Source organism: Malaclemys terrapin, chromosome 8 (genome assembly GCF_027887155.1).
Source record: "Malaclemys terrapin pileata isolate rMalTer1 chromosome 8, rMalTer1.hap1, whole genome shotgun sequence".
Taxonomy (NCBI): domain Eukaryota; kingdom Metazoa; phylum Chordata; order Testudines; family Emydidae; genus Malaclemys; species Malaclemys terrapin.
This window is the reverse complement of record NC_071512.1, coordinates 19,020,206-19,092,294: the sequence shown is the minus strand read 5'-3', so window position 1 is coordinate 19,092,294 and position 72,089 is coordinate 19,020,206.

The following is a 72,089-nucleotide window of genomic DNA, read 5'->3' as shown; positions in this document are numbered from 1 at the left end:
AAGCCGGTATGCCAGGCTTCCCCTGGCAGCAATTTAAAGAGCCTGGGGCTCCCAGCAGCGGCTCCCAGCAGCTCCCAGCAGCGGCTGGAGCCCCAGGCCCTTTAAATTGCCACCAGAGCCCTGCTGCTGGAGCCCTGGGGAAGTGGCGGCGGGGCTCAGGCGGGGATTTAAAGGGCCCAGGGTTCTTGCCGCAGCTACTGCCCCGGGCACTTTAAATCATCCCCGAAGCCCTTAGGTAGCGGTGGAGGGGCTCCAGCAACTATTTAAAGGGCCCGTTGCTGCGGCAGCCGCTACTGCCCCAGCCCTTAAAATAGCTGCCAGAGCCCCACCGCTGCCTCCCCAGGGCTCTGGCAGCAGAGCTCCGGGGACGATTTAAAGGATCTGGGGCTCCAGTAGCCGCTACCCTCTGGGCCCTTTAACTTGCTGCCAGATCCCCGCCACCACTACCCCAGAGCTTTGGTGGCAGGGCTCCGGTGGCGATTTAAAGCGCCCGGGGCTCCCACTGCCATTACCCTCCGGGGCCCTTTAAATCACCACCCGAGCCCTACTGCTGGAGCCCTGGGGTAGCAGCGGCGGGGCTCTGGTTGTGATTTAAAGGGCCAGGGGCTCCCAGCTGCCGCTACTGCAGCGGAGCCCCGGGCCCTTTAAAGCTCTGCCAGAGGCTGGGGCCCTGGAGTAGCGGCGGTAGCTGGAAGCCCCCTCCAATGGTGATTTAAAGTGCCCGGGGCTCCGCTGCAGTAGTGGCATTCACTGTTGGAAAAAGGAATACAACGTTATGCAATGAGGTATTTCAAAAGCATATTGCATTCACACAGACAGTAGCTCACAGAGTAACTAGAGGGGCGTCAAAGCAGTCCAGGATGGCATTCTGGGCCTTTCCCCCCCCCCCCCCCCCCAGAATGAAGCATGGTTTTAGTTCAAACCTCCTTCGGCTTATCTGCTATTACCCCACCTGCAGTGCAAATCAAGTGTTTCAGTCCCTTGTGTTGTAGTTCTGCTTTCAGCTTTGTGTGTGTGTGTAAGAGAGAAATTGGCTAGGGTACAGAACTAGGAGCCAGGGAGTATGGGTTCTGGTCCCAGTGCTGCTCTTTTCCTGGTGTGTGACCTTGGACAAGTCAGTTAACCTTTCCATGCCTCATTTTCCTCATCTATAATATGACAATATTGATACCGACCTACCTTTGTAAAGTGCTTTAAAGCTGAAGGCTGGAAAAGCAATACATAAGGACAAAGATGTATAGATACTAGTATGAGGCAGATATTCAAAATGTTGTAACCAGTGTAAAGTCCCATATACTATTCCTGATACTTGTTAAAGGAGAATACTACTTCCTACCTAGGATGGAGAATGGGAGATTCCCCTGTTCCCCGCACAGAGCATAGAGCACACAGTTTAGCTTCAGTAACATGAAAATCCCTTCTCCACATTCTTATATCCATCATGACCTAGGTTTAATTTGACTAATGCTCACATAAACATTGCTTCATCATTTTGGCTCATCTGTTAGCTTTCCTTTTAATGTTTATGGGAAAATAAGGTCAACAATATTTCCCCAGTAACCAAAACAAAGATTAAACAGGCAAACATTTATTTCACAATCCCCAAAAGAAAACTTCTGTTCCACAAGGAATTTTTGTTGTTTCCTTGAAAAAAACAAAAACGCACCAACTCCAAACCCCACAAGACAGTGTTCATAGTTGTACTTCAAGTCTTGTTGAAAATGGCAAATTTTGGGACTAGACTGAGTAACGAGATGTAAAACCCCTTAATTCCCTGCACTACTCAGAGCAGTGTGAAGGGGAAAGCAACCTCTCCAAGGTCACTATGTACCTTCTTTCCTGAGTGGGTGGGTAGGGGTGGGGAAGGCTCCAACCCTTCTGAGTCACAGTCTGGTTCCAGACCTGCTCCTGGAGCAATGCAGCTTCATGCTGCTCCAAACATGAGGCTTGTGGTAAAGCCACAATTGATCCTTCAATGATTTGTTCCAGAGTGACTGAGAAAGGCAGCAGCAGAGAAAGGATTAACATGTCTGTGATTTGGGTTTGTTTTGTGCCTTCATACACTATAAAAAATGTCCTCATCTTAAAGAATCTTGATCTATTTAGCTTTTCCAAGAGATAGTTAAGCGGTGACTTGATCACAGTCTATAACAGGGGTCGGCAACCTCTGGCACGCGGCTCACCAGGGTAAGCACCCTGGCGGGCCGGGCCAGTTTGTTTACCTGCCGCATCGGCAGATTTGGCCGATCACGGCTCCCACTGGCCGCGGTTCACTGTCCCAGGCCAATGGGGGCTGCGGGAAACGGCGCGGGCGAGGGATGTGCTGGCCACGGCTCTCTGCTGCCCCCATTGGCCTGGGACGGCGAACTGCGGCCAGTGGGAGCCACGATTGGCCAAACCTGCCGACGCAGCAGGTAAAGAAACTGTCCTGGCCCGCCAGGGTGCGTACCCTGGCGAGCCGCGTGCCAGAGGTTGCTGACACCTGGTCTAGAATTACCTACACGGAGAGAACATTTCTGATTTTAGAGGACTCTTTAATCTAGCACACAAAGGCCAGAGGCGAAAGTAAGCTGGTACGGTCCGGTTTCACCAGACTGGCAATTTAAAGGCGGCCACTGCTGGGAGCCCTGGGCCCTTTAAATCGCCGCCCAAGCCGGAGCAGGGCTCTGACAGCAATTTAAAGGGCCCAGGACTCCGCTGCAGTAGCGGGCGGCTGGGATCCCCGGGCCCTTTAAATCACCGTTGGAGTCCTGGGGCTCCCGGCCACTGCCACTACCCCAGGGCTCCGGCAGTGGGGCTCGGGCGGCGATTTAATGGGCCCGGAGCTCCGGCTGCCACTACCGCAGTGGAGCCCCAGGCCCTTTAAATCTCAATTTAAAGGGCCCGGGGATTTAATGGCCCCGCCTCTTCCGGTTGAGCACCCGCTGGCAGCCACCCTATCAGCGCTCCCCTCCCCTCCAGCACCTCCCGCCCACTGGTGTACGCTGCCGATCAGTGACTCCACCTCCCCCTCCCTCCCTGCACCTGCAGCAATCAGCTCTTTTGCAGTATGCAGGAGGCTGTGGGGGGGCGGGGGAGGAGCGGGGATGGGGCTCGCTCGAGGAAGGGGTAAAACTGAGCGGGGCAGGGGTAGAGTGGGGTGGGGGTGAGGTCTTGGGGGAAGGGTTGGAATGGGGGCAGGGCCTGGGGCAGAGCCAGGGTTCGAGCACCCCCCCAGCACATTGGAAAGTCAGCGCCTGTGTCTAGCTTCTAGACTTGAGATCCTTTAGCACTACCTGCCATGGTTCCACTCATGCGATTGGGGTCTTTATTTGTAAATCCTCTTTGTGGTCACACCCCTTGTGTGTTCAATTCCCCACAAATATTTTAATGGAGGAATTTACTGGTAACAATATTCTTGAATTAAAACCTGATTGCAAGAGCAACGCTTACCTAATCATGGAACAGAAGCATATTATGGCGCATACCTGTCCAATAAAACAAAGTATCATAGCTCAAATTTCCAATATTCACAGTACACTATATGCAAACCAGCTAGACAGCCAGAATTAGCCCTCAGTATTGGATAGCCCCAAATGATTTAAAATGAAATAAAATTGTGGAAATCAAAAGCTATTCAAGAAAAGAGGGAACAGTAATTAAATTATTCACACAGCTCTATTTATCATCATGTGTCCAGGGACTATTCTTTGTTTTGTTTTAATAGTTTTATCCCTTATTTGCATGCAGTAAAACTCAGAAGCTTGCAGGAAAAAATATCTGATTCAATAGGTGTCTGGCTTGACAGATTTGATTAATGATTCGGTATAGCTTATGCAATGAATATGTATTTTAGTGAAAGATGAATCTACTTTTACATGCTGCACCTACTTCGCCTTGTGCTGTTGAACATCAGCAGACAGACCATCTATTTATTTCACTTTGTGATGCAGGACTTTCTCCAGTAATGCATGTTTCAATAGTTAATATGGTCATTACAGCTCCATCTGCATTGCAATGCAATGTGGAATATGCAATGTGCTTTAAACATACTCATAGGAAATATGAAACCCACATCTATCCAAGAGCAGTGCTGGATATGCCTTAGAGGTGTGATTTGCCTGTGACGTGACAATTTAGATGGGTGACAATGTTTAGAATGTAATGCACTGTAACTACACCATTGATTAGAAAGCACTCTGATTGTTTTACTGTGTGATATTCAGTCTGGCCACTTAGTGTCTGTATACAGGCTTAATATTGCTAGATATTTAGCATTTTCAGTAGGTGCTGAGTGTTGTTGGCTTTCACTGGCTTAAACAGGAGTTGAGGGCTCAACATATTTCAGGATCAGACCCTGTGTTTGAATTCCAAAAGGAATTCAAAAGGGGAGCATGTGTATTGCGGTAATCAGCCACAGGCAGTTGTTGTATCTTGGCCATTTCAGAACACCTACTGTGTTTTTCAAATCATGATCAATTGACTTTTAAAGGTTTCAGAGTACCAGCCGTGTTAGTCTGTATCTGCAAAAAGAACAGGAGTACTTGTGGCACCTTAGAGACTAACAAATGTATTAGAGCATAAGCTTTCGTGGGCTACTGCCCACTTCTTCGGATGACTTTTAAAGGGATGCTTTTCTGGCACTTAACTGTGGACAAAAACTATCCTGTGAGGAGGATTATAGCATTATGTAAAAAAGACAAAGAGGTCTTTTAAAAGACCTGATAGTGCTCTGAAAATGTATTTACAATAAATAACCTCACTGAGTTCCATATTTATTCTCTTTCAATGGCTTCCAAGCAGTAGTTGCTCAGTTTACCATTTAAAAGATGGTCTTTGTAACTGGTTATGGCTATGCAAACTCATCTTCGGATGTGAAAAACAAGCTGTGTTCTTCAGCATTTAGCATCAGCACCAGGAATATTCAGTAATCAGAGCTTTAACTGACAATTTGACTGATGAGATAAAGCCTGTTGCTGAACTGCCGCTGTAAGTGAAGTAGAAGGCTCACAGGGAGCAGAGAGATTGAACAGGTTCGGAGGTTTCATTTTACATAGCCACTTTGCTGAGCTAATCAGCCGCTCTTCCCCATATAAAAATAGTGAACCAAATCTTCATCAGGTGTAATTTCTGTAGATCCATTGTATCAGGGGGTAGCCGTGTTCAGGGCCGGTTCCAGGCACCAGCAAAACAAGCAGGTGCTTGGGGCAGCACATTTCTAGGGGCGGCATTCTGGCGCCGGCCATCATAGGCACCGACTCCGGGGCATGGGGAAAAAGTGCCCCCACTGCCCCAGCTTGCCACCCCAGCTCACCTCCACTCTGCCTCCGCCTGCTCCCCTGATCATGCCGCCGCCGCTCCGCTTCTCCCCCTCTCTCCCAGGCTTGCCGCGTGCGAAACAGCTGTTTCGCGCAGCAAGGCAGGGAGGGAGGAGAAGCCGAGTGGCGAGAGCTTGGGGGAGGCAGCAGTGGTGGAGCGGAGGTGAGCTGGAGTGGGGAGCGGTTCCTCTACCCCCCCGTTACTTCCTGCGCCCCCCCCACCATAGCTCACCTCCGCTCCACCTGCTCCCCTGAACGCACTGCTGCTCCGCTTCTCCACCCTCCCTCGCCTGAGAAGAAGGGGGAGAAGCGGAGTGGCGGCGCGCCCGGGGGAGCAGGTGGAGCAGAGGTGAGCTAGGGCGGGAGGTCGCGGGGGGCCCGCAGGAAGCAATGGGGGTGGGGGAATGCGGCACACCCGGGGGAGGAGGCAGGGCTGGTGATTTGGGGAAGGGGTTCGGAAGGGGTGGAGTTGGGGCGGGGCCGGGAGCAAGGGGGCACAAAAAAGGGGGGGGGGGGCGGCCAACATTTTTTTTTGGTTGGGGCAGCAAAAATCCTAGAGCCGGCCTTGGCCGTGTTAATCTGTATCCACAAAAACAACCTGGAGCCAGTGGCACCTTAAAGAATGCAGCATCTGAAGAAGTGAGGTTTTTTACCTATGAAAGCTTATGCCCAAATAAATCTGTTAGTCTTTAAGGTGCCACCAGACTCCTTGTTGTTTTTGTAGGTCCATTGACTTCAATGGACTTGCACCAATTGACACAAAGCTTTTATTTTCTTAGACTCAGCACAGCACACTCACAATGATAAAATGAACCCTCTTTTCTGACAGAAGAGTCAGGCTGATACAGTTAGACTGCTAGAGAGTCAGACTGTGGGGAAATTCGACTGGCCTCTAGCCACAAGGTTGCTGGCTCCTGTATTTAATTTTCTGGCATGTCATAAAAAAATGTGTGGTTCAAAATCCATCCTCATCTTTGTACGGCACTTTGAGAGCTAAGGATGAATTTTGCTGCATAGATGCCAAGCATGATTATGTATCTGAGTTTCTTATTCTCAGCATACCTTTTAGCATCTTGTGGCTTATGAAAATAAAATATTAAAGGCCTCCCTAACTCATAGCTTCCTCTTCCAGCCCAATGGCACGACAGTTTTGGTGATGTGGTGAGTCCCTTGGATTTATTTCGACTGGCAGAAGAGCAATTATCTTCTTCTGAAATGATGCCATTTTGCAATTCTTTATTTCAGATGCAAGGTCTACGGTATTCTGTGTGTGTGTGTGTGTGTGTGTGTGTGTGTGTGTTTCCCTCCCTTCACCTGCCTCGCCCTCGTGTCTGCTTCAAGGCCTCCTACTACCCCCTCTTCATTGTACATGTCGATGGTTTTGATTACAGCCCACAGCTTATTCCTGCTCTCTCCCCTGTGTGTTCCACGTATATTCAGCCATTTATTCTGCACCTCCTGCACATGAGCAACTTCCAGTGGCTTCAATGGCAGTTGTTTATGGCGCTGATTCAGAAAGTTACTAAGGCATGTGCACAACAGTAGGACTACTCGCAGGGTTAAGTACCTTGTTGAATCAGGGCCTTTATCCAGCAGTGGCCATAGACTCTAGCACAGGGGTCGGCAACATTCGGCACGTAGTTCGCCAGGGTAAGCACCCTAGCAACCCGGGCCAGTTTATTTACCTGCTGACGCGGCAGGTTCGGCCGATCGCGGCCCCCACTGGCCGCAGTTTGCCGTCCCGGGCCAATGGGGGCGGCAGGAAGCCGCGGCCAGCACATCCCTAAGCCCATGCCGCTTCCCGCTGCCCCCATTGGCCCGGGACGGGGAACCATGGCCAGTGGGGGCCGCGATTGGCCGAACCTGCCGCGTCAGCAGGTAAATAAACTGGCCTGGCCCGCTAGGGTGCTTACCCTGGTGAGCCGCGTGCCGAACATTGCCGACCCGTGCTCTAGCACTCATGTATTGTCTGTGGTTGGTTGCTGCTGCTCTTCAGTTGTAAAGAATCACAATATGCCATGTTGTTTCAACATGTGTCTGTAGAAACTTCTCTAATCTTCAGAGTGAGGGTCAAATTCTTTGTTGGAGTACATTTACACCATTTAGTCTTAAATATCCACCTGTAGTCTCTGTTCCACTTTTCTGTCTTTCTCAGGATAGATAAGTACAAAATGCTTTGGAGTTGTTTTGAATGTTTTAGAAATAGATCCAAACTTTTGGGTCTGAATTTTGCAGTTCTGTTCTCTCTCTAGAATGTTTAATCTGCCAGGATTGTCTGTATTCCAGATTAAGAGCATTGTCCTCCTACAAAACCCAGGAAATATCCTACCCTAGTAAACTCCACTTTTAGCTTTAATTTTATGGCCAGAGGACAAAACATACAGTTGTTTTTTTACAGAGTTAATGCCCCTTTGCATCTGAAGAGTTTACAATGGCGGAGTGTCAAAGGGCCGATTTATAAATCATCACTCATTAATTCTATTTTAACAGCAAAGTCAGGACATGCAAATCAAAGCTATTTATTAAGTATCTACAGGCAGGATTTTAAAATATATTTGTACAATTTATAAATTCATTTGAGGATATGTTAATTTCTTATTAGGATATGCAAATTTGCATTTAGGTTATACAAATCTATTTCTGGATATGCAAATTACTTTTGGATATGTAAATTCAGTTCTTGACATAAATCATTTGAATCTCTTAACTAAATCCAGTATTTAAAAAAATAATTTCAAAACTGTGTGGTTAAAGGTAATGACAATTTTCACAAATCAAAGATGAGATTTATGTAATTCAAACTCCAATCTAGATTTAGATTTATAAAATAGACATAGAAATGAGAGGACATACATGATATTATATTTACAGAAGTCAGTCATGAAAGTGTCTATTCTGAATATTTTATCCATTCTGTATTATTTATTCTTTAATGGTTTTAAAAATGTGACTTCAATCTATTGAATTACGTTTATATAGAAATTAAAGAAAACCCTGGATTCAACCCCTCCCATCCCCTGTTGTACTTTGAATCCAGGTTCCTACTTTACAGCTAGACCTTAAATTAGCTACATAGGAACCCCAAATAAAAACAACTCAGAACTTTGGAAAAGGTCAGACCTGGATCTAAACTCCTGAGATGGCTCTAGTTTTGATAATGAACTGCTTTTCTAATGAACTGAGGTGGCATGCATATAGTTATAAAACTGTAATACTTTCGTTTTCTGTGTATTGCACCTTTATATTTCTAATCAGTCTTCCTGCTTGCAAAGACAGCAGTTTTTGGGGGGGGGCTTCTTGGAGTTGCTGCTGCCTGTTACAGAGGAGACATACATACTGTGCTCTCCCATGGAAATCTTACTTTTGTTCTTTCTTCAGTATTAACACCCCTATGCATTAAAAATCATGAATTGGGTCCTCCACACTTATAAGACTGTCTTAAAAATCATGAGATTTAAAAAAATACATTTTGGATTCTGGTACTTTTCTTGTTTCTGAACCTTTCGGGTACAGAAAGGTTACATTTTCAAGCTTTTCTCTGCAACCATAAGGGCGAGAAACTTACTTTAAAAACAATGCAACCTGAGAGTCTCAAGTATTCACATGACTCCAAGAGTGGCCTTTAAAAAAAAATTAAATATTGCAAATCTCTCAATAAAATCTCTAGAGTTGACAATAGTTGACCTATCAGATCATTTTAGGAAGAAAATATATGGTTGCTTTCTGTGTATGGAAATACCGTTCACAAAACCTTGGATCCAAACACTCTGAAATTTTGGGAAAGTTAAGATCTGGATCCTCTACTTTTCTGTTATGTCATCTTATGAGAGACATAAGCAAAAATGCTGACCAATACAATTCAGTATTTATACTACAAATCAGATTCCACCAGTGGTAAGTGAAACTCTAAATTTGCGAGATTATGTTCATTTGGGATTCTAACCACCAAGGTATTTAAACAACACTTTCCAAAGCCTTCACGCCTCTTGAGCCTGCAAAATTGTATCAGAAAATTCACAGGAGATTTCCAGTGCTCTCTTGGTTCCAATCCAGGTGGAAATGTCTCAATAATCGCTTTACTCACACTGTTCCAGCACTTCCACTCCCAGTTAGAAGCAGGAATTGCAGAGGACCACCAACATGGACAAATAATGTAATCAAACTTTTCTGAATCTCCAGAAAGTCTTAACTAGTGTTGATTGGAGATTTTGGTAAAACATGATTGCTTTCTCTTTTATCAGAACTGGTTCACCTAGCACTAGCTTGTGCCTTTATTCTGCAAGAAGTACCCCCGATGACATAAACTTATAGTAAATATTTTCTTCCCCAGGGTAGAATTCTATGCAGTTTTCCACTGCTATAGTATTCCATAAGGAGCAAAGCAAACCTACTCTAGAGCCAAACAAGTGCTATCCACTTCCCAAGAGCTGCAAGTTACAACATTTAGCAAAATAAAGTCCTCTGTATAGACGAGGGATCATTAATTTTGAGATATTAGTGAGGAAGTAATGCTTTATTCATGATCAAGAAATAGGGTGGAGCTCCCCTGAGAAATCATCAGGCACAAATGGCAAAGGATATTTGCAAGTGGCTGATGTTGCACTCATCAAGCCTGCTAACTACAGACTAAAAATTAAGATCCTCTCTCTGAGCTAGAATCTCAACTGGCATACATCAGCATAACTCAGACCTGGATGCATTTATGTGATTTACACCAACTAAGAGTCTGGACCTCTAATTTTTAGTTTGGGGCTTTAGTCCTTACTCAGAAAAACTCCCATAGCTTTCAGATATGCCTAATTCTTTCTATTTAGGAGGTTGCCATTAAAATGCCAATATTTTATATCTGTTACTGTATAGAGCTATTTGACATATCTCTTTTCCTCTGTACTTAGGCTACGAAACAGCTGTGATATCTCGGATATCACTCGCATGTCAGGTACCTCAGACTCCTGCTGGCCAACTGCAGAAACATAGAGTTAGAACTCAGGAAAAGGAATGGCTCTGAAGATGAGGCCAAAGTAAAAGGACCACCATTCAGATTATCCGTTTGCTGTCACTCTTCCTTCTAATGCAACACAGCATCACAATCGCCTCACATTAGCCACTTTCACATCAAATTAGCCACCCTCTGTCTGCATAAGTTACTTTAGTTTGTTGCCAAAGACACGGAACGAGAGACAGCATCCTAATACAATAAAGCACAGCTTCGCTCTGGCAGAAAAATTGGATTCCTCACTTGTGACTTTCCCATCTTATTAGCCTCCCTCCAAAGGGCTGAGCTAAAATGAATCCCGCAACTATGATCAAAACTGAATATCGATTTTGTGTCTGGTAGAAAACAAGCTTGTTTGACAGTCACTTCACTGGTGGGAATAGAGACTCTGAAGCTTATAGTGCCTTTCAGAGCAATTGCATATAACTTTGGTGACACTACTTGTGAAAGGAAACACTGCCTGATCGTGCAGGGTTTGCCCTAGGATTAGGCTGTTGGGCTGCTTTGTTCTGGAAGTCATTTTGTTCTCATATGAATTATGGTTGTTTGAAGATAAAGACCAGCATTGATCTCGCATGTTCAAGGCTCTTTTAGAGAAGCTGGGCATTGTTTCAAATAGTAAAAGTGCACAGTTTGATGAAATAGGAATCTACTAACTGATTTGAAGAGCTATCAACACTCAACAAGCACTCAACAAGAGGGGTCAATATTTATTTGTGCTCAAATTGATTCAACATTATTAAAAGTTTGCTAATTTGACTTTCTGAGCAAAACCTTTGATAGACACCTAGCGAATATTTGACCTTGAAGCGCAGAATGTGTTGACTTGAGGCAGGAGTTTCGAATCAATAGCAATGGCTTTTTAAAAGCAGTAAATTGGTGTTAGCTTTTCTGGCCAACAGGGAGAAGAATATAATAAAGCAACTGCAACTCAGCAGCTAGCCATAGAGAATGGGTACAGTGATGTAGCCATCTCTGGAGATGCAGGGACAAAGTGATCATGCGCGTAGCACATGCCACTCCATGGGTCTGAACAATTTGCGCCAGTGGTGGACTGGGCCCTAGGATTCAACATTGACTTGGGCCATATGTACATGAGAAAGTTGCACCAGTTTGATTTAAATACGTTTTTAATTCAATTTAGTGACCAGTGGAAATGCCTGTGTGGACACTCTTATTGAAGTTTAATAGTGGCTTATTTCTTATTTCAATTGAGCTTAAACCAGTTTCTAATCAATTTGCACTAAGCCGAAATAGGCCTGGTTTAAACTGACATAAATGTGTCCACATGGGGCTTACACCAGTTAAACAAAATACTTTTAGAGGAACAAAAGTTTCTGAAGACTAAAAAGCTGTGTTTTAACTTGGTTTAAAATACAGGTGCTGTAGGCTGCTTCTGCCCTAGAAGAAAATATCTGTCATGACTTAGATTTAAACAAAGTTTCTTGAACTCTAAATTTGAAACAGCACATTTAAAGGAAGGTGGGTGGATGGGTGTGGAGGTGGGAAAGCGAAAAGACAAAGGGAAGAGAGCAGGGGAGAGCTCTTGGGAATCTGTGCACGGAAAGCTCTCAAAGATTTTTGAAGTTGAGGAGTTATATTATGTTAATATAAGTTCTAATTGCTAGGCAATAAACAACACCCACATGCTGAATAAATGTCAGGACCAAATTTATTTCTAAATCTGCTTTGAAACAATGTCAGTCATTGCTATTATCACAAACAGATGGAACCTTTTTTGCTAACATTAAAATAAAATAATAATAAAAAATAACCTCGGGTTATTAGTTACCTGAGGTAATAGACCTGGGAGTGGGAGGACAAAGATGTAGTTAGTTGTTACTGTTTGTGAGTCAACTATTAATAAAAAGCTAGCATTGCATTGTTGAAACAGATATACCTGTTGTATATTAATGCTGATTATGGGTGAGGTCAGGAAAATGTTGAATGGCTGGCAATAAGATGGCAAAGTAAACCTATTCAAAACACCATGCAAGGAGTTTTTCATGCAAAGTGCCCTTGCACCCGTTATGTGGGCAATACCCTGCATTTCTGCATGCAGGCAAAGTGGACATTTACAAATGCCTGCTTGTATGGAGAAATGGGGGGTTATGACCCTGCACTGGGTGTGGGAATATTTTGTGTAACTCACTCATTGTGAAAAACTTTGAAAATTTTGGTCCTTGAAATATATATTGCTATTTAAGCTATCAGACAGTGTTGGCACCCGAACAAATGGGCATAAACTAGCCATGAACAAATTCAGGTTGGAAATTAGAAGGTGTCTAATCATTTGGGGGGTGAGGTTCTGGAACAGCCTCCCAATAGGAGTTGTGGGGGCAAACAGCCGAACTACTTTTTAAGGGAGAGCTGCACAAATGTATGAGTGGGATTATATGATAAGGTTGCTTGTGATGGTGGGGGCAGGGATCAGTCAGATGTTGCTATAATCTCATCATTCAGGGCTTCAGCTAGTCACCAGCAGGAGTCAGGAAGGATTTTTTCTCCAATGTATTCTGGGTATTTTTTTTTTGTCTCCTTCCTTCAAAACATCACAGGAGAGCCAGGGCTCTGAGCTATCACCATGCATTCTCTCTCACACCTGCTTGACTGGCTGGTTCTTGCTCACATGCTCAGGGTCCAACTGATCATCAAATGTGGGGTGGGGAAGGAATTTTCCCCCAGGTCACATTGGCAGTGATGACCTTGGGGTGGTTTTCGCCTTCCTTTGCAGCATGGGGTGCAAGTCATTTGCCAGGATCATCTGGGTATATCTCACTTAAACTTTCTCTGCCATTGCAGGGACCCAAGGCATTGGTTCACCTTCTAGTCTCTGCCTGTGGCACAGAATAGTCTAGTCTCCTCTGGGCTGTAACACTCTGATCTCATTCTGATTGTTGGGTTTAGTGTGCAGGTACTGGATGGTGTTGGTGGCCTCTGATCTACAGGAAGTCAGCCTGGATGCCCTGGTGGTCCCTTCTGCCTTAAACTCTATGACATATATGTCAAGGAAAAGCAAGTGTCATTGTTAACATTGGAAATAAGTAGCTATTCCAGTTTAGTTTTTTATATGAGGCTGAAAAAATTTTAAGCGGTTAAAACAGACCTGACTTGCAACAAGTTCCCCCAAACCATCACGCTAGACAGAACAGCTGTTGAGAGCACATGGATTAGGACATACTTGGCTTACCTGATATCACACTCTTTGTTTTACAGACTTCTGCTCTGCAATTAAATAACAAACACTGTGTTAGAAGATGACAAATGCTGCCTTAGAGATTACAATTTGGTCATTAATGAGCCACTGACACCTTATGGAAAACTTTGGAAACTGGAAAAAGCTTTGGAAATAATGTTGCTTGTGTTTAACTTCTTTTCTGTATTTTTATTTCACTCGCTCTTCGTTTCTAGAGTCCCGATGAAAACATGATCTTTGCTTCTTTAAGGTTAGATTTTACTGTTAGACAGCCCTGAGCAAGGGGCACTTCAGAAACTGCACTGTCCCAGAAGTAGTCCCAAAAGGCATTATACATCAGGGACACCTCTCTGACACGTCTCCTCCTGCGTTCCCTAACATGGTTCAGGGCAACTGCACCTGTATTCCCCCTCTCAGGTCCAGGAATGACACCCAGTCCAGGCTTCTAGATCCTTAGCCATCACCTCTCTTGAGTGAAGCCCCACGTCACTCTCCCGCCTGAATGGGGTTTTCCCAGGCTACAAAGTTCCCACCTACACTGTCATTTCCCTAGCATGCCAGACTGCCTGAACAGGCCTGGGTCTGTGCTTTGTTTTCTCCTCAGAGGCTATGCAAAGTTGTAATTGCCCACAGTTATAAGTTACCACACAGCTCTTTATAATCAAGCACATTTATTCTTAAGGTGAAAGCATTACAGAGAAAACATATAAAATCAATAGAAGTTCCAACACACATGCTAAAACCTTACTAGAGGTTACCCATCAGTCTGATGGGGCCTCGGAAGGCCAAAGTCTGTCCAACTCTTCCCAGGAAGGATTTGGACCGCATCCCCCATCCCCAGGAGAGCAGGTCCTATCCATTTGCTGAATCAGAAAGAAGGCCCTAAGTCACTTTAACCTTAGGCTATTTAACCAAAAGTCCTTTCTTTGGCTGTTGGTGTCTTGAGAATCCAGTTTGAACCAATATAGGGGAGCCACCCCAGGTCGGGATACTTCTCTGGAGGTGTTACAACCTGAGTGAATTTTCCTAATCACTCCCCACTGTTCTTAATTCCTGGAGGAGCTGTGGTCACTCTCCCCCTTGGAACTACATACAGTCCCTGGCCCACAATGATAAATAAACTTAATATCTTTGGGAGGTCTTACTGTATTACAAGAAATTGCCATAACCCCTCTGAGGCACATTTCCTCCTGTGTGTCCTTTGTGTGTGGTGGATAGGGAGAATATTCTGTTACAGCCCTTTACTGAGCACAACATGTGCCTCGCCTTGCTCCCAATCAGTTTTGCGTGCAGCTCCCTGTCTGCTGCATCCCTGTAGAGGGTAATGGGTTAGGTTCAGTCAGTGCAGCTGAGTCATATCTGTCCATTGAACAAATGTATTTATAAAATATGATATAACAGATAAAGTTAGGGGCTAAGAAATGTTCAGGAAAAAGAAGGGTGGCCCAGTGGTTTGGGTATTACTCTGGGACTGGGGGACTCTGCGTTTGATTCCCTGCTCTGCTACAGCCTTCCTGTGTGACCTTGGACAAGTCTCTTAAGGTGGGATCCAGGAAGGGATGTAGGTGTTGCAACACAGTGTGCCACAGAACTTAGAAAAGCACAGGAAGAACGTTCTGATCCGCAAAGCTGAGTTAGGTGCCTGGGCTCCCTCTTCAGTGAGATGGGCACCACAAAAGACAACATGCGAGGTGGGGAGATTGCAATGAGAGGGGTGAGTGCTAAGCTCTGTCCCTCTCTGAGATAGGAACCTAAATCTGGGTTGCAGGGAGGCATTTAGCTCTGCTTAGCAATCCTCAAACAGTAACCAGCCACCTGGAGTTAGGTGCCTTAAATGTTTCTTGTGGGAATGAGCTAGGCACACTGACTTGCCCCACACAAACAGCTGGAGGAGATAGTGCCACCACCTACCTTATAACTTTTAGCCCAGTGATTAGAGTATTCACTTGGGCTGTGGGAGACCCAGGTTTGATTCCCTCCTCTCTGCTAGAGGGTGGGGGGAAAGGATTCAAACAGGGATCTCTCAGGAGAGTGCTCTAACCACTGACCTATGGGATATTCTGATGTGGGGTTCCCTCAGCGGGTCTGTCCTATGGAAGTTGTTCCACTGTGGATAAATAATGAAAGAGTGATTGAGCCAGTAACAATGAGAATGACTCTGTAGTCCAGTGGTTGGGGCACCCATCTGGAAGGTGGGAGACCCTGGGTCCAGTCCTCCTGCTCTAATCACTCTTTCATTATTTCTCTACGGTGGAATAGCTGCAGCAGGAGAAACTGAAGAAGCTCCATGTCAGCATATCCCATAGCTAAGTGGTTACAGCCTGCTCCTGAAAGGTGGAAGAGCCCTGTTTGAATCCTTTCTCCCACTCTTATGGAGCAGGAGTTGGAAATTGAACCTGGGTCTTCCACATTCCTGGTGAGCGCTCTAACCACTGGGCAAAGAGTTATAAGGTGGACGCTGCCACCTCTTTCAATGGCCAAATTTTGACTGGACCCCTCCGAGCACCCTCCATATCAGGCCCTGTACATGACTTTGGCATTCAGCTGCCTATCTTTCCTGATTTGTGAATCGCTCCGGAGCTTAGGCAGGAGGATGCCTAGAGGAAGGAAGTAGTGCGCATGCCCAGAGGCAGGAACACAGGCATCTAGGGAACTTTTATCCTGCTAACTTTGGCGCCAAGAGAGTTTAGGTGCTTACTGGGCTTGACAGGAGTTTTGTGGATCACAAGTGGAACCAAAACTGGGACTTAAGCACCAATTTCTGAGATTTAGGCTCCTACATTCCTTTGTGAATCTGAGCCTTAGTCTCTCTGTGCCTCAGTTCCTCATCTGTAAAATGGGGACTGTCCTACCTTGCAAAGCTGTTGTGAGGATAAATGCATTAAAGATTATGAGGTGCTCAGATACTATGGTAATGTAATGAGGGCTAGATAAGTACCAAAGATAGCTATGAAATGTCAGTACTTATCAGGTTTGTTTGAAATGATTTATATATTCAATTGATTGTCAATTCCTCTGATTTGAATCAGGAGTTCACTTTAAATGCTTCATCCCATTACAATAAAGGGAAAGAAGCTGTAAAAATAAAATTCACCATAAAAGACTTTCGCTTAATAGAGGGGCAAAAAACACATTTGAAAGGAAAATGTTTGAGAGGGATTGTAGAAATGTATTCCCACGTCTCCTTTAGGGTACTTAAGCATCATCTGTTATGACTCCCACAGGACATTTAAGCATCATCTAACAGAAAGGCTAAAAGAGAGTTTGTGAAGAAAAATGTAGGTAGTGAGAGAAAACAGACATCTTGCTGAGATCTAGACTAATGTGAGACATATCAATACATTAAAAAAAAAAGCACATGAAAAATAATACTGTTGCAGTAGGAACAATTTAAAAGCAATGACAGTTATGTGCCTCCAGAAAAAGAAGAATAGAAAAATACAAAGGTAACTTATTTTCAGTATTGCCAGTTGTAAGTGATAGTAAAGGATGTTAGAGACCTGTATGGTTATTTTGTCATTTAATTTCAGTCCCATCTAAAGTTATTTCTCTCTATATAAATTATATCTTCCAAGTTCTCTGGTTCTTTTTAGAATGACATTGCTGTATTTCTAGATAGCTAACTAGAAGCTGAGGAGCTTGGTTTTAAATAAGAAATTCCTATAACTTCAGAATCTTCCAGAAAGCTATTTCACTTTGTATTGTGTCCACCACAGAGGTATCTGAGGGAGGGGCAGATTTTTAAAGGTATCAAGCTGCCTCAAGATACAGATAGATGTTTGGTAGAGTTTTCAGTAGCACCTAACTCCTATTGATTTTAATCCCACTAAGTACTCATCTGCATCATTAGCTACCACAATACAATTAAAAATCTGGCCCTGAGTGCCTGGGAATGATTTGAGAGGACCTTTCTTTTATTATGATGAAAGCAGGGGCGGTTCTACATATTTTGCCGCCCCAAGCACGACAGTCAGGCAGCCTTTGGTGGCATGCCTGCGGGAGGTCCGCTGGTAATGCAGATTCAGTGGCATGCCTGCGGGAGGTCTGCCGGCCCGTGGCTTCGGTGTACCCACCGCCAAATTACCGCCGAAACCGCTGGACTGGTGGACCTCCTGCAGGCATGCCGCTGAAGGCAGCCTGACAGCCGCCCTCACAGAGACCGGCAGGCTGCCCCCTGAGGCTTGCCACCCCAGGCATGTGCTTGGTGAGCTGGTGCCTGGAGCTGCCCCTGGCTGAAAGCACTTCTCCCAGATGAAACCTCTGCTCTCCCCAATGGTAAAAGAACAGTCTCTCATCTCTTAAGGCCCTTTTGTGCCATTCTTGCAATGCAAAACCAGCTTACGCGGCAGTTAAAGATTGTCCTGAGGTTGGGTGGATCATCAGATGGTGTAACGCCATTATGCCCTTTCTATGCAACCCCATTTTGTAGCTATACAAAGATGAGTAGATAGGCAATGGGGACATGGCTGAACTATCTGTCAGACTAGCCTTTGGGGCTGTGGGACTAGCCCATTGGGGATGTGGGAACCCAGGCATGAATGAAAGGATCCCTGAGGATGTTGTAAGCTATATAAGGACCAACACAGTTCATCCAAGGGTTAGGGGGCTGGAAAGGTGACAGGAAGACACTTTTGACCCCATAAAGCAAACACATACACTCATGGGAGTCCTGGGCCAATCACAGTTTGACCAGACCTAAGAACCAAGACCTGAGAGTTTTACTCCTTGTAAAGCTGGGCATGACAAGAACACAAAATCCTCTTTTCACAAGAGGCCTTATGCCACTGCCTACAGCTTTTACCTTGTACTTTGCAGGGCCCTGATACTCTGGGGACTAGTGACATATCCCATAGTATCCTTACAATCAGTGGGCTGCCTGGGAGGTAGCTATAATCTAGCACACCCCAACCCCTGTAGCTCCACACTACTTCAGTGCCACTGTTGGCTGTTTGGTGATTTACAGCCTGTAAAATGAAGTGGTGGTCTTAGAACAATTCCTATAGGACATTGTCACCGTTGTCCCCTTGATGGCAATCTCATCAGGGAATCTAGGGGCTGAATGACTATGCAGAGGTAGGGTTAATTGTATTTTTAATGTACTAGCTTGCACTAAGACAGTGTCAACCTGCAGTTGGAGCTCAAGGTGGGGACATGGGCCAGATTTTCAAAGGCACTTAAAGGTACCTAAATATGCAGATAGGCCCTTAGTGGGAATTTCAAAAGTGCCTCAGCAGGTTAGGTGGCTAACACTCATTGAAATAACTTCCTTTCACCCTTCCATCTCCACCACGTATTTGCTTATGCAGGGAGCTAGCCACAACCTGACCCCTGAATTACACTGTCACCCTACAGGTGGTCCCAACTAGTCAAGTCTGTAAATATTATGTGGATAAGTCCAGGAGTCCATGTTTCTGTGCTGTCATTCTGGCACCTTTCATGATCACTAAACTCAACTTAAAAAATGATTGGGGAGAATGGAAAAGCTTGTCTTTGCTACAGCCATCAGCACCGAAGCAATCAGATTGCAGAGGAGTAATAAATCATCCCGCTACCCATTTTCTCTCGATGCATGTGTTATTACAGGACCTCAGCTACTCCCGTCCGTACTGTGCTGAGATAAACAGATGGGTGAGTGTCGCATCACATCCAACTCAGGAGCCAGCAGTTCCCCAAATAGGATTCTTTTCTCTTTTTAAATTGTTTATTAGTGTTTTCTTGTCCTCCTTCATCTGTATGGTCTCATTTGACTTTACTGCCCATAATTACGTTGGCAGAGAATTAGATAACATTTTCTGAAACTGAAAATACAATCTATCCTTCTTCCGCCCAACTGCCATATCATGAATTGTGATGAATGATCTTGAAGCCATCTGAGTAGAGTTATGGGTGGCCCAGGGAAAGAATCATAGAAATGTAGGACTGGAAGGAACCTTGAGATCATCTAATCTAATTCCCTGCACCAGGGGCAGTTCTATGTATTTTGCCACTGCAAGCACGGCAGTCAGGCGGCTTTCGGCGGCGCGCCTGCGGGAGGTCTGGCTGGTTATGTGGATTCGGCGTACCTGCCGCCGAATTGCCGCCAAAACCACGGGACCAGCGGACCTTCCGCAGGCATGCCACCGAAGGCTCCCTGACTGCAGCTTGGTGCGCTGGTTCCTGGAGCTGCCCCTGCCCTGCACTGAGGCAGGACTAAATATTATCTAGCTCAACCCTGACAGGTGTTTGTCGAGCCTGTTCTTAAAAATCTCCACTGATGGATATTCCACAGTCTCCCTAGGTAATTTGTTCCTGTGCTTAACTACCCTTACCATTAAGAAGTTTATCCTACTACCTAACCTTAATCTCCCTTGCTGCAGTTTAGGCCCATTTCTTCTTGTCCTGTCCTCAATGGATAAGGAGAACAATTTATCACCCTCTTCTTTATAGCAACTTTTTATGTACATGAAAACTGCTATCATGTTTATCACATCCCCCTGCCCACAGTCTTCTCTTCTCCAAACCCATTTTTTTCAGTCTTTCCTCATAGATCACATTTTCTAGACCTCTGATCATTTTTATTGCTCTCCTCTGGACTTTCTCCAATTTGTCCACATCTTTCCTGAAGTGTGGTGCCCAGAACTGGACACAATTCTCCAAATGAGGCCTTATCAGTGCTGAGTAGAATGGAAGAATGACTTCCCCTGTCTTGCTTACAACACTCCTGCTCCTACAGCAGGATCCTATGCAATCAGCCTGACATCCTTGCTTTCAGTGTGGCTAAAACCCATGTAACAAGGCAGCCAACAAGGAACCTGTGCTCCTGCAAGTGGGTTTGTGTGGAGAAGGATTTGGTGCTGTAGATACCATCTCTACTGTTGCTCTATCTAGGCCTGCCTGAACTACATGTAAAGCTATTGTCCACTCCTTCAAGTCCCTTCTCAGAACCCTCTTCTGTTGTGATGCCTACAAGAATATCAGCCAGTATGTGTTAATAACTAGAGTGAGGGATGTGGGTTGAATGGCAACAGGGGGAAAGTCAATATTTATGTAATCACAAATCTGAATACAAACATATGTACATTTGCTAGTATATAACAATTGTATATATCTGATTGGTCTGTCCCCTGCTCTTTGTATGCTTCCAATCTTCATGAATTGTGAGCTGTTTTGGGCAATCACAGTATCTACTACTCTGACCCTGATTGTGCAATGTGTTGCAAATGACCCACTCAGGGAGCCCCATTGCCTTCAGTGGGGAATGGATCTGTGGAGCCTATGTTTGTGCCATGGCTTGCACAATCTAAGGTACTTATATGGCCCCCATCCCCAAAGTATCCGAGCACCTCACAATCTTTAATAGGTTTATCCTCACAACACCCAAATTATGGGAGTTAGGCTGCTAAATATCTGTGAGGCTCTGGGCCTTAGTGACTTGCCTACAGTCCCACAGGACTTCGGTGGTGCAACAGGGAATTAAACGTGGGTCTCCTAAGTCCTAGGCTAGTGCCCTAATCACTGACCACCATTCCTCTCAACGAGGCCCGGCTTCTGATGGTGGCACTGGGTGTTGTTACAATACAAATATAAAATAATACTACAGTCACTGTGTTCTTAGTGGTGAATTTGAAAAGACCAATCACTGAAGTATTGTAGAGGCATATAGCTTGCCTTGGTTTAAAATACGATGAGACACTTATAGGGCTAAGAATAGCATCATCAATCATAGTAGCTAGGGTAAAAGTAGAAAGTCTATTAATGCTGACAGGCCAGGTCATAAACTAATCGCTGGCTAGGATAAAGGAGAAATTGTCTTTCATGGTATAGTATTCTCAAAATTATGTGCCTAATGGGAGGCTTCTGGATTCCAAATACACATCATGAAGGATAGCTTAACATCAGTGCTCATTGCCTGCTTATGTTCTTGTCTGTTCCTCTGTTAAAAAAGACCAAGGCATTTTGTAAAGGGCATGAACAGCTAGCCAATCTAGAGGCAAAACAACCTCCCACCCGGGGCACTGAACAATAAAGAATCCTATGGTGAGTCAGATTTAAGAGAGGAGTGAAGGAGATTAATGCACTGGGGGAGTTGGATGCACTGAGCCTGTAAAGAAGAATAAGGGGGAATGTTTTAAAATGCAGCAATTAGAAACTTAGGGCCATATTCTGCTCTCAGTTAAACTGAGTTAAGTCTCGGGTGATTCAATAAAAATTGTTTGGAGTGTAGTTGTAGCTGTTGGTCCCAGGATATTAGAGAGACCAAGTGAGGAGTAATATCTTTTATTGGACCAACTTCTGTTGGTGAAAGAGACAAGCTTTCAAGTTCACACAGAGCTTTTCTTCAGGTCTTGAAAGCTTGTCTTTTTCACCAACAGAAGTTGGCCCAATAAAAGATATTACCTCACCCAACTTTTCTCTCCACAGAAATCAGTAGAGACACTCTAGACTGGTGGAATGGAACTGAGAGAAGGATTTGATGGTTAGTACCGTGCATCAAGGCTAAAGCTACCAAAGTTATCTGGCCGTATATGTAGTAATTTGCTTTGTATAAATGCATTCTTTCCCCATTTCATATTAGCTTTGGGGTGATTCATCCATACTCATGTAGTTGTGTCCAGAATCTATTTTTCCTTTGATCTGATTATTTCTTTCCCATTAGCCTTTGTTGTGGGTATAAGCAGTCATGGTTCTAAGCTGATGTTTTTTTTAAATTAAGGCTTGGCATGAAGTTTGTGTTAATTTAGTTGATGACAGGCTTTTGCATGTATGGATAATCTAGACCTAATTGCATAGTGATGATTACAGGTTGGAAAGTTCCAGAGATAGCCTTTTCTAGGTTTAAAGGCCCGGGGTTGGGGAGAAAGCTTTGCATTCTCCTAGTGGTACAATCACATGCTTGTTACTTTTTCAAAAAGCAGTTGCCTCCAGCTTCTGCTGCAGGGTTGTAATTACTCCCTTTCTGAAACACACTGCGAAGGGTATAGTCTGCTTAGGACAAACAGATTCACTCTAAATCCTCATTATCCCAATTATGGGAGTTTTATCCTTATAGATACACAATAGAAAAACCATGGGTAAAAATAGCCAAACAAAATCAGATTCAAACTCTCAAAAGAGACAGCCTGATTAATACATGTTATTTTCCTCTCTTCTTTTACAACTCCAAACCAGTCAGAAGAGGTCAGCTTTTGCCCTTCAAATCAGGTTTCCTAAAATGCCTAGTTTTTTAAAAGGCCATTTTCCTTTTTCACATCTCCACATTATTCCTAGCCTTTCTCTCACTCAGGCAAACCTTTAAATCAGGGCTTTAACTGTTAACACGTGTTGCTCATTAGCACTGCCTCCAGCACACCTATGCTCCACTTCTTTAAAAGGCTTGCAATCAAGCCTAGAGGAGGAAGTGGCATTTCACTAAGGCTATTAGTGGCAAAACTCTGTTTATTATTCATCTGGGAGTTACAGTCCTCTTAAAATCCTGATCTGCAGAGGAAAAAAAGAAAGGTGAGAATCTAAAGGAGAGTAGAGAACGTTAGCTGGCTAGCTAGAAAGAAAAACTGTGTGCCACAAATATATATTTACCATTCTGACTAGTACTACTTCCTCATATCAAATACCCTCTTTCCCAGCAAATACTAGAGGCTTATGAGTTAGTTGCTTATGCATATGGCTAAAGAAAATTGCATACTTTTTATCTCTTAGAGCAGTGGTTCCCAAACTTGTTCCGCCACTTGTGCAGGGAAAGCCCCTGGTGGACCAGGCCAGTTTGTGTACCTGCCGCGTCCGCAGGTTTGGCCAATCACGGCTCGCAGTGGCCGCAGTTCACTGCTCCAGGCCAATGGGAGCTGCTGGAAGTGGCGTGGGGCTTAGGGACGTATTGGTCGCCACTTCCAGCAGCTCCCATTGGCTTGGAGGAGTGAACCTTGGCCAGTGGGAGCCGCGATCAGCCGAACCTGCGGACGTGGCAGGTACACAAACCGGCCCGGCCCGCCAGGGGCTTTCCCTGCACAAGCGACAGAACAAGTTTGGGAACCACTGCTTTAGAGGAAGGGATGTAAATATCAATTTTTCATCATTGTTTTCTAACATCAGAGGGAGCACCACACAATTTCAATTCTCTGAACAAGTGTTACATCCTACTAGGCTAACTCACAAAATCTTGCAAACTTGCTATCCTGTTAGGTTGGGAATAAAAAGTAACAAGTGAGTGAGTTGCTGTTGTTTCTAGGGGCAATTCATACCAGAACAGTCTGGGAGACATCCTTTGCTCACAACTGAAATAGCTGAAACCTGTTGTTGTTTTTCCCCCCACTCCCGCTCTTTCCCTCCTCCCCCCGCCCAAGATTATTTTAATGAAATTAAATACATTGGGGGTATGAGCGAACCAAAATACATAAAGCCAGAGAAAGATTGTCTGTTCTCTGTATTCAAGAAGCAAAACACACATGGTATATTGGGCCAGAATCTGATATTAGTTATGCTTGAGTAAATCCAAGCTCTAACTGCTGATGTTAATGGCGTGACTGAGATTCATACTAGAGTAGGAAAGAACAGAACCTGGCCCAGTGTCTGATAGTTTCTCCTTAGTGTTGATCTAGTGCTCAATGATTGATTACCTTGGATTTCCCTAATGGGCAATTTTGTTGTTAAATAGTAGCTAATGCAGAAATCACCTTTAGACCATTCAAAAGAGAGAATCTGCTGGAAAGGTTGTCTCCTATACACTTACTTCTGCTTGCAGATATAGGTACGCTTCCAGGCAGTGTCAGAGCATTTTTCAGCATTGGGGTGGGGGGGGAGAGAAAAACATAAAAATTGCTGTATTTTCAGATTTCCTAGTGCATTCAGATCAATGCATGTGACACGTTGTAAAAAATTGAACTACATAGTCTTGAAGTTTTTGATTAGGTTTTGGGGCTGAAAGTGATGCCTATTAACTTCAGAGACTTTGAGAAGTAGTGGAGGTGATCTCAGCGGGCATGCTCTGAAAATGTCTATAGTTCATTATGGTTGAAAAACACAAACTGTATGCATGTAGCTAATGTAGTTGCTTGAGGGTTTATTTACATGTTCACACGTATATATTGAAATTCACGTAATTTACATGGGTGTGAATCTGGGGGAATTCCACTGAAGTCAGAACTTGAAGGTAATTTGGCCCATTATGACTTGCTTTGATACCATAACTGTAATTATTTATAACTCATTTGTATGTAGCTGGGGCCAAAGACGAGTATGTCACTAGAAATCCTGATCTGTGGTTAATTTCTCAAACAACATTTTTATTCTTTTATCCTCTCTGCCCTTCTCAGAACACAAATGTCACTTCTCCTCACCCTGTTTACATCTACAATGAAACCCTGGAGAAAACACTATAATGTATCTTTTATCTGCATGTTGTATGCCTTTGTACACTAATAATCTCTCTCTTTTGCAAATGAGGACGTCATTTGAAGAGGGGTAATTTGATAGCACAGCTCTACTCCCATCCCAGCCTCCCTTTAAAGATAATCAGTCACACAGTAGGGACCTAATGGTTCGTTTACTTGTGTATATAAATTTAGAAACTCTTGCTAACTGCAGTGGGTTGCTGTAAATTTTAGCTGTGCTTATGACATGGTCCCAACCAGCTCGATGAATTCTTCATGTAGCCTCAATGTTGAGTCAAACAGTATTGACCTGCTTATGTCCCAGGCATGTCAATCCTATCTAGGCCAATGTATTATTTAGCATAATCAATGGTATCCAATCAATTCCAGGCTTTGTGTAAGACCATTGCAATTGTGGTTTGAAAAGGGGGCATTCCTCATGTCAACAGATGTTACGTACAGTCAATAGAAATAAAGTTGAATCTCCTTTCTTAATTATCACTTAGACATACAGAGGATTAATATGAAATCACTTTAAAATATTATACCAAGAGCTGATACTGTGAACATGCTGTAAGGGTGAGATCTGACCTATAGCCAGGTCTACACGGGCTTTGCTCTTGTCACATCTTAAAAAGTAAATGGAGTTTGGCTTCATCTGTATTTGAATGGGCCTCCTCTCATTCATGAAAAACTCAGAATGCTGTAGAAAGTGGTGGTGATTACCCATCAGGGTTACATGTACAATGACAAAATTTAGACCCAGAGTCCGCCACCGGTGCAACTTCCGCCAGGGGAAGCTATCCTGTAAACTGGACTCAGTGAAATGTCAAGCGGTAAAAATGACTGATTCCTATCTGCACTACAGCTTCCAACATAGTTACTAGTTGAGAAGGAAGTGTCTGGGTTTTTTTCTTCATCTAGAAAAGGCATCACTGCACTCACACTCATTTCTGCAAGGGTACCTCAGCTAAAACCTTGCTAAGTGTTAACGCAATGGAGGATAAGGCACTGAAGTGGGAGTCAGGAGAGACAGCTTCTCAGTCTGGATCTTCTACTGACTTGCTTCATGTCCTTCAGTGAGTTACTTCATCTATCTGTGAACTGGTTTCCCCATCTATAAAATGGAGAGATAACACTTCCCTACCTTTTGTAACACACCTTGGGATCTATACATGAAAAGTGCTAATTAAGAACAAAGTATAATTATTTATAATCATATAATGCAGGACCCTTTTGTTGTCCTTTTCTTTTTAATGTTTGCTTAGTGTGAATTCACCTCTTTAATGCTGACACCTTTCTAAACGAAACACAAAAAACAGACTCTTCTGATGCATCAGAGTTGTTATAAAATTAGATGCTCTAAAATTGCAAACCAACTTCTATACTGATGCTTTCCTGGGAAATCCAAGCTATACTAAGTTTAAATGAGTCTTTGGTTTGTTTCTGAAAGCTTAAAAACCTTCGGAGAAACAACTTTCCACATGTATTCATGGAAAAAATAAAAACTAGCTTAAAGTAGCTTTCAGGTAGGGTGACCAGATGTCCCGATTTTATTTTTGGGTCTTTTTCTTATATAGGCTCCTATTACCCCCCATCCCTGTCCCGATTTTTCATGCTTGCCGTCTGGTCCTTTTCTGACCCTACTTTCAGGTAAAGGAACAGGGCAGAACAGTCAATGGGCCCCCCCACACACACAAGCCGCGCCCTTCACACACAAGCCGCGCCCTTGCAGGTGCAGTCTGCCTGCATTTGGGCAGTGCGGGGTTGGGCTCTGGAAGGGAGTTTGGGTGCAGAAGGAGGTGTAGGGTGCAGGCTCTGGGACAGAGTTTGGATGCCGGGTGCAGGCTGTAGGCTGGGGCAGGGGTTGGGGTGCAGGAGGAAGCCAGGGAGTCAGCGCTTACCTCAGGCGGCTCCTGAAAGTGACCTGTACATCCCTCTAGCAGTGGCTCCTAGGTGGAGGGCCCAGGGGGTCTCCGTGTGCTGCTGCTGCTCCAATGGGAGCTGCGGAGTTGGCGCTTGGGGCAGGGGCAGCATGCAGAGACCCCTTCCCCAGCGGCCGCAGGGACGTGCCGGCTGCTTCTGGGAGCGGTACGGCGCAAGGGCGGTCAGGAAGCCTGCCTTAGTCCCGCTGTGCTGCCAGCAGTGGCAGCCAGGGCCCCCCGGGCCCTTTTAAATCGCCCAGGCTCCTGGGCAATTGCCCCCTTTATATGCACTCCCCCTCCCCCCGTTGGTGGGCCTGATTTCAGGCCAAATCTATTGTTGAGGCTACCCCAATAATTTAGTCACCCAGTTTAGAATGAACAACTATTTCCAATGGTGGAGTTTTTCTCTACAGAAAAGTGAAAATTGTGTTAACTTTTTGTTCTTTCCCCTACAGCAGATTGAAGATGACCTTACATTTTTGTGAATAACACCACCTTCAGACTTTTTGTAAATTTAAAAAACAAATCACTAGAGCTCAGGGAACAATTCACAATGAATAATTAATTTCACACATTTTGACATGTTTTCTGCTTTAAGAATATCAAAATTTTATTAATAAATCTCTTCAAATATTCAGCCTGTGGATTGATCATTATTTATTTCAGTAGCACTTGGAGGCCCCAGCTGAGATCAGGACCACTGTGGCGGGTTATATACATAATAAGACACCACCCTGGCCCTGAAAAGTTTGCAATCTAAATATTCCAGTGGTACAGAAGGCGGGAGAAAGGAAGAAGTATTATCTCCATTTCACAAATGGAGAATTGAGGTGCAGCCAAGATTTTCAAAAGCACCTAGTGATTTAGGGTGCTTCAATGTTTCGGTCCCCAAAGTGATCTTCTTTGAAAACTTATCTGAATAACTTGCCCAAGGAAGTCAGTGGCAGAATCAGGAACCAAATTCAGTTCTAAGTCACAATCTAGTGCTTTAACCTTAAAACCAGCCTTCTTCAGAGGCAGTTGCTAATATTCTTAATTGAAACCACGCTTTTTATTAACTACAAGCACTCCAGCCTGATTCGCGCTTTTGGAAACCTCTAGTCCACATAAGGCATGCTCAGGGAGTTGATCAAGGTTTTTCTATCTAAGAAGTCCTCAAAATGCTTTGCCTACAGATTGGCTTCTTTCTCATCTTAGCAAAACGAGGCTCCATTTCAAATCATGCTCACCCTTATTCTCCTCCGTTTAGACTTGTTCTCACATATGCCCATGCTGCTTGAAGGCACCTGTTTAGATAGATGTCCCATGTAAATAAACAAGTTCAATATTGCTTCCTTTTTTACTCAGTGACAAAACTCCCATTAATTTCTATGGGTCAGGGTAATACTAAAAATGAGAAGAAGTCAAAACCAGAACTGAATTCCACCTTGAAATTTGGGAATATGGGATCTGAACTTCCTGAGTCAAATCCATCACCTACCTCTACCATATTGAAGAGACAGTGAAAGTATCTCCAATTTTAAGAACAGAGTCCGTATGGCCAAAACTAGTTCTCCTTTTGGTTCTTTTTGTTGGCTCAACTGGTTAGCTGGAGCCTGAGTAGGATTGTACATCTCTGAGATATGTTTTATCTGGGAGATGGAGATAAAAGGTAATAGTAACAAACTCTTTCAAGATACCTAGCAAGGTAACATAAGAGAATAGAACATAGCAGTTTCTCTCTACCATCACAAGTTAACTCCGAAAATCTCAAGTGCAAGTGATTGTTTAGTGTAATTTTTATATTCTATATGTACACATATATTTTAAAGCCTAATCATGACACCCAAAGAAATAAACAGGAGAAAATGCACTATATACATTTCCTACAGCTGCTCAGTCCCTTGGTTAGTACAGTAGAACCTCAGAGTTATGAACACCACAGCAATGGAGGTTGTTTGTAACCCTGAAATGTTCATAACTCTGAACAAAGCATTTTGGTTGTTCTTTCAGAAGTTTACAACTGAGCATTGAGTTAATACAGCTTTGAAACTGTACTATGAAGAAGAAAAATGCTTTTCGTTTACTTTTAACACAGTACTGTACTGTATTTGCTTTTTTTTTTTTTGTCTCTGCTGTTGTCTGATTGCATCCTCCCAGTTCCAAATGCGGTGTGTGGTTGACTGGTCAATTAGTAACTCTGGTGTTTGGAACTCTGAGGTTCTACTTTTAGTAGTGCTATCTTTTAGCGTGTGTTTTACCATAAAAGACTCTGTACCTAGACAACACTCATTCCAGACAAAGAATGCAGGATGTGTGACTACTTTGTGCACCAACCAGAGAGAGCTGCAGAGGGACAAATGTTCCCCCAAAGCTTCCTTCACTGTCACCTATGTCATTGGAGAGAATTATCTGCTACTTCCTTGAGACAATCCCTTTTGTTTTATGATTTAAAAAAAAAGTGTGGTCTTTGTTTCTTTTGTATCGTAGTATTTTTCCAGGATAGACAGTCAGATAAGCATATATCTTCTTCATAATTATACAAACATTTTTATTATGCAAAATTGTGCCAAATGTATCATATGAGAAAGTCCTGTCATGGTGTTCCATCTCTATGATAGATGGAAAGGGGAGTGTGAAATAATAATAGTTTTTATTGGGTGATATAGGAAGGAACTTTAAATCACAAACCTGCATCCACTTAAGTTGTATATACCTGCTGTTTCAAGCTTTTCTCTTGTGCACCATTACCACAGAAATGTCATTTGTGAGGCTGTTATGGAACAGGAGCTGTAAAAATGGAGAAGACGGCAGCCTGCATTAATCAGCCCTTTGGAAGTCTGCGGGGGCAAGCTGAGACTGCTGAGCGGTTTAGAAAGCTAACATCGTTGCTCCGTGTAAAACTGAAAACAAAAGAGAAAATATGATGAGAGACTAAGGGAGAAGTAAAGTAGGCAGCTGGGGAATGGGGAGAAGGCACATACATTTGATTTGCCTGGCTATAAATGTAACCAAAAAATGAATAACTTTTTGTTTTTTTAATTCATCTTCAAGGTTAAGCAGAACCCAAATAATGAAATCACAGATGCTGCAATCTTTTATCAGAAATAAATCCCAGGCTTGCACCAAAATAGAAATCTTTCTACCCCACTAAGCAAGTGGCTCTCCTAAGACATAACCACCATGCAATGAGAATGCAGTGTCAAGAAGTAAATAATTCCAGTTTTGGTACCTCTGTTATCACACCCCTAGTAACTATTCAAGTTCAGTAAGCTTTGAAGGGATATGCAGTTAACTTGTCTGGGGATTTTGGTAACATGAGTCAATTTAGATCTTTATCCCAATACTTAACTTGTTGCTATCATATTACAAGGAGTCCAACTCTCTCTATAGGACTTCACTAAAAGTAAAATCCCAAACAAGAAAAAGATCAGGAACACCTAAAACTAACACCCTCAAAAACGCAGGCTACTTATCAACACAGATTGCCATTAATCTTATAGCACACAAATCTATCTACAAGTACTTACATGCTATCTCTTATGAAATGCCTTTCTTGAAGTCTTCCATAAGAGTTTCTATCCTCTCCTCCTTTATATCCTTTTCAAGAGCAATTTCTGCTGTGATGTCTTCAAGAAATCAGACAATGCTTAATGACTAGGCTAAGAGGCAGCTGGCTGAGGATAGTTGGGGAAAGCTGATATTCATTATGAAGCTACAAAAATCCCCAAATAAAAATAAAAATTTTAAATTAACAAATGTATATAAAATCATCTCTCCTTTCTTATCTTGCTTGTCTACTTAGGCTTGATTTTTTAAAGACGTGCACATGAAACTAATGTGACTACTCACAGTGCATAACGTTAAGCACAAGTATACATCTGTGTAGGATCAGGACTTTAGACTGTAAGCTCTTTGGTATAGGGACCATATCTTCATATGTAGGGTTGGAAGGATTAGATTTTTATTGGTTAATGTAGGTAAACATTGATTTTTACCTTACACACACAAACCGACAAAAAATATTTTCATCAATAAAAATCAAAATTCACAGATAGGCAAAGAAATGCTGCTTGTGAACTCAGTAGAGTTTGATTAAAGTAAATTTACTTGTTGTATATTTTGCATGTGTTGTTGACAATTTGTGTTTAAACAGTTATAAAACTTAAACTTTTTGAATCTCAATCTCTATTGTCATAAAATAATTGTTGTCTGACCCTCCGCCATTAGTTCCTGCAACTGTGAAAATTTAGATCGATAAAAATGAAAAGGTCTTAAAAATAAACATCAATACCCATCAAAATTAATGAAATATAAATATTGAATACTGCCACGCCTTGTCATATATATTTGTACAGTGGTACAATGGTGCCCAGATCCTGATTGGGGAATCTGAGAATGACAATCCTATAAATATTTAATAATGATAATTACTAAGTGGATTCACCAGCCTTCTATGGGTGAAATTCATCCCTAAGCATGAGCCCACACAAAGCCTATGAACCACTTAAGTTGTATGTCTATGTAATATATATGTATATATAGTTTTCCTTATAGACAATAGCAAAATCCAGACGCCTAACTCTGCAGCTCTATGATAGTTCAGCCACTTCCAACCACAATAATAACCACCCCCCACCTCCGTTCTTTGAAATCTAGTACATGCTCAATATACAAATTTCCAAGAGTTCTTTAAAGGCGGAATGATTTGTTTAAGTAATGATAATCATTTAGTTAATTGCAAGCTTGGAACATCTGTTTCGAGTCCACAATTAAAACCAGGCAGCCACCTGACAAATGGCAAACCGCTGGGAGGTTCCACCTCTCTTCAGAGAGAGAATGTTAACAGGCAGGCTGCATATTAAACCAAATCTCTGACAGAAGGAAGTCCCTGCTTGGGTCTGTTGCTAATTCAAGTCCTTTTGAGTTAAATGGAGGTAAATTCCCTGCTGTTGTTTAACATTAGATTTAACACCAAGCAATCCTACTTAGAGAATATTTAATGATTTGAGAGTGGGTTATGCTAGAAATTTGTTCATCTATCATTTCAATGTGAGTTCTACACTTTGAGCCCTGCACAGGTGTGCTGTTATGATGGGAAAAACAAAGGATGCCAGGAATTTCTTTTATACACTTGTTATAAGATGATAGATGATATTGCTTACTACCTTTACTGTCTTTTGTGCTTGATCTTATCTGCTTGATGTATGACCATCTGAGAGCCTGTTTGTATGCCATATGTCTCCAGTATTTATTTATTTTTTAAGAATTGAATGTAGTGCAGCAAGAGATGTCTGAAAATTGTGCACATCAGCTGTGGAACTGAAGAGATTAATAGTGTTAAAATGTAAATCGTCCCAGTTAGGTGTGTGATGGTATCACTGAGGGGAGTGAGATGTCAGTGAGTATACTTCACGTACCTTTGTTGTGGCTGTGTCGATAAAGGGAATTGCCTGCAAAGCTGCATTATAGCAGCGTATCATCAGGATTAGAATTCTTTAACCACTAGACATCACATCTCTCAGTTCCATGCATACATTGTCGTTTCTTAACAAATTTTGCTATTAATACTTCTGTTGCACATATTAATTTCAGTAGGTCTCTATGTATAGAATTACTATGGTCAACCAGGCAAGACAACTCTCAATGCTTCAAGGGGGTAGGGAAATCAGCTTTATGTAGCTGTCAGGATGAAAAACTAGTTTAGAGTTGAGAGTACTGTTGAGTGGACTACTATAATGTGAACTTGCAATGAATGGTACAAAACTGGAGTGTTTCTTGCCATACCCACTCCAGCTGTTCATTCTCCATAAATAAGTTCAAAGTAAAACAGTCATGAGATATTGACAGGCTGATATTAGATTAATTAGCCTGGTGCTATTACTTTAGTGTTGGTTTTCCTCATGAAGATTGAAAGGCACCAAATTGGATTACGTTAATAATAAACCCACCTCCCAGTGGCTGGAGTTACCTCTCAGGCATTTCTGTTCATGAGTTAGTATCTGTGTGCCATTTAGTGGAATAAAGCATCAGTGGAATGAGTGGTATCTCTCACTATGTACACAGGAAATAAGATGTACTGCAAAACATCATCCCATCTGTGAGGACATGTCAGAAGGTAATGTCCATATTCAGAGGTACCTCTTAAACCTGGGCAATGAGCCATGGAGCCTTCACTACTGACTTAATGAGAGCTGCGAATTTTTGACAAACACTTTCTGCTTTTTAGCATGAGCTGCTAACAGCCATATAATGTCTCTTATGCTCACATACATAGGTGATAATAACAGAATAAACCATATAATTAACTCAACAAAGTCTTTCAGCCAATAGTGTTAAATGCTGTGCAAATCATCTTGTCAGGGAAGTCATTAGAACAGGGTTAATGAGGAACACAGCATTAGTTTGGAACATATAACCTCCTTATCTGCCTGTATCATTGATTCTAGTGTACATGAACTCCAAGAAAGGCAAATAGCTGTCTCTGGGTCATTGCTGTCTCACTATGGAAGGCACAGAAAAGAAGCTCTACTGTCATGTATTTATACAGTGCATTCCTTGATGCACAGCGTTTACCTTGCAGGATTCCTTCTTTCTTTTTCTCTTGGCCTAGTTGTGAAGTAGTTTTAACTGTATGTCACACATAAAAATTAAAAGCAGAACAGTTAGTTTCCTGGCAAAATAAAATGGCTGCCATTTTGCTCCCTAAATGCTCCCAGAAGCTGGCAGAAGCAGGAAGAAACAGCCTCACATCTAATTTTCTCCCCTTCTCCTCCCCCTGGTGGCTCCTATAGAGAAAAGCAGCTGGCAAGACTAACCTTGACAAGATGTATTCCTAAGTGTGATATTTGTTTTGATTTTCTTTTATCTTAAAGGCACAGTAGTTATGAGGAGATTTATTTCTCTGGTTAGATGCTGGCCTTAAAACAATATTCTGTCTTATCAGTGTATTATACTGTTCCACAAAGATGCTTCAGACCAGAATACTTCACATTTTGCAGAATCAAGTCCTTAGCAAGAAGCTAAGTGGTTCTTGGTGTCACAGTTCAGGGCAACTGCACCGGTATTTCCCCCTCAGGGTCCAGCAAGAGCACCCACTTTTAGGCTTCTGGCTCCCCAGCCAAGCCCTTTCTTGAGTGGAAAAATACATCTCACTCCCTCCTGACAAGGGAATTTCCAGTCTGCAGTTTTATGCTTACACAGCCCTTTCTGAGCAAGCACAGTTATTTTGAAGGTGAAAGCATTACAGAGAAAATGTACTAAAAATTATAAAAGAACCTAATAGATTTACCACAGATCACCCTGGTCTTCAACAAGAGCTGTGGTAAGAGTAAATCCTTCAAATCCCACCAAGGCGGGTTTCTGTGGTCACAAGTTCATCATAGCTTTTGCTCAGAACAAGAACACACCTGAATCTGAGTCACTGCTTTATACAGTTTGGGTGTTTGATTTTGGGACCCGGGGAACAGGTAACCGACAAACAAAGGTCCCCTGCTCGGGGTGAAGCTTCAAAAGGCTGACTTCTTGCATCACCAGAGGAGATATATTTGCATACACCTCCCATTTAGAGCTTCCTTGGGAAACCCACTTAACTTTGTTTGTGCCATAAGTTCATTCTTGCCTGGCAATGTTATAAATAGTCCTTTGAAGCTCAGAACACTTCCCAGGGTTTACAGTGATCATGTCTCTGCCCTAGAGAAGTTACATACAATTCCACAGTAATTGTATTTTTAATACAATGGAATCCAAAGATACTTAAACTTAATTAATTAAGGCTTTTCAAGGATATTGCAGGAAATGGCCATATGTGTCACAGTTGGTGCTAAAATATTTTAAGGAACAAAACTTTGACTTTTACTCTACCCTTTCCTACTGAAGATGAATATGATCTGATCTTGTCTTGTATTCATACAAATCCCATGTAAGAGATGAAAACAGTAATATATGTGTTTATCATCACCGGGTGTTAAAAATGCCAAATCTTTTGGTTTCAGTTTGTACAGTTTTATCTGCAACTGAGTTGATAAAAGAAAATGCCACTTTCTAGTCTTAGAATAAGACACAAGGCTGCCTGCTGTGTAATGACTGGGAGAACATCTGTATAAAGGGTTATTCAGAATAATACTTTGCATTTGCTATCTGAGGATCTCAAAGTGCATTAATGATTTAAGATGCAAGACACCTGACTATAATGGTCCTTTCTCACAGATAGGGAAACTGAGGTACAGAGAACTGATGTCTTGTCCAGAGGAGACTGGGCAAAGAATACGTCCCTTTTGCAGTATATAAAAGTCAATTGCAATAATCTAACATAAACACATGTAGATTTGAAAGCAGGCTATGAAGCACTAGAGTCTTTTCTGTATTTATGAACAGTGCTTGTGATAAAATATTCCTAAAGGGTGGGTATTTTAATTTTACAATGCCTATAACACTGCCTTTGCATTGGGAACATACTTTCCAGCTTCTACAATATGTAGATTTCAAGCTAGATATGAATTTTTCAATTTACTGCCAGTCACTGAGACAGCTACTCTGTTAACACCTCCCAAATCCTGTCACTATCTATAATTTTCTCCACATATTTTATTGTCATCCTGTATTGTTTTTTAATGAAAACACCTAATGTACATAGTTATTACAGTGGCAGTATATAGCACATTAGCTATTGAGGCAGACACTTCACATCATTATACCAGCTGTAGTTTAAAAGAGAGAATTGTGAAAGGCTTTACGTATCTCTTTACAATCTGGGGGCCTGATTCTCCTCTCCCCTTTTCTAGTTTATATTAGTGAATCTCCACTGAAGTCGGTGGAGTTATTCCTGATTAACACAAGTGTAATGGGGATCAGAATCAGGCCAAATGACTTCACTGCATGTGGACACAGACAAAAATAAAATAGAACTTTTTTCCCATGCATTGATTGTGCAGAATAAAAGGATTTCTGTGTCTTGTTATCACAGTGCTCCCTATGGAAAGGAAAATGGACAAACTCACCCGATCTTCTTAATATTCATTATTACTTTACTGCTTTGCATTTCCTGTGTCTCGAACAGTTTGATTTCAAATATATTTGTGTTAGGTTCCATGGACTATGTGCCCTTTCAAACAAGGGGTTGGATGAAGGCCTCGGGACTGAATGGGTATTTTGCAGTGAGGATTCATACCTTTTGAGGGGCTAAATTAATGACTTTCCATGGGAGCTGGGCACCTATCTCCCTCAACTACCTTTTGAAAATCCAGGCTTTTAATATTTAAAAACTTTCCCCAGCTCATTGAAATTCTCTTGGGCAAAGAAAAATTTCCATAGAAACTTTGCAAGGCAAAGGTGAGATCTGGGTGCAAATCTGAGCAAGCCAGAAATTACCTAGAAGAAATAGCAGGAGAAACCAAGTTTCTTGTGCTCTTTAGGTGACTTTTCTAAATACATAAAAGAGACACAATATCTCTCTGACTGGGTATGATGCCAAGCTAACAGATGGGCTTTAACTGTACGAATGCAAAAAACTCATCAAGTTTGAGTTATTGGTGAATTATTGAGATTTCTTATTCATTTCTGGCAGTCCCCACAGTGTGCTAGGTGCTGAAAGAGGCAAAGCACATAGGGAGGCAGAGGGTACAGGATTGGGGCAAAATATACCAGTAAAGTGGTCAGGTGGTGATTGGCCATATGATGTCGTACAGTGTATTAATAGCAGGACGGTTTTATTTTCTTCTTTGTTATTTTATAAGATAGTTCCCTCGAGCCCCACCACACAGACTAATCAAGCAGGTAAGTTCATGTAGACATCATAGTAGAAGTAGTAATTTATATATTCTCAGTAGTGTATTATAGGTGAGTTATGATTACTAACTAAAGTTAATAGGGGCCATTTCTACTCCAGCTCATTGCTGGAATTACTTTGAAAAAACCCCCACCTCATTTCTTTAGGTGTATACATTTTGGAGATTGGTAAATGTGGATTTGCTTCTCTTAACAGAGTGTTTCTAAGAGACAAACGGCACAATAGTGAAGTTTCCACACTTCTTAGTTCCGTGGGGATGGCCCTCAGCAAAAGAAAGACTTTACATTGTCTGCCTGAAATTTTGCAAAACAGAATGCTGCTTCTGTTGACTATGGCGTTAGTACTTGTGCTGAAAACTGTGCTACAGAAAAGAATAGAGATTATCCTGGTTTTGCAATTTAGATGTGTAATACTAATGTATACTGAGATATCATCTTCTTGCATTTTAGCTCCTAAAAATCAAATCCAGTTGAGAAGAGGTGGATGTAGGAAAGCCTACACATAGTATATAAAGACTTAGTCCTCAGTTTTAGAAATAATTTTATATTATATTACATTACAATATAATTATAATTAATAAATACAAAATAAAAGAAAGTCAAAATCATCTAATTTTTGTCAAAATGAAACATTTTGACCCAAAATAATTCTTTCTCCCCTTCCTGGAGAAGTTCAAAATGTTCAACTTTCACTCCAATTCAGAATGAAGCCAAATTTCAAAATCTCAAAATTCTTCATGAAACGGAACTTCCATCTTCCCCACAGTTCTCTCACTCTGGCTCTATGGTAGTTTGATTTCTTGATGTTGCTGACTAAACTAGCAGAGTTCTCTTGAATCAAATGCTGCAACACTGCAAGTCACATCCACTGTTGAAACTAAAATAGGGGTCTTGATGGGAGGGTCAGAGGTCAAATATGAATATAGCAAAAATTAATGGCAATAGGTTCAAATCACTGTTACATACACTAACAGTGCTCTGACACGTGACACCATTTTTAAAAGGCTGCTTTGGAAATGGTTTTTCTGGACAGTAACTCCCCTCTAGGGTGTACTTTGAATCTATTTTCAATCACAAGGGAAACAAATCATCATTTGATAGATCTCTGACTTTTATATGTGGATTTGTTAATGATGTCTGACTGCAATAATGCCTGCTAGTTCCCTTAGACTGAGGAAGAGACTAACCAAGAATGGAACTTCCTGCATTAGATCAGCTGAGGATGATTTGAATCTCAGTGACTTATAGCTTTCAGCAGCAATTTCTTATTTCTTTATAATGTTCACCTGCAAAAGACTAAGTGATTTCAAGCCAGGAAACTTGGGGGCAAGCATTTTACAGCCTGATCCATCTAATATATGGCGGTCAAAAGGGGATAATTATCGGCTATCACACCAAGGGTACAACTCCCATTAGCAAGTTCCACACATCAATGGATGAACACGACAGTGGAATGAAAGCAGATAATGGTACGGTGCATGCTCTAGGGCTGATACATTAAAACAAAGCTCTCCAACTGCAATGTTAGGGTAGTGTTCTATGTGTTGAAACAACTGATAATTGCATTGACATTGTGGACACTCTATTTTTAGATGAGTTAGTGAGATCTAACAGCCCTTAAAATATCATCATTAGTAATGATTGAGGGAGAAAGGACAGGAGGTAGCATGTAACCATATTCTAAAGGTTTCTGATCTTAATGTTCTCATGTTTACTTTTAGTGCTATGATTTGAAAGTCTTTAACCTTTCAGGCAGGTTCTGATCAAAATACTGCTGAGAAAATACAGTTGAAAACTGAATGTATATGTGAATAAATAAACCATGTGTTGTTCACACCATTGGTGTACTTCTGTGCAATAGATCCATTGAAAATGGCTAATAACTATCTTTTAATACACATCTTATCACACTTCAAACACCCCTTGCTGACCAGTGTATGTTTACTAAAGTGTTACTGGTATGGCTTTAAGAAATTTTGCTCATACAGTACAACCTCAGAGTTCCTAAAGCCTCGGGAATGAAGGTTATTCGTAACTCTGAACAAAGGGTTTTGGTTGTTCTTTCAAAAGTTTACAATTGAAAATTGACTTAATACAGCTTTGAAACATTACTATGCTGAAGAAAATGTTGTTTTTAACCATCTTAATTTAAATGAAATAATTTCCTTACTTTGTTATATCTTTCTTTAAAGGTTTCCTTTATTTTTTTAGTAGTTTACGTTTAACAGAGTGCTGTATTGTATTCACCTCTTTTTTTTTTGGTCTCTGCTGCTACCTGATTGCGTACTTCTGATTCGAAATGAGGTGTGTGGTTGTACCGTATTCTGTCCAACAATTCAATGCAAATGGTAGGTTTGGTCTAAATGACATAGCCCTTAGCCCATCAACACAATGTGTCCAGGATCATTAGGGTTTAAGAAATGTACTATTCTATAGAGTCCTGTTTGCCTGATGTCATATTATATCATAACTAACTAAATATATTTGGTCAAATTCTTCCCTGGGTAACTAACTACATTGACTCTAATTTTGCTCATTATCTGCGTGATGATTGCGCATGATCTGATTAGTAATATATTTCATTGTCTGAAAGTAATTAGTATGGGACACAGAAAGGAATATTAGACATTTCACAGTTCTCAATTTGTCATGACCTAAATATGATATACTGACCTTACACACGTGTGACAAAGTTCAAAAATGAGGGGCCCACCAAAAATAGCCGAGAAGGAAGCTTGAAAAGACGTGGACTAATTTGTTAACATGTATTACATTTCCATTAGTTGCAGTCTCATGAGTCAGTATTTCAGATGTCAATTAGTTAACATTAATAAACAATGACATTTATCCACAAAATGACCACACAGTTCTTCAGGACTGGCATTGTCTATTCAGTAGAGCCCTGGCACTAAAACATCAAGGGATGTTGCAGGGCAGGCTGCAGTGTGTTTGCAGAGCTCCGTGTGTGAGAATAGGAGCTTCATGAAAGTGACAATTCTCCCCTCCCCCCATAATTTTGTGAAAGAATTGTCATCATTTTGTTCCAGGCCATTTATATGATCCAGAGACTTCATGTTAAATGGAATTTACAGTATAAGGCAACAAGAAGCATGTAAATACAAAGTGTTGCCTGTTTTAGTGTGAATTAATTTTCATGTTTAAGAAATTTATAATGACATTATCCATAATTTTTAAAAGTACTGTTTTACTCAAAATAACCATTTTTGAGTGACAAATGGCACATTTTTCCCCTAACAGGTAAAGAAATTTTTCATTGAAAAATAAAATGTTATAGGGTTTATTTGAGAAATATTAAAAAAACACATGGAACCTCAGTGTCCAAGGCTTTCTATTATCTTTTCACATTTTTTCCCCACACCTCTGGTAGGAAGTTTATCCCAGGCTCTAGCCAGAGTGAATTTATCCTTCATTTGCATGACCAATATAAGGGGACAAAATTAAGGAAGAATTATCCAGTAAAACAGGAAACCATTATATATTCTGCAGAATAATGCACAACTCAAATTACAAGAATAACAATTCCCTTTTAGACAGAAAGTTACATAATATAAGTGTAGGGCTTGCACCAAAATCTATTTAAGTCTATGTAAAGATCGCCACTGGTCAGGTCCTTGGTGCACATTGGTGCATAGATGCCATGGCAATGGGTGCTTGAAAGATAGATGAATTTGCTCAAAACCTTCTACCACATACTGAATTCCCCAGTTTGGACCTCTAGCACAGGAGTTGCCTTCTAAAACACTCCTTCCTAAATCCTAAGCCACTTCATATCAAGGGAACAGGCAGTAGCACAGCTAGCTACAGTCTGTGGGAATTTATTTAAAGAAAGTCAAAACTACTAATTCTATGCCCTCTAGGACTGCACTGCAGGGGTCATCACTAAGCATGAACCCAAGTCATAATGCTGGATCTGAACTTAGATTTATTTAAACCAGAGACAAGTGATGGTAAATTCCCACTATTCCCTCTCTACCTTTTTATACACACAACACATTCTCTCTCTCTCTCTCTCTCTCTCTCAGTGGACATGCCATATGTGCTACATGAGCAAATCTCTGTGCTGTCTCTCTGCACACTTAAGGAATGATTTTATTATTACCAGTTCTCTATATTCTGCCAAATTATTGTGCCAACTAGTTAAATAAATCTACCACCAAGAATCATATCAGATAAGGAAGCTGCCTGCCAAGAGACAGGAATTAGAAAGCAAGAATTAATCACTTCTCTACATTTCACCCTGCTACTGTTTTTGACCTTTACTGTTTTTAAAAAAAATGGCCTATAACTAGTGTTAAATAAAAAGATTTCAAATTCTATAAGTCTTCCAAAGGAACTTTTATGAAATTAATCCTGCTATCTCTCCTGCTACAGACTAGGCACAAGTTTCCATTTAAAAGCTCTAAGGAGATTGTGTGTGCTTTGGGACTTAATAAGGAAATAAGACATTAAATTGCAATACCTGGATGGCTGTAATACTGAGATAGATTTTGTCCCTCTCCGTCTTCCTCCTTTCCCCTCCCCAGCTCTGCTTTTCTCTGTCTCACACAGAGCTATATTTAAAACAAAAGCCTGAAAAGAATAGTTCATTCTGCATTTATTGGGAATGGCTGAAAATTCATTGCAGAGATTCCCTGGGAGGTTCCTTATTGATGCTATATCATATCATCATAATTTATATGCAACACACAAAACAAAAGTCTAAGTACAGTTCCCACTGGTATAAATATACCAATGAACTCCTACACAATCTTTTTATAGACCTAAATCCAAAAATAATATACCTGAGATGTACTGATGTCAAAGTATGATGAGCCTTATTGTAAATAAAACCTAAAGATAGATGCTTAGCATGCTCTAGCTATCTATTTAGCTACGTGTGATGATTTGGAGGACCTGGCTGTCTATATATAAAGTATTAATTATTTCTTGTATATTTCTGTATCATTGAATGTCCAGATATGTGGACTCAGACATCTAGTATCAGGGCTGGTATCATGTCTTTCCCATATTAGGGACAATGAAGAGTCATTAACATGAATTATTCCCATTCAAATTAGATGACTGTAGAACAAGGCAATGGCTGAAGCCTAGGGGAACCAGTTTGACTCAGCTGGATGGAGGGGAACAGGGAATTTCCACAGAAGGGAGAATGAAGTGTTAGTAAAGTCCTTTAAAAAGACCGAGGGATTGAAAGAGGAACAAAAAATACAGGCTGTAAGAAGAAGAGGGGACCTGTTGATGACAGGAACAGCCAAAGCTGAAACTCTGACTGTAGGGATTAAAGGGAGTGATTCCATGTTTCGGAGGAGAAGCCATAAACTGGAGAAGTGTGGCCCAGCAGCGAGGGCCTGGAATCCTGAAAGGACACTGACCAAATCCCAAAGAATGATCAAGAGTGGTGAGGAAACCGAGGCAGGGAATGCTATGTAGGCATTTATTATTTTATCGAGGTTGGTCTGTATACTTTGTGTGCTGCCTAAAGAGTGGTTGTTTTAGAAATCCTACAAAGTCCGTGTTTACTGACTTCCACTAACACATGTCACTGAAAGGTTAAATTGTAAACCAGAGTATGCATGAAGTGGAGCTCTGGGAAAGGGTGTTGTTAAGTTACTGGGCAGATTGGGGGGTCAGCTCTGGTCCTGGGGGCCTAACTGCAGCTGGGCTGTGGCGTTCCACTACCAGAAAGACGATTAAATACAGAGAGTCTGTGTCCAGGAAGGCTCCAGCGAGGACAAAGAAAGAGACAGTGACTGAATCCTGCCTAGTCAAACGGAAGCTTAAAAGTACATGGGCCCAGTGCGTGGGTCCAAACACAGCAGCTTGGTGAGTGCCAAGCAAGGGGAGATAGCACAGGGCTGTCGACACCATGACTGATGTTTTTTACATTATAATTACTTGTGTGCTAAGTCTTCCAATTACTATATCAAGCTATTAACTCTTGAAGGCAAGGGGTTATCTGAACCCCTTAATGAAAATGCTCTTAAATAAGCAGCTTGTTTATGCTCCATGAAAAATACAGCTCCTGCTCTGGCTCTCGATTTCAATATTTTGTTGTTTCACTAAGTGATAGAACAAACTCAGCAACTATCTATCACAGAGCTGTTCCCAGCAAAAGCAAGAAATTGGGGTGCTCTCCTTTCCCACTAAGACCAGAATGTATGGGGGATCCTACTGCACCTATCCATAAAAATGAAGGATAGTCCTAATTCCTTAGCCTTTTGTTTTACAAATGTCTACAAAGACACTAAAGAAGACCTCTATGTAAGCTTGAAAGCTTGTCTCTTTTCCCAACAGAAGTTGTTCCACCTTGTCTCTACAAAGATGCTGATTAAAATAGTTGAAAATTGAGAACGTGCAAAACTTAATATGTAGTGAAGGCTTTTGGAGTGAGTTAGCTGTTCTCATTTAATTTAATCTCCATCTGCCTTCTGTCTGTTTAAAGCAGTTTGGCATGTATTTCTGCATGACCATCTGTGTCTGGGGGCTGGGTCAAGTGATTGTACTCATGGACATCATTTGGTATTCTCTTGGCTTCAGACACTATGAAAACCAAAAAGCCATTGGCACATGGTCCTTTAGTCATTCTGCAATCCTCCCACATTGTACTTGTCAACTAAGATACCTCCATTGAACTCTCTCTGTGGATCTGATCCTGCAGTCACTGATGTCACTGAGAGTTAGCTCCGGGACCTAAACCCTAATAGTCTATGCATGGCTTACAAATATTGTAAAAGTCCCTGAACATCTAGAGGCTCCAGTTCTAGTTTTAGACAGAGGCACGGGGAGCTTCAATAGTTCATTTAATATTCAGTGTGCACAGTCCTAAAAAATCACTGCCTGTTATTAACATTGCACAGCCTGAATGTGTGTCACTGCACATTTCTGAGGCCCCGATGACGCAGGGATGCACATGGACGATGTTATGAAGAGGGTGTTGAACAGTTTTGTAGACATAGGAGATGTGGGACCAGTAGGGCAAGTTCAGGACCAAGGACAGTGACGATAAATGGGAGATTTGAATGGAGAAAATGGAACTGGGCTTGAAGCTGCTCTTCATGCCCATGAGATGCATTTCTGTCTTTGGAATGTTTAATTGAAATGTTGTTGGATAATTTTCAGTGACCGGTTTGAAAATTTTGCCCAAAGATTTGGGCCACATTGTGCGTTGGAGCTGATGCACAATCACAGCCCCGGAGCTCCAGGAATCATGGTGCTTCAGGGCACCATGATCCTTCCTGGATCTCCAGGCAGGGAGTACTGAAGGAGCGTGTAACATTGTGGCAATATATAGTATGCTCCACTCCTGTGGATCCAGCCAGATTGGTTGGCTAGTGTAGATGGAGAAGGGTTATAACCCTGCCAACCACTCTGTAGGGTGACTTGTATCTATCACCTTTTTGGTTACACTAGTAAGCATCAGTCCCTTCACTCAGAAAAGCTCAAGGACAACAATTATACCTGGCTAATACTGAGGAGACACAGTTAGAAGAGGTTAAATCATCTTTTATTGTGTTGTCATGTCATGAAATTCAAGCCAGCAGGCATGCTGAGTTTTCTGAACCCACAGCTGTTCTTTGCAGTCCATATTGTACTTATTCTCTTTAACATCTAACACAAACAATAACTTCATTACTCTGCTGTCCCTTCCTTCACAGCAACATTCACTGGGAAAAGCTGCTCTATAAAGCTAAGAAATTGATGCCGTCATTAAGAGGGCCATGGTTCTGTTCTGACATCTTTGGTTTTGTTTATCAGCAGTCATTGGTGACTTAGGAAGCAGAATTTCCATATTCCGTGATAGTTAAACAAAGAAAGGACTTGGCTAAGAATAATAAATTGCTTGCGTTTGCTGGCTAGCTTAAATCAAGTCCACAGACAGTGACTGCTGCTGATAAATCTTTTCGTTTATCTAGGTCTTAATTATATATGAACTTGAGGACGAAAAGCTTTTGTAGACACTTCTATTTCAAAATCCTGTGGTCTTGCATTCTTACTGTCAACACTACCCCCAGAGCCGTCAAGCACAAGGCTTTTAAAGTTTTTGAAGGATCATATTCATCCTAAAGTTTGGCAAAGCAAAACCTTTTGCCTTGTTTTGACAGACTAAAGAGGAGCGATCAAGATTGTGGTCATTGTTTTCCTTCCCCCATAAATAGTCAAGGCTGAGTATCTTCCTGTTGTGATAAAAACACACAGTAATATCTTCACCAAATCCTCACTTAAAGAAAGGCTTAAAGCCTTTTGTCTTTCAGTTTCATAGAATCATAGAAGTGTAGGACTGGAAGGGACCTAAAGAGGTCATCTAGTCCAGTCCGGTGCACTCAAGGCAGGACTACGTAATAACTAGATCATTCTTGACAGGCGTTGTTAGTCTAACCTGTTCCCTTTGGTGGACACTCTCTCAAATGCGTGGCACAAGCCAATGCATGATTGCAACATGTTTTAACCCCAGAACTCTCCGTTCCATTAGATGTTCCATTAAGAACTGATAGTTCTAAGAAAGTACAGCAGGTTGCTCTCCTGTTTGTGGCTCAGACCAAGCATCCTCCAGGAGGCAGTGACCCATGCACAGCAATTCTCATGCCTGGCTTTCTTCTGCATTCTAGACTCTATATTTAGCATTCTTAGTGATGCATTTGGCTCAGAGCAGACCTCAGCTGCAAGGATCTTTGCACTGACGAGTCTCGAAGCATCCTTTACCTAATCAACTTACAAGGCAGCGAAGCATGGCCGGTCCGAGCAGCTCGGGAGGCCGCTCTAGGCTTGCACTAAAAGGGTGACTTCACAATGACAGCAAATGACTTCTTATTTGCATCTACATGGAGGCAAATAGATTCCACTACAAATCTTTTTCAGCAGGCATGTAGGGAATGACAGCTTTGGAAGGATTTGCACTGTAAAATCCAGAACAGTTGGACTCTAGTTTTCCTGTATTTATTTAATTTTTTGCTTTTCCTCTGCCACTGTCTTTCGGAACACTGACTTTCCAGCTCTAGGCAAAACATCCGCTGCTATTTTCCTCTTGATTTTCAAGGATCACCTCAAGTGAAATTTTGCAGCATTTTAAGAACATGAGCATTTAGCTGTGCTATTTATATAAATCTTATGTGTTAACCCTGAACAGGCTGGATTAAAAACCTCATACCAAAAGATGCACTCCTCCTGACCCCAGTTGCATAGGGAAGGGAGCTTGCTTAGTCATATTTGAATCACGCTGAGGGAGATTTCTGCTGAAAGGATTGTCTCTTTCATCTGCTTTCAGCAGTGGATGCACCAATCTTCATGGTGAATAGTATAGTGACATAAATGGGTTATAAATTATAACTTACAAAGGTCTCTGATGCAGCTGAAAACTATTTGAATAATCTATGACCACATATTGCACATACACAGGGCTCAGTCCTGAAATCACTGGGCCAAACTTAACACTGGTGTAACTCCATCAGAGCATAATTATGTAACCAGTAGCTCCCAGTGAGTTCCCTCTGTGCCAGACTATATGGAGAGCTAAGGGTTGCCCCTGTGATGTGGAGGGTATAATATAAACCTTCCACAGGGGACTGACTTTCATGATAAGGCTTCATCTACACTATAAATATTGGGTCCTCTCATTCTATGCCCATGCATTTCCACTGAGGTTCACAAGGGTCAAGCCTCAGTGTAGACAGGACATAGGCATTTTGAATACAATTCTGAATAAGGTTACACAGCACAGTAGTAAAAATGCCGGAGCCCTGACTACACGACAGCCTCCATGGTGTCTATCACTGTGAGAGCTGCACTAGTGGTGAATTACAGGTTCTGATTTCCCTGTGTGATTTGCCAAGGCCTCACAGCCACGTCCTGATTCTGCTCTCTCACTGAGTTTATGCTGGTGTAACTCCATTGGCTTCAGCGGAATTCCTTCACTGAGATCAGAATCAGGCCCTTAGTCTACAGTGGGATTAACAAACTTTTTTTCTGATTCACACTGACCAGGCAGATCAGATTCAGCTAATGTGGATCTTTTAGATAGATATCAGAATGACTATATATATATTCATATATAGAGTGTGTGTGTAATATATACACACACCCTCCAGGTTATGGGACCTGCGAGAGCACATTAACTTCCACGAGCGTCAATAAGAATAAATTAGGAACCAATCAAGAGAGAAATAAACACAGAGAAATGCACCAAACTTTTCACAAGTTCTGGCAAGCATTTGCAGTCTAAGGACTCATCAAAATTGTATCTAAATTCTTCAACAAACATGGTCAAAGGACTGAGTCAAATCCATTGACTACAGGGAATGTCCACCGGGGATGATTTTGGCTGAATAGGTTCAGAAACTCCTGCACTGTGCTACAATATAATGATGTCATTTAATTTAGTGCAAAACATTAATTAAAGCCACCCTGATGATTTTACAGCTCTCAATTTGATACGGGTCTTTTGCAAAACATCTGTGTTCCCCTCCCAGCTAATTGCAAGCAAAGGGAAAACATAACAAGCATGATGATCCTTCCTCAGAGAGACCTGCTTACCCTTGAAAATGCAAACGCAGCTTGCTGGACAACTTGCCAACATTCACAGAGTTCTCACACCATCCCTTTTGCTGCGTGCTGGCCCTCAGAGAGACTTTATGCCTGAGCCACCAGTCAAGCAACTCCTAAAGCCTTGAACACTGTGTTCAGTAAATGGCACTGTTGTGACACAAACTGACAGAACGGTTAAGGCTCGTGCTCTGTCTTCAATTTGCAATAAAGGGATTTAAAAAGACGTGACTTCAGGAGTTGCGGATGGAACGCCTGCCTTAATTTTGCAAATTCCTGAATGTTTTAAAGCCCCTTGGAGGTTACACTCAGCCAAAGCTTCTCTGCAGTGCTAAACTACAGCAGCTTTCTTCCAAGTTCCAGCTTTCCATTGAAATACAGGCATGTTCCCAAGAAAGGGACACTACAGTTTTATTATTTAAGGGCTAATGATGTGTTCAGCACCATACGAGATACACAGCGAGGACACTCCCGGCTTAAAGAGGTTTAAATGCCTCATATGCTGTATCTTGTATATTACACAGCACTGTGGTGACGACGCAGGAAAGGAAACAGAACGCCAGGTCTGTGGTAGCTAGAGAGCTTTACAAGCCTCTTGCAAAAAGCCTCCCAGGAAAACTTTTCCTGGGGTTTTTATTTCTCTCCTTACTTTGTTTACAACTCTTCTTAGTGGTTACATTCTTGCGCATAGAAGAGCCAGGCAGTATACATGCACATAAGATAACGAACCCATCTCTTGAGCGCGTGAACACCAGCTGCGAGGGTACAATCAAATCAGCCAAATAAGTTTCCCAAACACAAACGCTGGATTGAAGGTCACTCCTGCCTCGTAGCCATGGGAGCAGTTTGCCGCGCCTGTGGACTGGCGATTCGGGAGCTATGCATCTCTACACAGCACCATAACAGGGCACATTTTTTAAAACGGTGGTTTTGAGTTTAATGAACATACGTTACTGTGTGGGACTACGACACATGTAATATTTGAAGTGTTCCTGCAGGTAATATTCCTCCCTCTTGGATAAAGAGGATGAAGGGCACACAAGTGCAATCACCATTGGAAGCATTGGGGATAGTATTTATTTTTCCTACAGAGAAGAACAACTAACTTTGATTTGGTCACCGGAAGTGGCTATTTCCTTTAGGATACTTGAAGCACCTCCTTTTGGCCAATAAAAAGAATTGCATTGTCACCCATGGGAATGCATGACTCTGAAGTTGCTGGAAACACATGAGGACAGAGTGATGCTTATAAAAGTAGCAATGGCATGAATCCAGTAGGGAACAGCTCAACGGCTCAGAGACAATGGTAAGAGGGCCTGACCCAGAGAAGTTCTGACTGCTTTCTGGAAGGTGCTCCCGGCCCCAACTCCCACGGAAGCCAATTTCATTAAATAAGCTCAGCAACTTTTATGACTGAGCTCTTCGTAAACTCCTGCATTCATTGATCAGGTCAAAAGAAGGTTTGTTCTTCATTGCTTGATGGCACATTCCCTATAGTTGTTATACCTAATCATTGATGAGCTGCTGATATTTCCTGCATATTAATATTAAATTTTTGCCTGTTTTTTGGTGGGTGGAGCGCTTCATAAACACAATGATTTTGCTGGAAAAAGAGAAACGATTATCCAAATAGATTTGTTTAGCCAATAAAAAAGGACCCTGTGTCACTCCACAATAGCCTTGTCTTCATCCCTAATGATCCTCCTATTGTGTTCTCAGGGTGTGTGCACAGTATAAGGGCTGCTCTACACATTGGGGGTGGGGGGGATCGATCTAAGATACGCAACTTCAGCTACGTGAATAGCGTAGCTGAAGTCGAAGTAGCTTAGATCGATTTACCTTGGGTCCTCACAGCGTGGGATCGACGGCCGCGGCTCCCCCGTCAACTGCGCTACCGCCGCTCGCTCCGGTGGAGTTCCAGAGTCGATGGGGAGCGCGTTCGGGGATCGATATATCGCATCTTAACGAGACATGATATATCGATCCCGATAAATCGATCGCTACCCGCCGTATCTGGACATACCCCAAGAGGTGTCATTTAAATGCCCTTGTATTCTTCTAGTAGCTTGCTTTGCTATTTATGTAGACCAGTGCTTTTGAATCTGGGGTCCGCAGACTCTGTCTAAGATTTCCAAAGGGGTCTGCACCTCCATTCAACAATTTTTAGGGGTCCACAAATGAAAAAAGGTTGAAAACCACTGATGTAAACTAATAGAGTACCTTTTCTTTCCTCTGAAGCACTATTAAAAGCCAGAGTTGTCAGTCATCGAGGCCCAACTTCCATAAATTCAGTTATTTCACAGCCAAAAGAAATATGGAATGAAATATTAGCATATACATTGAAAGTCTTATTCATAAGCTTTCCTATGATAAAGATTACAACTTCACTACAAATTAACTTATAAATAAGGCGAGAGCTAAGCAAAAGTCAGACTTACAGTAATTTGTATGCATACAGAATTATTAATCTTAACATTTGTTGCTTTCCTGGAGCTACTGTCTCTGTTAAATGTCTTCCTTGAAATGCCCATTTGACCAGGTTTCATTGTTGCAGAGTTGATCCGGTAGAGATACATTTGATTAACATTGCTAAACAGGAACAAAACAGCCAAACAGAGGACCTAAACCTGAACGCTTAAGCAGATAAAACTCTCATGGAGGCATGGGAGCTTTGCCTGAGGAAGGATAGCAGGACCAAGACGAGAAAGTAAAATGTAATGTCTTAGGCTCTCATTCTGCAAAGGCTGACACACATTTAACTTTATGCATGTCAGCAGGCCATTGAAGACAATTCCCTCAGGAAATTGTCAGCTGCCATAAAGCCAGAGAACCCAGTTCCCCTACCAACTCCATCCCACAGCTTGTCTAGGAGGTGTGTCAAGGGAGGGAGGCAGTAGGAGTGGAAAGAACAGAGCAGAGTTAGACTACACCCAGTCTCACCTGCTATGTGGCTTTATAGGGACCATGGCTTCATGTCTTAATCTAGAGCAACCCTTAGTCTGCTCTAAGATACATTAGAGCTGGAGCTAGGCCGAGGGCAAGGGCCAGGGGGGAAAAAATTAGAATAAGGGAACTTTAATTGGCTTCCTGATGGCCTTGTCCTGTTTCCCTATGCACTATTATCTTGGTGCAGAGAGCATCTGGCCCAAAGTTTCATTCAGTAGGAGTGGCTTCAGTAGGAGTTTATGGTGCTTAGCACCTCTCAACACAAGGCCCTCTTCTGCATTGTCTCTTAACCACCATGCTGTTCTCTGCTACATTCAACACTGAGGTCAACATGACAACTCCTCTGTGGAAAATTATGTAGGTGTATGTGTCTCTAGAGGACTAGGACATGTGTGTCCTATAACACAAGAACCAAGGGTCACCCAATGAAATTAATAGGCAGCAGGTTTAAAACAAACAAAAGGAAGTACTTCACACAAAGCAGTAAACCTGTGGAACTTATTGCCAGGGGATGTTGTGAAGGCTAAAACTCTAACTCAATTCAAAAAAGAGTTAGTCATTGATGGCCCTATCCTCTATGAATTTCTCTATTAGCCAAGATGGTCAGGGATGTAACCCCATGCTCCGGATATCCTTAAGCCTCTGACTGCCAGATGCTGGAATTGGGCCACAAGGGATGGATCACTTGATAATTGCCCCATTCTGTCAATTTCCCCCTGGTGCACCTGGCATTGGCATTCCTGTCGGAAAACAGGATACTGGGCTAAATGGCCCTTTGGTCTGACCCAGTATGGCTAGGTCCAATGCAAATTTAAAGCTACATACCACCGTGGATTTCACTCTTGCAAAGTTATGCTAGTGTGTAATTTTACTCATACAAGAAGACTCTTTGAAGTAAAGAGGATTACTTCTGTGTGTAATGTGATGTATGTGTGCAAAGGTTTACAGAATTGGACCTGAATGCTTAGAGACTGAAAGCCCTTGATCAGTCAATAGTGATGTCATATAGAGTTTATTTTCCTTTTACCTTTTACCATCATCACTTTTAATTTCTCTAGATTAAGTCTGAATCATCCAACTACTTTTTTCTTCCCACCACTGGCACATCTTATTGACAATGGAAGCTGCATTAGGTGAAAAGGGAAATGAGTAGGAGTGAGAAAATACTTTGGCAATTAATTAGAAGGAAAATACTTAAGAATATTGGGTGGGGGGTATGTATATTTTGGAATAATCCTGGTTTGTTCTTCCAGTAGCTAAAAGAGAGAGCTACACAAATTCAGTCTAGAAATAAATTGCAAATCTTTCACAGTGAGGATAATTAACCATTGGAACATTTTACCAAGGGTTGTAGTGGATTCTCCATCACTAGGCATTTTGAAATCAGGGTTGGATGTTTTTCTAAAAGATCTGCTCTAGTTTAACCAGGAATTACTTCAGGGAAGTCCTGGGCCTGTGTTTTGCAGGAAGTCAGACTACATGACTACACTGCCCCCTCAGCCTTGGAATCTATGAATTCTCAAAGAATAGCCTTTACTGGCATAGTATTGGTCTGAAAACTCTTGTAGTCAGCATATGGAACACCTATCCCAGTACATAATGACATACTTTTTAGAGCCTGATGGGGGTGGAAAAATGGGATCATGAACTTAATTTAAAATTTGTAATTCATCTCCTTTATTTAAGGGACCAGACAGCTTCACCGAATAAAAATGTATTAAAATATTTAAATATATAATCATTTTCCTAGTCTATTAAATAGAAATGTAGTTCTGGGATTCTGAATTTTAAAGTATTCACATTCTATGGAACAGTTTATCTGACTTGCTATAATGAAAAGCCAACAATAAAAGTCCAAACATATAGAAATAATTAGACACTATCTTCAAAACAACTTGGATTCAATGGCACACACTGAGGTTTGAAAGCAGTCTGGGTAATTGGAAATAAGATGAATTTCCCAGGAATTGCAGGTTCTGAAAACAGTTTAATTTTCCTTCTTTATATCCCATCCTACCGCTGTTACTCAGGGCCTAATCTCAAGAAATGATCACTTTACACAAGTCCCACTGAGTGCAGGGTTAGGACCTCAATCAGGCAAAAATCCCCTCTAAAGTAGAGATGTTTTGTCTGTGTACATTCTGAGGGATTGTGCCCTGTGTAAACCAGCAAAATATAGAAGTCCAAGTCACTGGGCCTGGTTCTCATTTCATGAGACTCAGTATAAATCAGGAGCAATTCCATTGAAATCATTGGAGTTGCACATGTGTAAAGCTAATGTGAGATGCGAATTGGGAGTGATTATTTATTATTCAGAAATATTATCTGTTATTAGAATTAGCTGTTATGAGCCAAGTCCAAGAAAAGTATAGATATTTCATTTTATTTGGGTTTATCCCAGCTCCCTTCTTTGTCTTTGTTTGGGTTCCTGTGGAACCAGAAGCTGGGAATGGGCGACAGGGGATGGATCACTTGATGATTATCTGTTCTGTTCATTCCCTCTGGTGCACCTGGCATTGGCCACTGTTGGAAAACAGGACACTGGGCTAAATGGCCCTTTGGTCTGACCCAGTATGGCCGTTCTTACGTTCTTAGCTCTTTCTACTACCAACCACAGAATGGTTTCAGCTCTTCTACTGGCAAATGTCAAATAAACAAACGGCATCAATGTAAATTAAAATCTTAATGTCATTGGGTCTACATTAATAATGGGAACTTGAAAATGACATTTCTGAGAGAACCAGGTACCTGTCGGTATTAAGGGGCCTGATCCAGCAAACCCTTTCACACAAGTAATCCCATGAGAATCAATGGGTCTTTTTGCATGAATGAGAGTTATTTATGTGAGTAGTGGCACGAGAGCACTCGGTGCCTTGCAGGATCAATCTCTACATGTGTCAACAGGAATTAATTAGGGTAGAATTCTATTAATCCCTGCTTACCTGCATTACATGAATGTCAGCTCTAGAAAAAAATTGAAGGTTATGATTCCCATCTAATGTCTATTTTTAACAGTATAACCAAGGCTTTATGAAGGTGGCAGTGCTGCCAGTTAAAGTGTTATTGTAGGACAAGACTTGAGGCAAAAATTAATTCCACTGTTGCATTAATTAGGAATGATCTAATTTTTTTTAACCAGCAAGTGCACGGCTGGCAGCTGCCAGTGGTAATGTGGGTTACTTTACAAAAACAACCATTTGAGATATGATCAGTTTCTTATTCACAGTGTTTGAAGACCTGTCAGGCAGATGATGCGACAGCTGCCCCTCTGCTCCCCCAACTAAAGACATAAAAGAGGTTTGTCCAATTAACTAAGGGTTCTCAAACATTACCTACAACACAGAAACAGGATAGACAAGAGAAAAGACTGAGCTCCACTATTGCAACAGTAGGAAGAAGGTTAGGAAGCACGTGGAATTCTATGGAAGTAAGTGGAGTTGTACTAACTTACAGCAGAGCTGAATTTGGCTCCCTTGTTTTCTTCCTGTCTCCACACATTGTAATGTACTCCATTTAGTGAACACAATGGGCCAAATCACACTCTTGCCATTTATTTTTTTTAAAATAGATTAAATTCTTTGCCACCTCATTGGGCACAGTGGGGCTGCACAAGGAAGATGTAGGGGGGCGAGTGTATATAGATTTATGGTGTGTATACATACATTAATATAATAGTATATTTATACAGGAAAAAGAAGCAGCTATTCTAGTCAGGTCTTCTCTTTACAATAATAAAGTATGTGGATTTGTATAATTCTCAAAAGTTCAGGCCAGTCATGCATTAGTCCTTTCATCCCCTTAAATCTTTGTCTCTATGCTGTATTAAACCTAACACAGTGTTATCCGTTCACTATCCAATCAGTGGTGGATAGTGCATCTGTCTTACTTGTTCTCTCTCTCCTACCCAGACGCCAGAGCTCAATGGGCAGGTTCGTTGACCAGAGGATGGCCTCTGTATCAATGGAGGCTAGATGTTGTAAACCACCCTCCACTCTTCCACCACATGCGGTGCTGTCCCAGAGTCACAATGTGGGGATGAAGCCAGGCCAACCCAGTGCATAGTTGTGGCAAATCCAGATGAACCAGAGAATAGCCTTTTGAGCCTAGTCCAGGATTTACAATCAAGTGGACAAGGAGGCCACTGCAGCGATGGTCTCCTGAATGTACTTAGTCTGTTTGACTCTCTCTACCACTGACGCTTCCACTCTGTAAGGACAAAGCGTTCAGTGGAGGCACTGATCATTCAGGCATGGTAAAGGCCAGTAGCATTCTTGTCCAAGAGTGTATGAGCTGCCATAGCAAAAGAGTGTCAAGAGATCAGCTGCAGTGTCCCATGTTGGTCCTCAGGGGTTGGATTCCTGCCCTGGATACAAGCAGACCTTCTAGTTGGCACTGCGTGGTGTTTCCTGTCTGAGAATGGGGCATCAGATAAAATACGTCAGTTTCATCTATCACAGCTCTCTAGACAGACAGTAATGGCATCTTGTTGGAGGTCTGGTGGAGTGCTGCACGCAAGCACATACAGCCTGGAGGTTGGTGTATAATTGAGGCAGCCACTAATAATAGGGGTAGCTGAATTCAGCTAAGTGTCCCCAGACCGCAGAGCAGTATTCAGCTGGAGCAAACACCAGGGCCAATACAGATGTACAAAGGACCCAAGGGTTTGCTCCCCAGGAGGTTTCTGATATGTTCATATCAAAGCAGTCCAGGAAGAGATATTCATTTTCAAATGTTTTTGGTGAGGATGGTATCAGAGACTCTGTTCAAGCTTTACTCCCAGGCATGTGACAACTGGATTGAATGGCAATAGCCATCCTTGGACATGGCTTGAGATGGGTCAGTTGGCAAGATGATTGATTAGATGAAAAGTAGTTGCCACTGTCTTGGTTTAATTGAGAATTAGTCTCCATTGCTGGGAGTAAGGGTCAAACCATCCATGTCTCGGTTGAGATTCCCCCCCGATTCCTATGGAAGTAATTTCCAATGTCAGCAATACAGATGTTATCAGCATAGACATAATTCTCAGTCTGCATTTCAGGAAGGTCACATATGTATATATTGAACAAAAGGGGAGCCAAAACTGACCCTTATGGACGGCCATTGCAGAGACATTTAGTGTGACTGATATTCTCCCCAATTTGCAGGATGAAGCTTTGGTTGCTAATCATTTCTTAAATGAACCACATCAGCAGCCTAACATGCAGCAGCCTCACTGGCAGTCAGACCAATATGCCACACAGAGTTTTCGGCTGCAGTCAGATCTTTCTTTTCTGATTCAATGCATTTTCTATGTCTTGAGTCGAAGTACCTGATCTTGAGTGCATCATCCCTTCCTGAATCCACCCTAAGCATGAGGCAATTGAGGATCAGCAGCCTCCTTAATCTGCATTAGGATTATTCTGTCCATCATCTCATAGATTACACATAGCAGGGAAATCGGTCAGTAGCTCGTCAGGTCTGTCAATGTTTTCCCTGGCTTGGGAACAGATTGCTCTGCACCAGACTTTTGGGATGCTGCAATCCCGGGTTCAACAATTCAAAAACTGAAGCAGCGAGCGTTTGCTGATTGTCCCAAAGCAAGAGACAAACTCATTGTGGATGTTATCTAGATCAGGAACCTCGTTAGGCTACAGTTGATGTGTAGCCAGGTTGAGTGTTTGTTCAGTAAAAGGAGCCATCAGGTTCATGACCACACTCAGAAAGCCCTGTTACATTGCCGAATACTCTTCCAGAAAGAGCATTGCTTGTTTGGTTTTTTAATCTAACTTCTCTGTTTCTATTCTGTGACCATAACACTGAGTGCCTAACCTTAGGTACCCAAGTTCAAACATTGTGGCTATTTGTGTATTTAGTGCTGAAGACCCTGGGTTTTACCCCCTGCTGTGTGAGCGTTATATAATTATTGTGTATGTTACAGCTCGAGTCATGAATCCAATGCATAGATTAAAATATGCAAAAATGAAAACACGGCAGTTAACACCGTTCCAAAATCCTCTCATTTGTGTAGTGATTATGTGCAGCATTTTACAGTGATATTCAATAAAGAATGAGAAGTTACCATAGCAACCTCACTGACACCTCAGAGTCACACGGATGATTCTTAAATAAACATATACATAAGGGAAAGAATTTTATTCCCATCCAGGGTGAAGGAATGGTCTTGTGATTAAAGCACTTGACTGCCTCTCTGGAGAGCTAAGTTCAGCTCTCAACTCTGCTCTTTGTGTCACTGTGTGTGACCTTGTAAATTAGTCTCTCTGTGCTTCAGTTCCCTATTTTTTTTAAACATAAATGGGGATAACCATACTTCCCTGCCTCCCAGGGAGTACTGTGAGGATAAATCCATAAATGGGAGGTGTTCACACATGATGGGAGTTGTTTAATTGCCTAGGTAGGTTGATCCAAGGACACTGTGTTCTGATGTTTAACCAAATTTTGCCTCTATTAGAGATGCGTCAAAAACTGCACTATTTGGATCCAGATTTCAGACTCCCTAAAAAGTTCAGGGGTGCTCAATCCCAGAGACAGGGAACAGCTGCAAAGTTGATATCTAGACATAGGTTGGAATCTGTCTCCATGGTCCACAAATGTTATGGGGTTTCCTGTCTTTGATTCATCAGTTCAGCCAAATTCCAGACAAAATGTTTATATTCAGATTTGGCTGAATACTTTTCAAACTCTTCTTTGGAGTCAAACAGTTAGGAAGAGGTGCCATCCCCTCCCCATGGTGCTTCTAACACAGCTGACTCAATATCTTTTGCTCTTCTTTCCCCCCTGAGGAGTGCCATAACATGGGAAGGAAGTTCTGCATTCATTAGGTCCAATGGAACCTCCTGCTCCTTTACTCCTGTCTCACTATCAGACCATATTATTACACAGGAGTAAATGAAGAGGCTGCAGGCGAGTGGGATGCTTACTTGACCTTTTTCTCCTTCTCACCATCTGTAGTTTAAAGCACACTGCAATCTGCAAGTGGTACATTTGACTGTAAAATTCACTACTTGAATAATCTGATACTCTTGAATAATTCACTGCAGGAATTTGCAAATAACTTCAAATGGTGAGTAATTCTGAGAATTTTACAATCTGTTTGAGGACAATTTGGAAATCTAAAAAAGGACACACTTTTTCTTGAAGAACAAGGAGTACTTTTGGCACTCTAAAGCGCCACACATACTCCTCATTCTTTTTGCTGATACAGATTAACATGGCTACCACTCTGAAAACTTTCTCTTGAAGCGTAATGGTGTCAATGGGAAGTTCATCCCCCAAAATGATACCCAACACTTTGTGTGGTTATGAGGTTAACTGACTTTTTGTAATGATATTGTTACTAATATTCTGATACAATAACTAATCAAATACAGCACACGTGATCATCAGTTGTTCCTCTAGTCACCAATTGGGTGATAATTCAGGATCTGCTAAATACCATTTTCACATATTTAGTATTTGGCCAAATACAACAATTAGACATCTTGTACACTCCCCCTCCCCATAGCTTTTATTCCAGAAGCCTTATGTTATGTTTCTCCACACACAAACAAGCACCATATGATCCCACTATCACTGATTTTTATTTTAGTTTAACAGAAACCAACACAAGAAAAACAAGAGTAGTCTCCGCGACAGACAGCACAGTATGTCAGCTCTCTATCAGGCTCCATCAGCATAATTTAATAAAATGGCATCTGCCTCTCTGGGAAGCACATATGTAGAAGTGCAGAATGCAGACAAAGGCTGATCATATGGTTGAGGTACTGGCCTCAACTTCAGGAGATGCAGGTTCAGTTCCTGCACCTGTGACAAACTTTGTTTGACCTTGTGTAACACCAACAGACCCTAGCCATCAGCAGGCGGGATCGAAGCTGGGACCTCTGGTGCTAAATGCATGAACCAAAAGCCAACTGGCTGTTAGCTAAGGCTATAAAGCAGACTCATAAATCTCTCTCTCTCTAAGTGGTCTCAGTGCCACTAGATGGAACAGAACACCACACCCAGAAGGTGTGTGGGTTACACTTGCACCAGTCATGTAATAAACTCTCTCTGCCTCAGTTCTTCATCAGTAAAATGGGGATAAGAATGTGATTTTTCTCCCACCTTTTGCCTGTCTTATCTAAATAGATTGTGAGCTCTTTGGGAGATGGACTGTGTATATAGCATTTAGCACAGCGGGCCTACAGGCAGCATAAATAATGATAAAAATCATAACAGTGAAATAGCTACATAAATCACAGTACCTTTTACCAGACCTGTTTATCTAAATCAGAACCAGAACCTCTCCAAGCCTTTTCCCCCCCCCTCTCCCTTTATTGAGAAATGAGCCACTTTAAGCTGACAAGTTTGAGTTCTGAGCTTGAGTGCACTCACATATTTTGTTCCCCTGGTGGAAATGTGTAACATGCAGTTGGAATAGACATAGCTTTAATCTCTCATAAACCTCTGTATGGTTGTATTCCCTTGAGCTGCCCCATGTGTCCGTTAAGCTGTCATTCCACTGCATGTGAAGGCAAACCTGCTCATTGCAAACTTCTATGGCTCAGTCCTAAAATAGCCTTGGCTGTCTACATCTGTCTGCATGGTCATTGAATACATGCTTTCCTCCTGTTTAACGGAAGGATGTTTGCTGCTATTTGCTATCTGGGCTGAACGTGGGTGTTTTGATGTATTTTTGTATATTCACTTCGGGTTTTTCATTTCATCATTCCCCAATCACTATCCCCTCGATCTTTCAAACCCAATAACTATATTCATTTAATGATGAACTGTCAGTGACATATCACATAGACCTTGATTCCAACAATGCCTCCCTTTGTTAGACTGACTTTCAGAAAGCAATTAAAGTGCTGGAGGATTTTTAGCAATACAAAGACTTCTTTAAAAATGTTCCTTGGGAAAAGCATGATTTAAATAATGTATTGCTTGCTAAATGAAGCTTCGTTCTTCGTATTACATAACTATACAACGATGAAGCCACTTTTCCCCGGCTGACCGCCTTCTGCTATCCTAGACCAGACCTGAAACGTTTCGGAGTTCAAGTTCAGCAGATGTAAACATAACATTGAGTTTGGAAAGGTTGGTGGTGTGATCCTATGTGGTAAAATATCCTATATTTCCGCAAGGTTAGAAAATCCCTATGCCCTGGGACCAGAATCCATGGTGCTAGGCTGCTGGGAGGAATTTGAATTTGGATTTGCCCACTGAGCCCATCTTATAAAACATCTCAAGGCACAGAGGGGGGACAAAAATGTTTGAAGCATTCTTCGCAGCACTAGGTCCCCAACTCTACAAGGAAAGGAGGGGATAGGAGATGAGGCTGAGAAGCTGGAGGTCTCTCCCCTCTACCTGGGACAGGGAAGATCAACATGTATGTTGCCCACTGCACTAAAAATACTGGGGAAATCATTGTGCCTAGGGAAGGGCCCAAACAGCAAGGTTCAGATCCAAATCTGAATTTGCCCAAAGGGCGGGGGTAGGGACATAGTTTCAAATCTTAAGTTCCAGTTTGGGCTAAGTTCTTCTTCCGTGTTTAGAGCACTGGAAATGTGAAGACACTCGGTGTTTGTGTATATATCTAAAAAGAGGAGCTCCACTAACGTAGAAACTGAGTTTTGATTTTAAAAATAAAAGTTTAAAGCAGGAGGATCCATTCTTCTCTGTGGTCAGAGTAGGCTCCTGAGGCTTTTTCTTCTGCATCCAAACTTCCCAGTTCAACCCCATCTCCAGTAATACAGGTTCCCTTTATGAGAGCAAAGAATATAAATCAGCCCCTGTGGAGGCAAAGCAATATGGACATTGACATCAATAGCACATCAAATGTTAATTGTATCAGAAGAGTGCAAACAGCCGAATTAGTCCTGAAAAATGGTGAAACAAAGTCCATCAGCACTTGGTGCTTATAATTCCTGTAGCACTTTCCACTGATGGACCCCTGAAGGCATCCTTTGTCTGTACTATTCTTTCTAATAGCTTTCTGAAAAATACACTGTGCCTCGGGGGATAAAGAAGTACTGAAGAAAATCTAATTCCCTGAAGAATATGAAAAGAAAGAAGTTGATGAGAAAAAAGATTAATCATCCCACTTCTATTAAAGTTTTATCACACAGCAAGGTGAAAAGAATTATCCCCTTGGATGCCATCTATAGTGTTCTACCTCCTTCATTCCCTTTCCAACTTTTAATAAAAGCTTCAGTGATGTAATAGTGAAGTGGAGAGTCCCTAATCAGGCTCAACTTCTTCCTAATGCAAGAGAGAGAATGGAATTAAATAACCATGGGAAAAGGGTGTGTGAAAAAGAAGGGGGTAATTAAAAGCCTCAGGGTCAAAAAAAAGTAACAGCCTACGAATGATAAAATCTGAATACATGCACACAAACAAGCTGTAAGTTATTCAGATAAGAATTTGAGACAATGTGTCAATATTGATAGGCAAACCTCCAATCGGGTAACTCTCTCAAATCAACCACTGCTAAGGATCCCAAGGTCTTCCATTCCATCTGTTTCAATTTTTACTAAGATCAGCACTATTAGGTGACCAATTGTTGTTGGATACTGAAAAGCTTATTCAGCTGGACAGACCCTCAAGTTAAACCCCCACTATTGCACTCTGGTTTTAGTACCTTTTAGTACTCTTTCTAGAGCATTGGCGTATCTCTGACCGGTAATAGCACTTTCATAGCCAGAAACTCAGTGACAAGCAAATCCATCCATCATATAGGCTCGTTAAGATAGAAGTAGGTATTAACATTTTTGTGGCCACTAATGAGATGAACATGTGCAATGTATGGATAAATTTCTCAGGATTTCTCATTGTTCTAAAGGAGCAACATTAGGAGAAATTCAGTGATTTGAGAGTTCTTCGTAGTGCAACGTCCTCAAATGTCAGGCTAATGTTTGTGTTTTTTTGCAAAACTACTGTATTTTGTAAAAGCTTTGGTAAAAATGGATAGATTCTATAACCTTTAATCCCAGTTAATGAACTGTCTCACCTGGTAAAATTGTATATTTTATACTGTTTGTTTAAAATTGGGGTTTTTTATACACCCTGTAATTTCCATGTCATCTTCTTGCTTCTCTTGTCTCTAGAATAGATATCATAGACTGTGAAGTGTATTGTTTCAGGACTTGTGGGAAGAGAATGAAGGGTGTATGTGAAGCAAGTAGAGAAAATAAAAGGAGGATGAGACACCATTGAGCTCAGCAATGAGTGACAGTGGCTTCAAGCCAGCAATCTCAGAAAATGAATTGGCTGTTGGGATTTATTCTTCTGAGATAACAAATGCAGTGTCTTTGTACCAGATACGGCTAAGGAGAATGAGCTGAGGTCATACGAGAGTTCATCACAGATGCTCAGACATCCTGGAGTCAGTGTTCCCAACAGGATGCTGAGTTAGGAATTCCAGTGAAACCTGTGAAAAGCACTCAAATGAACAGTATTCTCACCTGTCCAAGCAAACAAACTACGGAAAAGAGAGTGGGTTGCAGCAGGAGTGAGCGTTTGGCTCTATTGTTGTAAGGGACCAGGGGTGTAGGCGATCTGGCCTAGCTGTCTCGGCTGGGTTGGTGTCTACTAGTCAAGGACCACCACAAGGCAATAGTCAGCAACTAGGGATCAGAGGAATTTCTAGGGATGGGATCAATAGGCAAGAGTCAGGTGGAGAACAGAGGTGGAGAAAAAAAGGTAATTACTAGGCTGGGGTCAGGGTCAGAGACTAGAGATCAGAAAGCGAGGTTGGGCCTGGAGTTGCAGCAGGCCAAACGTCTGTATGGTTGCACACTACAGTGTTAAATAGTGGCCATGGGCCAATCAGAAGGCCTCAGGGTGTTGTCGCACTGGACCCTTTAGGTAATACTTCCTGTGGTGCCTAATCTCCACAGTTCTCCTTGGATGTGGGTCTGTGTGGTGACGTGGGAGTGTCAGCAGTATCAGGCTTCACAGACCCAGGTTCAAGTAACACACATACTTACAGTTGTTTTGGGGATATGTGTTTCACTTTCATTTTTTTTCTTTGTTCCTCTACACAAGGGCTAATGACTTCCCCCCTTCTCAAAAATGTGTGTCATTTCTAATTATACTGCAGACTAGGAAAATTACCATCTGCTTATCGTGGTACCAACAAGATCGTAGTGTCGGTTAGTGTCTGGGAAGAACTGGACAAATATTGACACAGATTTCTGTGATTAAAACTGGCGAATTAGATTAAAAGGTATTTGCAACCCCAATTTACTCTCTGTTCATGAAAATTCAAATGAAGAAGGTTTCAAGTTCACACAGATGTTTGGATGGATACCCTTATTTGTATGGATACTCTTGTTTGCTTATGAATCTGCATAGCTGTGCAAACAGGAAACTATCAGAGTTACAATCAGGGGGCAGAAGCATCTGCCTTCAGCTTGAAAATTGAATAAGCAATATTTTTCTTAACAGTAAACAGTTCGAGTGCCCCATAATCTGAAATCTGTTTGCATAATGTTAGAGTAATTTCAAACAACAAACATATTCATAAAAACCTCAGCTGATTTACAGTGAATTAATTGGCAGACAGAAAAAAAGGACTACATTTGCTGAAGAATTATTCTCTGCAAGGATTGTGGCCAACTGTAGTCTTCAGTGAAGTTCAAAGCCAAAGCGATTCTTTGGAGAGCTCAGATAGTTTGAGACCAAGGTTCACCTCCTTGTCACCTCCGCACAGTTTTGTATCAGCTAGCAATGGAATAAAAGTCATTGTGTATGATTTTTTTAACCACTGCCTGAAGCTTGCATGAACTGTATAATAATAGCAAAAATAGGCACAGTTGACTTGCTGACAATGGCTATTTATGGGTGAATCTCTGAAGGTTCTGAGATTACAAAGGTCATTTTGGATAATTTCCCAAATGTTCAAGTGCTTCTCTGCACTGTCTATATTATTTGGAGTATGCAAAACTAGGCTGGGTTCAGGATCTTGTGCAAAATTTCCAGTATTTCTGCTTCTGGATAGCTCAGAAATATCCCGGGGATGTGGAGGGGGCAAAATGGAAATCAGGGGAATATTTTCTGAACATTTCTGGTGTTAAAGGTTTAATTCTGAATTTGCTTTCATGATAGTTTTGGAAAGATAATATATTGCCTGATTCACCTATCCCTTAATCGGGACAAGGAAACGTTGACATATTTAAGATTTTCGGGTGATTGTTTTCCTTTGACCAATTAAATTAGGATGTACTGGGCTCACGCTAGGCACACTCGTGTGAAGTACAGAGACTGCCACTAGGTAATTGAATCTATTTTATCACTCTCTTATTGTGGCTGGTGGGCTGTATATAAAGTACCCATCACAGTGATATGTAGGTATCAAAAATAATGGTACAAAGTCAACAGTAATTGAGAGTGCTCAGCATTTGAGAGTTAGGACCCTTTTTTCTGGAGCAGTTGCTACTAAGCAGAATCCAAAGCTTTTTTCTTCCTCTTGCTGGTGAGAGGTGTGAGCAAAGGAATAGATGTATCCAGCTGCTATATATAGAACTATGCAACTTCCAAGGGACCGACTGTCAAAGAGCTGCAAGCGTCTGTCTCCTTCCCGCCCCTCTATTTCTATCTGTGATTGTTGAGTGAAGAGGCATGTTTACTGCTCCAGATTGCTCAGTATGACGTAGCCTTTCTGCATGAGTGATAAAAGGACATTTTGCAGATTACAAAAGTTTGAAAACTCAAGCACAGGATATGAAGGGGGGTGTACTGCTGTCAAGATGGCAGGGCAGAACAAGCAACGTACACCTACCAGGCTCCATCATCTTTCCCATGGAAATCCTTCAATATAATGTCACAAAATGGGTGGGCATTTATTAACTTCCTTGTTGTTCATACCAGGAGGTCTCCTCCCTCATCTCCACTTCCTAAATATCAATCTTAGCTGCAGGAAGTCTTTAGGCTGGGGCTATAAAAGACAGGTCACATGTTTCTGTTCCACTCCTTGAAATGCAACTCCAACAAGAAAGCATGCTGTACGTAAGAACATGATATCAGAACATCAGTATGGGTCACCCCAATGGGATCATCAAGAGCCAACGGAGAGAAAGGATGGTCTTGTGGTTAAGGTATTGTACTGGGATTCAGAAAACCTCAGTTGAATTCCTGGCTCTGTCATAGGCTTCCTGTGTGACATTGGGCAAGTCTTTCTGTGCCTCATTTCCTCAGCTGTAGAATGAGGATAATAAAATTACCTTTCCTTCCACACTTTGTCTTCCTTGTGTATTTAGACTGCAAACTCTTCACTATTTCATTATGTGTATGTACAGCACCTGGTACAATGGGATATGGGGTCTTGGTTGGAGCCCCTGGAGGATGCCATAATAAAAACAAATTCTACTAATAAACTGCTGCAGCTATGTGACAAATAGCAATGTGATTGTGTCCTAAGTAGAGATGAATACATGGGTTGACAAAACAAAACCCAAAAGACACTCTACCAAAGCTCAGCATAAATCTTGACCTGCAACTGACCCATGCTGGTTGCATCAGAGACTGAAATTGGAACACCAAGGTTTCATAGGGAATGATTTCTGAACACAGTCTGCTCATGGATTTTATGATGAGATTTCATTGGCAAACCAAGGTTCTCCTATTCTAGTGGGTGCCGTATTTAAACTTACATAAGGTATTTTAAACTTGCTTTGACTTTGGGATGTGTGCTGCTGCTGCAGTAACAAAGAGGTAAGGAAAGAGAATGACCATGATAGCAGTCAGATATGTCAGAGCTCTGGAAAGAAATTAAACAGGCTGTGCCTTCCTTCACAAGCCTAAAGTTCATCAGCTGGTCATGTTGTATGATTTCAGACACTGCAGTCACTTTTTAGTTGACTGAATGTGTCGGAAGAACTCCCTGGTCCCCTCTGGCATGTTCTCTTGGCTTTTCTCTTTATTCTTCTAAGAAAAAAATAAAATAGCTTCATAGATTTAAGGCTAGAAGGGACATCTATGATCATCTAGTCTGACCTATGTAAAATGGGCAAACAGCCCCATCCAGTAATTTCTGCGTAAAGTCCGTAACTTCTGCTTGAGCTACAGCATATTTTTTAGTAAAATATCGAGACTTTATATACAGACCTCAAGTAACTTATTCCAATTATTAATTACTTTCCCTGTTAAAAAGCGTGCCTCATTTCTAGTCTGCCTTTATTTAATTTCAGCTTCCAATTATTGTTTCTCATTGTGCCTTTTTTCTGCTAAATTAAAGAGCCATGTACTATCAAAATGCTCTTCTCCATATGTAGACTGTGATTAAGTCACCTCTTAACCTTCTCCTGAATAAATGAAGTAGATTGCATTTCTTTAGTCCTTCACTACAAGGCATGATTTCCAGACCTCAACCCATTCTTCTAGATCTTTTTGGAACCCTCCCCATTTTTTTAAAAACTTCTTTTTTGAAGTGCAAACATGAAAACAGGACCCAGTATTCCAGTAAATGGTCTCACTAACAGGGCCGGCTAGAGATTTTTTGCTGCCCCAAGCCAAAAAAACCCCTCCGAGAGCGCAACTGCCGAAGCAAAGAAAACAAGGGTGGCCGGAGTACCACCCGTGGAATTGTGCCACCCCAAGCACGTGCTTGGTTTGCTGGTGCCTAGAGCTGGCCCACTCGCTAATGTCAGATCCAGAGGTCATATCCCCTCCCTACTCCTACTTGATATTCTCCTGCATATACATGCCAGGGTTATATTTGCCCTCTTCGGTGCAGCATTACTTTGGGAGCTCATGTTCATTCGGTTATCTGTCATAATCTGAAGTCCCTTCCAGAGTCACTGCATTCCAGCCTACAGTGTAACCATCCCTAATTTTATAAGTGTGACCTACATTCTTTGTTCCTAGATGTATGGCTTTGCATTTGGCTGTGTTAAAATAAATGTTGTCCAAATGAGTCCATCTTACTCCAAATCAGCCCATTTTACCAAGTGATCCAGGGTGGTATGTTTAACCCCAGTGACCCCAGATCTAGCAGAACAGACCCCCAGACAGAATTAGAAACACTCAGCAACTCATGGAAGCTGGAACCAGGAACAGAAAAGAAAAAAAAACACTTTTTCAATGTCATTAAAGCTGCTTTCCCTGGATGAGACACCACACCTTCCAAGAGGCTTGTTCATGTCAAATGTGTGGCAGTTCAATTATGTACAACTGGAAGAGGCTGCAGAGTATGAGACTTCTATAGCTACACTGCCACTTATGTCGATATAATTTATGTCTCTCAAGGGTGTGAATAATCCACCACCCTCAGCGACATAAATTACACAAATCTAAGCACTGGTGTGGACAGCATTACGTGAGCAGGAGAGCTTCTCCCACCTACATAGCTACTGTTGCTCGTTGGGAGTGGATTAATTAAATCAACGGGAGAACTCTCTCCCATCAGCTTAGAGCAGCTACACTAGAGATTTTACAGCAGTGCAGCTGCATCAGTCTTATAATAAAGGCATCTTTTTCCCTTTCTTCCCCTATGTTACAAAGTCTTTTCCTATTCAGTCAGTGTCAGGCGTTAACACTGCACTGCAGCCATTTGCACAGTGTCCTGTTTCAAGTCTTTCTTCATTAGCTGCGTATAAATGAGGGACACGGGTCTCGCTATGGCATTTGATTAAAGCTGAAGGTGTCACAAATTTTGTAGGCACACTGACAAGCAGAGTGTAATTAGCACTTTCCTCCAAATCAGTTCCTGACAGCAGCACAATGAAACACCATCAGAGCTGACCCTCTTGTTGATGACCCAGCAGAGAAGCTAAGGACTTAATGAAGCACAGGGAATCAACTATCACCACTGCAGGTGGCCTGTTCAGGTCATGGTTGATGTGCATTGGTTAGGAGCCCTGTGAAAAAATCATTGCAATTGTCCACGGGGTACATATTGTGTGGATATAGGACATCATTCCACAGGGCAGTTAATCTAGCACCTTTTAGCTCCATTACATTCAATTTGAAAATATAAACACACACACAAAAAGAATATGAGCTCAAACGCTGAAGGTTGTTTGATATTTTGCTGATATTTTCATGAAGTCTGTGTGCTAGTTAAACCAGTTTTGAATTCTAGATGAATTCATTTGAATCAAATGAACTTTTTATTATTAGATTTTAAAAGAGTTTTCATTCAGAAATAGCTTCTTTTTTCTTTCAAAAAAAAAATTCCAATGTGATTGAAATTTTCTGTTTTTCATAAAAACAACAAGGAGTCCAGTGGCACCTTAAAGACTAACAGATTTATCTGGGCATAAGCTTTTGTGAGTAAAAAACTTCACTTCTTCAGATGCATGCTTTTCATGAAATTCTGTAATATTTACCGAAAGTTATACAGAAAAAAATCATTTATTGAAAACCTCAAGGTTGAAAACATCCAAAAAGCAATTTGAATAAAAACGTCAGTAAAAATGTTGGTTAAAACCTCAAGGAAAATTTCACACAGAAAAAGGGAAACTGGTGAATTTTGAACCCTGCCAAACAGAAACTATTTTGAAATGTTGACATTTCTTGCAAAATCACTTTTGTATTTTTCCATCAGCTCTAATGATTAATTATTATTATTATTTCTATTACTACTGCTATATTATTATTTATTAAAAATATTGGTCTATGGTAGGATCCACTACATGCTGCAAGGTGCTTTCCAAACATTCTGGCAGGTACAGTTTCTGCTATGAGACACTCTCAATCTAGGGACAGAACATCAGGAAGAGATCAGGGAAAGGGAACTAAGAATCAATAGGCAATCTATATATCTACGTGATTAAAAAAAAATCTGTAACGACATAAAATAATAGATGTTAGAAAGATACATGGCAACTCTATCCAGCTATCCCTCCCCACTCAGCCTCCCGACTTGTACCCACGCCCTGCTCCCATTGAAACCAAAAGGATCAGCCACACATTCTGTACCAGACGGTCTGAGTTGACCACATGGCCATATATAGCTATTTGAGTGAAGATGCCTTGGTAATTCTGCCTTTTCTGCTAAAGTTATTTCAGACTGTTAGAGAATCTGAATGCAGCAGACCAACGAGGTCTCAACTCGCTTCGCTTTGGAGGAAGATGATTTTGTCCCTCATTTCAGCCAGATAATCACTCCATCAAATTAAAGCAATTGGCATTGGCTTTTCTGGCTATCAATAAAGATTTCCATTTTAAACTTTGTTACTCTCTTGTCTCTTTCAATCCAAAACCTTCACTAGCTCACTGACACCTTTGGAAGTATGCAATTTCCAATTCAGTGCACTACACACTATAATCTCACAGTGGCAAAAGGTCTTGGTGATAAGAAGACCACAGTGTAATGGTTTAATTCTGGGTTATTGGTGTTTGAATTTTTGCAGAAATATAGAAAAAATGAGGAATTCATGCTTTAGAAATAAAAGATTCTTTCGTGATTCTGAAAGATGCTAAGTACCCTCAATTTCCATTGAGAGTGATGAGATTCGGGAGCTCAGCACAGGGAAGGGAATAGTACCTTGCATGTACATAAAAGGTTGTTACAAGGAGGAGGGAGAAGAATTGTTCTTCTTAACCTCTGAGGATAGGACAAGAAGCAATGGGCTTAAATTGCAACCAGGGAGGTTTAGGTTGGACATCAGGAAAAACTTTCTAACTGTCAGGGTGGTTAAGCACTGGAATAAATTGCCTTGGGAGGTTGTGGAATCTTCATCATAGGAGATTTTTAAGAGCAGGTTAGACAAACACCTGTCAGGAGCGGTTTTAGATAATACTTAGTCTTGCCACGAGTTCAGGGAACTGGGCTAGATGACCTCTTCAGATACCTTCCAGTCCTATAATTCTATGATCAGTGGTTAATGCATAAACAGGAAGTGTTTGGGTTACAAGGTGGTTTTCACAGAAGGAGTAGCAATTCCAGGAAACTGCTCCTTAACCTCCAAGAAAGGCAGCTGGAGAGGAGATTATTCAGAGTTCAGAGAGGTCTCAGACATGGTGATAATCAAAAGTCACATTTAATAATAAGAATCCCGCAGCTCAGCAAATGTCTCTGCCACAGACAAATGACTGTCATAATCTATACTAATCCAATTTACTTTTGCCATCCTTTGACTTTTCATTTTTTAAGATGTATTGCATCATTGCATTCTCTCTGTATAACAGCTGATGTATGATGCACATATTTGGGGCTTTAATAGGGATATTATCTTTATTATTTATTTGAATGACAGTGAACTCTGATCTCTACAGTATGCATCTGTTTTACTGTGGCTCTATAACATTCGCCTGCGTCATAAAATACGAGCTGAAATCACATCCCTGCTGAGATAAGGCCATAGCAATGTGGCTTCTTTAAAGACAATCAAATTCATTCCAGTGACTCTCCTAATATCATTTTGGAATGGATAGCTGCTTGGATTCCAAGCTTGAAAACTCATTTCCCAATCAAAATTGAACATGATTCACATTTATTTCAAGTTTAAAACAAAAGAGTGGTTAAATTAACACAAAGGGACTTGTTGTGTCACTTTCCTGGGACTGACAATTTGACTTTCTGTTTCTCAGCCAAAAGTAGGGATTGATTGGAGGAGACAATGTTCAGGACTAGAATAGGAGTTGGTTTTAAGAGTAGCTCCAGATTAGAATTGGATTATTATTGGATCCAGGTTGAATCTAAATTAGGTTTAGGCTAGTGTTTGGATTCTAAGATGAATCAGAGTCAATGATCAAGTTCTGATATGTTGGCACTGATATGTGGATCCAAGCTATTTTTGTGAATTTTCAACCCAAGACAGTGGAAGTTTGGCAAGATTAATTGATCTAATGAGATCTCCACTATCCTGTGCAAAAATATTTTGACAATTGCTGTTGTCATGAGATTTCAGCTGCATGTATACCAGAACCAGAAATGATAGACTCCATCCAGTCCAGAATCAAATCCATATTGGCAGGTCCAGAGATGAAAATTAAAATCCTTCTCCGTGCCCAACATTCAAAGCGTTTCAGACCTCCGAAGGTTCCAAATTTGACACAACTCAAGTCCACAAAATCTTAAACATAGAAAAATCCCTATAAACTAACTAACTAACTAACTAACTAACTAACTAACTAACTAACTAACTAACTAACAAATAAATGTGACACGATTCAGAATTCTTGTACTTTTCCTTCAATGGAATCTTCAAAATTAACTATGCTGGAAAGTACTCATCTCATAGTATTTCTGGCCCAGCTGAGAACAGGAAAGAAGGGAGATTTCAAAAGCAAGCCTGATCTCATGAGCTATCCACGCCAAAGAAGTTTTAATAAAATTAAGTTAGAATCTAAAAGCCACAGGGTGGTCAGAATGAAAAGGGCAAATCTAAGCTCCATGTGATGTTGACTTCAGTAGAACTACATCATGTTATACCACGGGACATTTTGGCCCCAGGTCTTTGTGGGTTTCTATTTTTGTGTGTGTGTGTGTGTGTGTGTGTGGTGTTTTTTTACCTCTGGAGAGGGAGAAAACTCATTTATTACCTTTGGAAGATGAAATTCCTTGGCATAGTCCTTTTGTTGCTGTAGTGTTTTTGGTGAGCTCCTGATCTCTCTTAGTCCCTCATGCAGCTCAGAATTAAGCTTGGGACATCTCAAAGCTCTCAGTGAAATAGGCTCATCTCTGTAACATCACAACCACCCATAGAGAAAGTTCCCCAAGTGTCAAAAGTCCAGGATTTTTTTTAAAAAATGGAAATTACTAATATCCTGAATTTAGTGACCCTTTGTAACTGCAACAGGGCATGAGCAATGCCTGCAGCTGAAAATATTGCCCATTGTTTTTTTAAATCAACCTCTTGTCTGGTGGTGAGACTTCAACTAAGCCTCTATTTCTAGCTCCACCTCATTCCATTCCATCCACTTCAGTCCTTGTCACCACAGAAACCAGCTTGGCCTAGTCATTGGCCTGGTATGGTATCAACATCCATCAGTGCTTTCCTGGGACCTTTCCCTTAGGGTATGTCTCCCCTGCAGAGTTAACCCAGGGTCCTACCCGGGAGTTAGCCCAACCCTCCCCTACAATCAGGGCCGGCTCTGGCTTTTTTGCCGCCCAAGGCAAAAAAGCCTACCGCCGTCCCCCCTCCCCCCAGCGCGGCAGGGGAGGGCACCGAGCCTGGCCGCAGGCTGCTCTCCCCAACCAGCCGGAGCGCCGGGGGGAGGGCGGCGAGCCCGGCCGGGGCTCCACTCTCCCCGGCGGCCAGAGCGCCGGGGGGAGGGCGGAGAGCCTGGCCGGGGCTCTACTCTCCCCGGTGGCCAGAGTGCTGGGGGGAGGGCGGAGTGCCTGCCGCGGCTCCGCTCTCCCCGGCGGCGGCTCCGATCTCCCCGGCGGCTGGAGCCAGAGCACCGCGCCGCCCACCTCCAGGTGCCGCCCCAAGCACAAGCTTGGTGGGCTGGTGCCTGTAGCCGGCCCTGCCTACAATCCATACAGAAAAACCTCTGACCCTGCTTTGCAGGTGCTGTTAGCCCAGGCTAGCTTTCTCGTATGGAAAAGTGAAGGGTGTTAGAGCCCAAGATCCACTTTCCCTCGGGTTAGGACCCATTCACTTTGCAGTGAGGACACAAGCTGAATCACTCAAGTGCTACCAGTCCTCCGATGTCCTCCCTGAAAGACGGACAAGTTCTCCCACAATAGACTGGGAAAGAATCCCTTATTATTCAGGAAAGTAAAGAACTTTCAGATAATTTACAATGTTACTGGAAATTTTATTTAGTGATAACTTCAAACTTTTCATTTTTAGAAAAAAAACCCTCTCAAAAATAGAGAAGCAAAACCGATTACTACATATAAGTTTCCTAATTCTGTTCTTGACAGCTTGTATTGCATGATGTGTTTGGTGCAATCATATATTTAACTTAAAAGGGCACTGTCAAGATTTCCCCCCCATCTTTTCTCTTCCTCACTATTATTATTAGACATAATAACCGTCTAGAAACTTGGCATTTAAATATAAGCGTCGTTAATAAAGTTTTTTCTCCAGCAGGCATGCACAGACTAGTTTGATGTTGTGGGGTTGTTCATAAATGATGGGTACAAAAAGAGTTTGTTAATGTAACTATGGGCTTCTTATGTTTTGTTATAAG